This window comes from Dermochelys coriacea, chromosome 2 (assembly GCF_009764565.3).
Source record: "Dermochelys coriacea isolate rDerCor1 chromosome 2, rDerCor1.pri.v4, whole genome shotgun sequence".
NCBI lineage: Eukaryota > Metazoa > Chordata > Testudines > Dermochelyidae > Dermochelys > Dermochelys coriacea.
In genome coordinates, this window is record NC_050069.1 from 187,361,944 (window position 1) to 187,434,032 (window position 72,089).

At 44.2% G+C, this 72,089-nt stretch overlaps 3 protein-coding genes across 3 annotated transcripts; 2 read left to right on the top strand and 1 right to left on the bottom strand.

The window, feature by feature from the left end:
* Nucleotides 1–6,232: 6,232 nt before the first annotated feature.
* LOC119851289 (C-C chemokine receptor type 8-like) lies at nucleotides 6,233–14,614 on the top strand. The gene is made up of 2 exons (XM_038390898.2): nucleotides 6,233–6,753; nucleotides 12,719–14,614. The coding sequence occupies exon 2, from the start codon at nucleotides 12,727–12,729 to the stop codon at nucleotides 13,789–13,791; it is 1,065 nt and encodes a 354-aa protein (XP_038246826.1). The 5' UTR covers nucleotides 6,233–6,753; nucleotides 12,719–12,726; the 3' UTR covers nucleotides 13,792–14,614.
* Nucleotides 14,615–29,837: 15,223 nt separating this feature from the next.
* LOC119850669 (C-C chemokine receptor type 8-like) lies at nucleotides 29,838–31,654 on the top strand. The gene is given in 5 exon segments (XM_038389093.1): nucleotides 29,838–29,842; nucleotides 30,782–30,900; nucleotides 30,903–31,271; nucleotides 31,274–31,400; nucleotides 31,402–31,654. Coding segments are annotated over 5 exon segments (873 nt in total).
* Nucleotides 31,655–32,455: 801 nt separating this feature from the next.
* On the bottom strand, nucleotides 32,456–59,891 carry LOC119851632 (caspase-14-like). Its single transcript, XM_038391785.2, has 7 exons — nucleotides 59,459–59,891; nucleotides 54,397–54,494; nucleotides 49,677–49,832; nucleotides 44,000–44,228; nucleotides 42,072–42,200; nucleotides 37,960–38,069; nucleotides 32,456–35,156 (listed from the first exon to the last, which is right to left on the bottom strand). Exons 1-7 carry the CDS (start codon nucleotides 59,718–59,720, stop codon nucleotides 35,049–35,051), a joined length of 1,092 nt encoding a protein of 363 aa, XP_038247713.1. The 5' UTR covers nucleotides 59,721–59,891; the 3' UTR covers nucleotides 32,456–35,048.
* Nucleotides 59,892–72,089: the final 12,198 nt, after the last annotated feature.

The following is a 72,089-nucleotide window of genomic DNA, read 5'->3' on the forward strand; positions in this document are numbered from 1 at the left end:
TCTGTTGCTTGGGCAGTCCTCTGGGGTGGAGCGGTTAGGTTCCCAGAGGGCCCCCCCCACCGCGTTCTTGGATGTCTGGGTGAGGAGGCTATGGAACTTGGGGAGGAGGGTAGTTGGTTACACAGGGGCTGCAGTGGCGGTCTGTGCTCCTGCTGCCTTTTCTGCACCTCAACCATACGCCGGAGCATATCAGTTTGATCCTCCAATAGCCTCAGCATTGCATCCTGCCTCCTCTCATCATGCTGATGCCACCTCTCCTCTCGCTCTTCCCTCCTGTCCTCTCACTCATCCCTCCTGTCCTCGCGTTCATTTTGTGCTTTCCTAGAGTCTGACATTGTCTCCCTCAATGCATTGTGCTGGGCTCTTTCAGCATAGAACATTTCATCGCGAGTGTGGCTTTTTTGGCTTCTAATCTTCGATAGCCTCTGGGATGGAGATGATGGGGGAGCGTTGAAACATTTGCAGCTGCGGGAGGGAAGAAAGGGAGATTAGTCTTTAAAAAGAGACATTTTAGAGAACAATGGGTAAACTCTTTCATGGTGAACCAAGCTGTTAACATTACATAACACATGTACTTTCTTTACAAGGTCGCATTTTGCCTCTTATGTCGAGGGCCTGCCAGTATGGTGTGAGAGATTATAGACGCAAGGCTGGCGGGCAACAGAATTCAGCCTGCAGGCAGACATTGTAAGCCACAGTCTTTTGGCTTCTTTAACCTTCCTAACATGTGGGAATGGTTTCAAACAGTAGCACCCCCATTTCACATACCAAGCACCCGTTGGGTTGGCCCTTTAAAAGGAGGGGCTGCGGTTTTCGGGTTAATGTGCAGCACAAACCTAGCTAAACCCCCTCTCCCCTCACAATTCTCTGGCATGATCGCTTCATCCCTCCCCCCACTGCGTGGCTAACAGCGGGGATGATTTCTGTTCAGTCACAGGCAAACAGCCCAGCAAGAATGGCTACCTGTGAATGTCCCCTTAATAAAATTCCCCTATTTCAACCAGTGATCATGAATGATATCACTCTCCTGAGGATAACACAGAGAGATAAAGAACGGATGGTGCTTGAATGCCAGCAAACACCGGGACCATATGCTGCCATGCTTTGTTATGCAATGATTCCAGACTATGTGCTGCTGGCCTGCCATGGTAAAGTATCCTACCATGGAGGACGGAATAAGACTGCCCTCCCCAGAAATCTTTTGCAAAGGCTTCGGGAGTACATCCAGGAGAGCTTCATTGAGATGTCCCTGTAGGATTTCCGCTCCATCCCCATACTCGTTAACAGAGTTTTCCAGTAGCTGTACTGGCTGAAATGTATCCCAAGTCTTCCAGGCTGGGGTCGTTGTAGGGGCACCCCCTAGAATGGCATGCAGCTCATCATAGAAGCGGCATGTCTGGGACTCTCTGGTTCTTTGGTAGGCTTGCCTGAGCTACTTAAGTTTCAAGCGGCACTGCTGCGGGTCCCTGTTATAGCCTCTGTCCTTCATGCCCTTGGAGATTTTTTCAAATATTTTGGCATTTCGTCTTTTCAAATGGAGTTCTGATAGCACAGATTCGTCTCCCCATACAGCGATCAGATCCAGTACCTCCTGTCTGATCCAGCTGGAGCTCTTTTGCAATTCTGGGACTGCATGGTCAGCTCTGCTGATGAGCTCTGCATGGTCACCTGTGCTGATCAGCTTGCCACGCTCGCCAAACAGGAAATGAAATTCAAAAGTTCATGGGGCTTTTCCTATCTACTTGGCCAGTGCATCTGAGTTGAGAGTGCTGTACAGAGTGGTCACAATGGAGCCCTCTGGGATAGCTCCCGGAGGCCAATACCGTCGAATTGCATCCAGACTACCCCAAATTGGACCCAGCAAGGTCGATTTCAGTGCTAATCCACTTGTCGGGGAGGAGTACAGAAACCGGTTTTAAGAACCCTTAAAGTCTGAAAAAATGGCTTCGTAGTGTGGACAGGTGCAGGCTAAACCGATCTAACACTGCTAAATCCGACCTAAACTCATAGTGTAGACCAGGGCTAAAAGACTGATGTGCAGAGGTCACAGCAGAGAGGCAGATGGCAGCAAAGGTGACTGACAGCTGGTGAATGAGTGGCTGGTACAGCAGAAAGGCGCAATGAGCGGCCAGCAGAGTGGCTGGCAGAGAGGGGCGGTGAGAGAGTGTCCGAGCAGCAGAGCAAGTAAGGTACCTCTTTACCCCACCCAGGGAGGGAGGTGAACTCTGCAGATGCACCTTTGAACTCTGGGTCTGCACTGGCCAAGGACAGCAACTTTGAGTGAGGTGCAGAGAAGGTTTGAGCACATGAAAGGGACTTTTGGGTTGCTGGACTTAAGAATCTGTGGGGAAAAGGACTCTGCCCAACCTACTTGTGGGGTGGGTCTTTTACTCATGGTTTATGTTTATGAACCCTGTTTGCAGTGTTTTCCCAAATTAATGCCGAGTTACTTCCCTCCTTTTATTAAAAGTTTCTTTTCTACACTCAGACTCTGCTTGTGAGTGGGGAAGTATTGCCTCTCAGAGGCGCCCAGGGGTGGTATGTAAATTTCCCAGGTTACTGGGTGAGGGCTCAAGCCAGTTCTGTGTTGTATCAATGGAAAGAACCCCTTAGATATTGAATCCAGCCCTGGTTGCTTCTGGCTCCACCTGGCAGAAGGGTAATGCCATAAGTTCCTTTTCATAACAACAGGCATAATTACCCATCATGCCCACCGAGGGCCAAGGTAGATGGTAGCAATATTGATTTTTCTCTTTCACTCACCCCAGTCACAGATTCGGCCTAGTTCATAGGCATCCACCTACACAGCCTGGGACTTTTTGCTCAGGCAGACGGAATACTGAACATAACCCTGCCTCTGTTTTCTGATGAAAGACAATTACAAGGTACTTCTGTGAGCTTCATGAATAGTGCTTGGAAATTTTCCTTGCAGCTAGCACTGCCCCATTATTCTACATGTTGGCTTTGGAGTTCTGCTGACTAAATCAACGCTTGAAACCGCACTGGAATTTCCGCAAAGTGAACTGGGTTGCATATACCGTAGAAGCTGAAGACAGGATACATCGTATTAAGCCGATCTCAGAAAACTATGACTGCCTTGTTCACCTTCTTATTAAAACTGCCATAAAATAGGTTCTGTGGCTATCACAAGGTCTCTTCTCCTTGCTGGCCACTGAATACAGAACTCCCCTGCAATGAGCCTGAGAAGATCCAGACACAGCAAAAGCACTAACAGTCATTGAATTCTGCCCGCCTGAAGAGATGGAACAAGTAGAGCCCTGGAAATCCATGGTTATCTGCATCCGAAGCCATTGTATTGTTCACCAGGTTTGCGGATCGTGGATTGGATGCGGATATAATGAGATTCCTGTGTCACTCCTGGGGGAATTCTGCAGGATTCAGAAAACAGCAGTGAAGCAAAGGGAAGCCATGTGGGGAGGAGAGATGACCATGGGTGCAGTTTTTTTGGGGGGATTGCCCCCCAGTAGAGATGAGGCATGGAAGGCCACACTAAGTTACATGCCACTGCCCACTTCCTCATGTCTGCAAGCACAGAACTGCCCAGCTGAAGGAGGCTGTGTCTTGGCTTCACTGACTCTGCCGCTGAATGCCACCTTCTGAGTCCTAGTACCAGTCATGCTCCCCTTCTGTGTACTGGGAGCCTTCCTGTTTTATATGCAACAGTGAGTGCCAGCAGTGGGGCTGGGTAAGGGAGGGTGGGGGAAATGAGGGAAGGGGGAGTTGAAGGGGGTGGGGGAAAAAGGCATTGTGGAAGGAAGGGAGGTGGATTAGGACAGGGGAGGGGAATGTGTGAGTGAGGAGAGGGTGTTGGGCAGTTGGGGGGGGGGATGAGATGGAAAAGAAAAAGGGACAGGGGAATCACGAGCGGAAGTGGGAGCCCAGCATGCAGTATCCTTTTGGCAGCAGCTGGGGCTCTCCCTTTAAGCAGGCCCATCAAATCTTCACCCTGAAAGCCCTACCCCCCTACACCTGGACCCCCCAGACAAGCCCTCCACACCCATATCCCCACCCCACTAAGCCCCAACCAGCTTCAGTTGGACCTCCACCCCATCAAGCCCCATTCCCCCAGCACCCAGACCCCCCTGCTGAGCCCCATCTTCCCACACACAGACAGCCCCAACCACTTTCATCTGGATCACCTGCAGAATCCCATTGCCCCTGCACCCGGAACCCCAACGCGAGCCCCTGTGCATCCAGATCTCCCACTGAGCCACCCACATCCAGATTGCCCCCCACAGAAACCTCTCACTCCACACAACCTCCCTCCACAATTGGGGATCCTGCTGGGCTGAGCCTGCCCAATCACACCTAGTGTGCCTGGTGCAGAGGGGCAGGGCCCCAGGGTGTTTTCTGGGGCAGGCCTGGCCCTTGCACTGTGTCAGAGTCAGGTGCAGCCTCACTGCTGAGTCCCTGTACCATGGGAGGTGGGGGCTTCAGGGTGATCTCCCACCTCAATGCAACCAGTGGCCTGTGCTCCCCACTACCATGCTGGAGCCACATTTATTTATTGGCAAATAAAATTTGCAGAATTTTAAAATATTGTGCGCATAATTTGTTAATTTTTGGGCGCAGAATTCCTCCAGGAGTATTATACACACCGGGAGCTGCTGCTGACTACTGCTAGGAAGCCAGAAGCTGCTGCTGACAGCCTGCAGGGGTTTTCATAGAATCATAGAATAACAGGGTTGGAAGGGACCTCAGGAGGTCATCTAGTCCAACCCCCTGCTCAAAGCAGGACTAATCCCCAACTAAATCATCCCAGCCAGGGCTTTGTCAAGTCTGACCGTAAAAACCTCAAAGGAAGGAGATTCCACCACCTCCCTAGGTAACGCATTCCAGTGCTTCACCACCCTCCTAGTGAAAAAGTTTTTCCTAATATCCAACCTAATCCTCCCCCACTGCAACTTGAGACTATTACTCCTTGTTCTGTCATCTGCTACCACTGAGAACAGTCTAGATCCATCTTCTTTGGAACCCCCTTTCAAGTAGTTGAAAGCAGCTATCAAATCCCCCCCTCATTCTTCTCTTCTGCAGACTAAACAATCCCAGTTCCCTCAGCCTCTCCCCATAAGTCATGTGTTCCAGTCCCCCTTTCATCGAGCAGAGAACTTCAGAGGTGGTTGGTGGTTTCACTGGAGCCGGGGAGAGACTATTGCTGTGCCTGGAGCTGTCTGAGGTGGGCCTGCAGTGAAGGAACTGTGAATACCCTCCCCCAACTCTTGTTTGGGAAAGTACTTGCAAGAGAAGGGGCACAGCAGAGAGACTGAGTTTGAGGACAGGCAGAGTGATCGTCCCATTGAACCAGGACCCAGAGCTGCTGACATTTGGTGGGGCCAACTCCAGTCATCAGAGGGGTTGTGCAGGTTGTTGCCTTGGCTGGGCTGATACACAGAACCACCAGAGTGCTGTCTCCAGCTGCAGATCTTGAAGCACGCCCACGCAAGCGTCTAGGACTCTGAAATCCAGAGGAGTGTACGCTCCAGGGTGGGGTAAATGGTGGCAGTGTAAATCCCAGTTAGATAAGTTTCATTTATCACTGTATGCTACATTTGTTATTTGATTTTATTCAACTGCTCCTTGTGGATTTAAATTAGTGGTGACATTTAATTTTAGTCTGTTATACCCTGTTTCTTTAAGTTGTTAATTAAAGGTATGAAAACTCTAATTTAAGTACCTTGGATGTATATTATTTATAATTGGTATTTTTTGAGTTAGACCCATGCCACATATTATTATTAGAATAGGCTTATTCTTGGAGGTTCCCAAGGTGTGCCATTGAGTGTGTACAGGAGCCAGCCAGGTGGAGGCACTGCCAATTTTAACTTCCTTTAGGAGTAAAAGGACTGCAGCAGAGGTGTGGATAGAGGATACCTGCCTATCCAACATCACCACTGGGATACCCAGGATCTCCTTTAATGTCAACAACATCAGGCACCCAGGCACACAGGTGAGTGTTGTCTGCTCCCGAGTAACCCAGGGAGGAAAGGGAGAATTACACATGCTTCCATCGGGAGAACAGACTTCCTGTCCCTTGCACTATCTGGACTATTTAGAGTATCATCAGCTTCAGTTACCTCTTTATTAGCACCTCCCACTTGGCAATGCAGATAATCCCTTAATCTAGTCGGGGGCGGGGGGTGGGATGGTGGGGAGAAGGTGGAGGGGAGGTTCTGTGATCATTAAAAAACCCAAGCAGCTTGCCAGAGGAACTAGTACTCATGGTATTTTCTTTCTCAACATCACTGGTACCAGCTCAGTCTTGGAGCCCATCACCAAATATTGGGCTCTGCCTCCCTTTAACGGAATGGACAGGGACAGCAGAGCTCCTGAGGAGACTGTTGGGTGGGGGAAAAGGGTGGAATAAAGGGAACCACAGAGGTTTCGGGCCAGCACCTTGTAGGCATCATTTACACCTGCGGAAAATTAGTTAAAACACTACTGTCCATGACGTTTCTGAGGTTGCCTAGTGATCAAAATTATCTGACAGATCTTAAACAGATTGAGGTGTGATTCTGAGGTGAACACTCACATTCTTTAGTCAAATCAGTATAGTATTTATATTCTCACTGCTGAAGAGTAAAAGATAACTTATTTGGATAGCTATTATCCCAATTCTATAGCTGTGGTACTCAAATAATAGATAAAGGAAGAAGACGACTTTATCATTTTTAATTGTGAAGATAAGGAGCTCACTTATGAAGTGGCACTGAAAGAAAAACCTCAATAGCAAAAGTAAGTATGCATGGTGGGGCGGGAGGGGACATAAAAAATTGCAGTCAGCTGTCTAATAATTTATGTATTCTCCTCAGTGTGGATAATGCAAGTGGCACAATGTACCCAAAGTATCAGAAAAGGAGTAGGAGTCAGAATATTTTGTGAAGTTAAAATTGCAAACATAAAATGATAGCTCATTATGGCTAAGAGAAAGCTTACAGATACCTTTTGATCGCACGGGTAGCTGGATGCCTTATGTGGTGTTTTCTATCAGGTTTCAGTAATGTGGGAGGCAGGTTACTGGAACAATGGACAAATGGCTTGATCTGCTGTGGCAAATGCTATGACAGTACTTTGATCAATGTTGTACTTAATTTATTCAGTTCTATAGCTACTTCATGTGATTTAGTGCATTGCTAGTGCAGAGAGAAAGTAAGGGTGTGTAAAATACGTGTGTCCTTAACTTGGGTTAGCTAATTCACGTTAGCTAACTCGGGATCAAACAGCAGTGAATACCCCTTGAACTTGAGCTGCTAACACAAGTTGCTGTGTCTTCTCTGCTCTTTTAATACGGGTGAGCTAACCCAAGCAAAGAATACAACACACCTTTTATTTGTAGTGTCGCCATACTCTAAAATTGAATGTATGAGTGGCTTGGCTAATCTTTAATAAGAATTGTCTTTAATTGAAGATAGTGCTGCTGGTATGCAATAAAGGACATCCAATCTCTCACAATATTCTTTAGGTTTCAGAGTGGTAGCTGTGCTAGTCTGTATCAGCAAAAATAATGAGGAGTCCTTGTGACAGATACAGACAGACAATGCCCAGATAAATTTGTTAGATTCTAAGGTACCACCAGTAACATATTTTAGAAGTTTCTCACTGGCACTGATGGGTGTTTATTAGCATTTTAGCACTTTCTCCATTGGATGCCTGAGAACTCCTTGTGTAAACATCTCTGCACTGAGATGTGCCTACCTTCCTTCTGTGCAGCCAATCTACAGTAAAGTGTTGGTGTAATATGGGACTTTTTGATCAAAATTTTCAAAAGCATTTGCTAATTTTAGGCGCCTCCCTTTTGAGATGTCCTGTGATAGGGATGCAGCCCTCTGCTTCGGTCCTCTCCTACTGGCTCTAAAACCTCTGGTTTGTAAATACCACCCTTTACAGTCCCATGCAGCGACTGTCTTTACAGTGACATACCAGCATCAGGACCCTTTGCCATAGAGGGGAGATATCTATCCACTAAGGGATCTCCTTTTACCTTGGTTTTGCTAGCATTTCCCTCCTTCCCCTTGCACTTTCTTCCTGTGTGCCTTTCTACTGTTCTAGTTAATGGGTTAACTAGCAGCTTAACTCTCTCCAGCGCAGACTGATCTCATGATTAGCCCGAGCTTCCTTCAATCAGGCCCTTCTCCAAGGAAATTAGTTGGACTTACAATGACCAGAGTGCTGGTTCAGCTGCTGGTTCTCACACTGTCCCACACCTCCCCCCTTGTATGGCAGAAAAGTTCCTCCTTCCCTGGGTTCTTACTCCTTTACTGGATGTGATACTCTCCTGGTGTTGTTCTTTGCCCCCAGGGTGGTCCTCCATGGTTCCCTGATGGGGTTTACTCATTCTTCACCTGCAAAAACCACAATTGGTTTTCTGTCTCAGCCCATAGGTCTTCATGCCAGGGGCAACCTAGTGGGATACTCTCCCTACTCTTGCCCCCTTTGTTTTGTGGCAGGGTTGTTGCACCCCTCACCCTCCTGGTTACCCACGGTCTCCAGTTCTCCCAGGCTTCCAAACTGCTCCTGCTGTCCCTCCTCCCATCGTTCGGGTGGCGCGGTTCCAGTGATTGCCCAGCCCCTGCTAGTGAACTCTGGTTGTCCTTATCCTGCAAGGCTAATTCTATCCTTTCTTCCTTCTCCCCCACTTTTTCTACAGGTCCTCCCATCCCTTTCTACCTGGCTTTTGTTTCTCTGTCTAATGTTTTTCCACCCCCCCCCCCCCCCCCGTATGTCTAGCTTTGCCTTCCCCTTCCACAATGGTTTTATTTTTTTCCAACGGGGGCCCCGGATCCCCGTCTGATTGCCTAATGGAAAGGGGCTCCAGTCAGTGCCTAGTGAAACAGGATGGAATATGGTCACCACTACCCCAACCCCTTTCCATCTAAACTTCCCCCTAACTTCCAGAGATATCACAGCCACAGGGCCATCCCTATCTATTCTGGGGCCCAACACAGCATTCACCGGCATTCGCTGGTGAGTGCAGGCCCACCCTGCTGCAGAGCTCAGGGGAGTGGGGGCAGGGCTGGGGTGAAGCAAGGGCAAGAAGAGGCAGGGCTGGGATGGGGAAGAGGTGGGGTGGGGCAGAGAAGGGGCATGGGCCATGGGGAAGAGGCAGAGCAAGGGCTGAAGCAGCATGCAGCTGCGCAGGGCACCAGAAAATTTGGTGCCCCAAATTTCCTGGCACCCTACGCAGCTGCGTACTTTGCGTCTAGGTAAGGATGGCCCTGCTTGGCCACGGGACAGAGTTTCTTATCTCCATGGATGCATTCGAGCCACAACCTTTCCCCCTGGAGCATCCAGTGAGGCTTCACCAGTTCCCTCTTAACTGATGAACAAGCTAAGCCAACGTCCACTAGACCCCCTTGAAAGCTCTTCCCCAGCGTTACAGGAAGTGTTTAATTCGTAATGAAAGAGGAGATAGGGCTCAAGCCATTTTTTTACTTTCATAAATGACCCGACAAGCCCAGAGGTGTAGGGGTGATGAACTGCCAGACCCAGAGGTGCTGGGGCTCAGCCCTGGCACAAATTAAGCACTGGGGAGCAACCTTTCTCATGTGATTTTGGCAATAATACCTGAAAGCGCAGCTCTCACAAAAAAAGAAATCTAATGAAACCCAAAAGTTAGCCAAATATTTTCAAATCTCAGAAAGCTTTGATTTGGTTTAGGCATTGTATGAGGGCGTGTAACCGGAGTCCCAGGTGGAGCCAGCTGAGGTCACTCAATTAGGGTGAACTGCAAAGAATGGGGCAGACAATCCCCAAAGCAGGTGGATATTCTAATACTTAGATTTACCAAGCCAGCACTAAACAGCTTCTATAATACCTCACTGGCTACCCAGATGCCAACAACACAGTGCCCTTAAAGCAATCCAGCCTCAGGCCTTCACCTAGTTACCCAAGTCAGATATGATGAAGATTAATGAAAATCTTATTTCTAGGCTGTCAAGTGATTTAAAAAAATTAATCACGATTAATCACGTTGTTAAACCATAATGGAATACAATTTATTTAAATATTTTGGATGTTTTCTACATTTTCAAATACATTGATATCAATTACAACACTGAATGCAAAGTGTACAGTGCTCACTTTATAATTACTTTTATTACAAATATTTGCACTGTAAAAACAAAAGAAATAATATTTTTCAATACACTTCATACAAGTACTGTAGTGCAATCCCTTTATCATGAAATTTGAACTTACAAATGTAGAATTATGGACAAAAAATAACTGCATTGAAAAATAAAACAATGTAAAACTTTAGAGCCTACAAGTCCACTCAGTCCTACTTCAGCCAATCATTCAGACAAAAAAACTTGATTACAATTTGCAGGAGATAATCCTGCCAGCTTCTTGTTTACCGTGTCACCTGAAAAATGTGAGAACAAATGTTTGCATGGCATTGTTATAGCTGACGTTGCAAGATATTTATGTACCAGATGCGCTAAAGGTTCATTTGTCCCTTCAACCACCATTCCATAGGACATGTGTTCATGCTGATGATGGGTTCTGCTCGATAATGATACTGCTCAATAACAATCCAAAGCAGAGCGGATGGACGTATGTTCATTTTCATCATCTGCGTCAGATGCCACCATCAGAAGGTTGATTTTCTTTTTTGGTGGTCAGGTTATGTAGTTTCCGCATCAGAGTGTTGCTCTTTTCAGACTTCTGAAAGCATGCTCCATGCCTCATCCCTCTCAGATTTTAGAAGGCACTTCTGATTCTTAAACCTTGGGTCCAGTCCTCTAGCTATTTTTAGAAATCTCACATTGGTATCTTCTTTGTGTTTTGTCAAATCTGCTGTGAAAGCGTTCTTAAAATGAACAACATGTGCTGGGTCATCATACGAGACTGCTATAACATATATAATAAATATACGGCAGAATGCAGGTAAACCAGAGCTGAAGACACACAATTCTCCTCCCAAGGAGTTCAGTCACAAATTTAATTAAGGCATTATTTTTTAATGAGCATCATCAGCATGGAAACATATCCTCTGGAATGGTGGCTGAAGCATGAAGGGGCATATGAATGTTTAGCATATCTGGCACACAAATACCTTGCAACGCCAGCAACAAAAATGCCATGCGAATGCCTGTTCTCACTTTCAGGTGACATTGTAAATAAGAAGCAGACAGCAGCATCTCCTGTAAATGTAAACAAACTTGTTTGTCTTAGTGATTGGCTGAACAAGAAGTAGGACTGAATGGAATTGTAGGATATAATGTTTTATTTGTTTTGTCTTTCAATGCAGTTATATTTTGTACATAATTTTACAGTTGTAAGTTGCACTTTCATGATAAAGAAGATTGCACTACAGTACTTGTATGAGGTGAATTGAAAAATACTGTTTCTTTTGTTTATCATTTTTACAGTTCAAATATTTATAATAAAAATAATAATATAAAGTAAGCACTGTACACTTTGTATTCTGTGTTGTAATAGAAATCTATATATTTGAAAATGTAGAAAAATATCCAAAAAATATTTAATACATTTCAATTGGTATTCTATTGTTTAACAGTGCGATTAATCACGATTAATTTCTTTTAGTTAATCGGATGAGTTAACTGCGATTAATTGACAGCCCTACTTATTTCATCGTATAAAAAAGTTTTACCAACCACAAAGGATCGGACACATTACCTCCAGGTTAATGAATATTCCAGATCTTACCCAAATACACACTTACAGCCAATTCTTATTAACTAAAATAAATGTATTTAAAATGAAAAGAGAGAGAGTATGGTTAAAAGATCAATATACATGAAGTTCAGATTCATAGCAGAGATGGTAAGCTTTATAGTTGCAAAGAGTTCTTTTAGATTTTAGTCCATAGGTTATAGTCCAATGTCCAATATTATATTCAGGGTGGACCAGTCAGCACTGGGATCTCAATCTTGTGGTTTAAGCTTCCCCTGCGTTGAAGCATCAAGCAGATCTGAGATGACATGATCAGGACTCAAGGGTCTTTTATACAGTGTTCTAGCATCCACTTGACCATGCAGTCCTGGGCAAACAATAGGCTTTTGATGCAACCTTCTGCTTCCTAAACACCACCAGTAATTAATTACACAAATTAACATAGGACAATTGATTCATTAGGCAGTCTATCACAAACTTCAAAGAGATATATAGACAATGACATTAGTTCACCCAAGATTCATCTAAATGTTCATATTCCCTTTTGATCTCTGAATCCATAGCTACAGTGACAGACCGGAACTGTCTGTTCACATGGCTAACAATTATGAGTACACATATACAATTAGTATCACCCCTAACTTTAACTAGATAGGTTTGCATTGCAAAGTTCTAGCCTATCTAGCATCAAATGGCCTTAATTATAACTTCTAACATGTCTCTACAGGGTTAGAAGTTAGGTGCTAGGTTAATTAGCCTGCAGGATGCTTAAGCCTTTCCGGCCATGGTTTACACTCTTTATAAGATTTGTTGCAAGTATATAACCATGGTAGAAATAATGATTTGCATGATTATATTTTAATTAGATAATGTCACAGAGGAAAGTGTTCTTTTACCTGAACAGGCTAACCTGTCCTCGGAATCAAATTCTACCCTTTACATCCTGTGCAACCCTGTTGACTTCAGTGGGGTTGTGTGGGGTATCAGGGCAGAATTGTGCCTAGATAATAACTAAAAATGAGGACTGTTGGATCATATTAAATTCTGTGTTCTTAAATAGGTCACCTCATGATGAATTATTCAACTGAGTCGAATCTTCTCTCTACTTTTTATGATGATTATCCTGACTTGGGCTCTGTCTGCAGCACACAGAATATCAAGACCTTTGGATCAGTATTTTTTCCAATTCTTTATTGTGTGGTGTTTGTATTCGGCCTGGTGGGAAACAGCTTGGTCATTTGCGTTCTGATGGTTTGCAAGAAACTGACCAGCATGACTGATGTGTATTTGCTGAACCTCGCCATCTCTGACCTGCTTTTCGTTTTCTCCCTCCCCTTCCTGGCTCATTATGCTTCAGGCCAATGGACTTTTGGAAATGTAATGTGTAAAACAGTATGTGGAGTTTACTACATTGGCTTCTACAGCAGCATATTCTTCATAACCCTCATGAGCATAGACAGGTACTTAGCCATCGTCCATGCTGTGCATGCTCAGAAAGTTCGAACAACCATGCTCAGCATTGTTATAAGCCTTGCTGTTTGGTCAGTGGCCATTTTCGCTTCTATACCAAGTATTTTCTTTATCCAAGAACTGAATGAAAATGACATTGTAAAGTGTGCTCCTTATTACCAGGATAATAGGACTGCTTGGAAACTTTTAACCAATTCTAAAGTCAATGTTTTGGGTCTCTTGATCCCGCTTGGCATTCTCATTTTCTGCTACTCCCACATCTTGAAAAATCTGCAGAGATGCATGAACCGAAACAAGTATAAAGCAATGAAGCTGGTTTTTGTTGTTGTGGTTGTGTTTTTCCTCTTCTGGGTACCCTTCAACATTGCACTTTTTCTGGACTCTTTGCGAAGCCTGCACATCATAGATGACTGCGAGACAAGCAAAAGCCTAGACCTGGCCCTGCAGGTGACTGAAACCATCTCCTTCATCCACTGCTGCCTGAATCCAGTGATCTATGCTTTTGTGGGTGAAAAGTTCAAGAAATACCTTCATGAAATGTTCAGAAAACATGCAAGATTCTTATTGATTTGCAAAGACCACAATGTCTTTCAGAGTCACTATAGTACCTCTTTCATGCGCACCCAGTCCTCACATTCTTCTGTGATTGACCCTGTCATGTAAAATAGAATGGGCCAAATACAATCATTCAAGCATGCATTTGGTGTATTATAAGTATCAGTGACTTTGAAAGTAAATACTTCAGGCAGCTCAGTAAATACATTACTTCACATTGTAGTTGGGAGAACTTAGTTTTCAATTAAAGCTCTCTATTACCCTAGTAATGACTGTGGTATAAAAGCTCAGACAATGTTATAATTTTAGTGTCCTTAAATGTATTAAATTGAGCTTCATATATATAATATGCTACCTTACAAGGAGAACCAGGCTGTTATCAATATTATTATTAATCCCTTACTCAAGTGCTCAGGGACCTATGGACATGTATAAGACATGTAACTATCAACCTCATTTCTGAGCTTGGTTTTGTAGTGTAATTTCAATTATCCAAATTCCCTTTATCCAAAAATCCTAATTACCCAAATCTACAGTGTGTCCATCTGGTAGCCTTGTGTTAGTTCATCACACACACATCTTCTCAATTAGCCTCTTTGCACCTGTAAGCTCTAATCAACAGATTTTTATTTTGTATAGCAGGTCTCAATAAAGTTTTTTTTTACTCTTTTTAATAAAGTACAAAGTATGATGCTAACATCACCATTACTCCCTCTGTTCCCTGTATTTCTGTATCAGTGACAGGGCACCTCAAAATAGCACTTCCATTTATCCTAACACCTGCTTAGTCAAAAGATTGAGATATTCCGCAAACCACTGGAATTTAACAGTAATGCATGTTGTCACTGGTGGTTAAAAAAAAACAAAAACAAACAGTTTCCTGATGTATACTGCTTTTTTCTGGTTGAGTTTAATAGCCGCTCTTCTTAAACATGGACAATAGAAACTGAGAGTTACAAACCCCAAATGTATGAACTGACTCGTCAACCATACACCTCATTTGGGAGCAGAAGTATGCAATAAGGCAGAAGCAGAGACAAAAAAATATATAAAATAAAAACCAAATACAGCACAGTACTGTATTAAAGGTAAACTACTAAAAAAATAAGTAAAGTTTAAAAAAAAAAGACTTAACAAGGCAAGGCAAAGCAAATATTTCTGTGCTTGTTTCATTTAAATTAAGATGGTTAATAGCAGAATTTTTCTTCTGCATAGTAAAGTTTCAAAGCTGTATTAAGTCAATGTTCAGTTGTAATCTTTTGAAAGAACAACCATAATGTTTTGTGTTCATAGAGTTCCGAGCACTTCAGAGTTACGAACAACCTCCATTCCCGAGGTGTTTGTAACTCTGAGGTTCTACCGTATTTGACAGTATGTACTTGCTTTAAACACATGGGTAATGGAGGTATGCTTACTCCTGAGATTAATTATTACTTGTGAATAGTTTAATTTACATTCTTGAGACAGCTTGTATGAGTAAAGGTTTCCAGGAATTTGCTCTAAATGAGAAGACAAGGAGGAGTATATCTAAGGATATGTCTACACAACAAAGAAAACCCCATGGCTGAGACTGGGGCTCGCAGAGCTCAGGCTGTGGGGCTGTGATTTCTGGGCTTGCACTAGAGCCTGAGCTCTAGGACACTCCCAACCCGCAGGGTCCTAGAGCATGGGCTCCAGTCTGAGCCTGAAAGCCTATACAGCAATGAAATAGCCCTTCAACCCAAGCTCTGCAAGCCTGAGTCGGCTAGCACAGGCCAGCCGCAAGTGTCTATTGCTGGGTGGACATATCCTAAAGCTGTAAAGCCTTATATATGGTACTTATGGCTAGTAGAATCAACATTTCAATGGCTTACTGAACATGCAGTACACACTCTTTATCAGTGGTACTAAACCTTTAAAATAGGTAGGGCCACTTTAATTATGTTTCTATTTTAGTTCATCTGTGTCATCTCCTATTCTGTCTTTCTATTCTCTTTCTTTTCCCAGTTTATTAAAAAAATAGACTGTGTACTTTTAATGCCTTTCTATTTTTTCCTCATTTTTTGCTCCCCCATCCCCATAGATCAGAAGGCACCTCAGGTTGGTGGAACATACATTGGTGGCTCTTTGGTTTGCTAAAATCAGCGATACATTGTACAGAAAACAAAACACTGATCAAATTTGTCTCTGAAATAACCCTCAGCCACTCAGTGTTACACAAAGATTATTTTGGTTTAATAATTCAAAAATAGGAGCCATATTTTTCATTTTAAAATATTATTGCATTTCTTTCCCCGTGACAGAAGAAAACAGACTAGGGACGCAAACAGGAAACCATAGATAGATAGATAGATAGATTAGATAGATCACTGGAACGGCCAGTCTTGGGGACAGACTCAAACATTTTAACATTTGGCTGTTTTCTTCAGCAACAAGTTATCTGTTTTCTTCAAAAAATTTTACATGAATTGCACAAAATGCAAACAGTGAATACCAATAAAATAAATAGACAATAATGTTTAAAAAGTAAAGTTGAATATAATATACTACTGCCATTTGCCCCCTTTTTAAAAAAGATTAAGTGACCAAAATTGAGCATATTACCTTATGATGAGAATATGACATAATATATAATATATATAATATAATTTATATATGATTTCCATATTACCTAATCGCAACTTCTTAATACTAATATATTACGATATAAAACTTACTTAGGACAGAGCAAAATTCAGGAGAACTAGAGCCCTTCAAATCCATGGATATCCATTTTATATCCGAGGATGCAGTTGTATCGTGCACCATGTTTGCCGATCAGATGCGGATATAATGAGATTCCTGCGTGTACTTCAAAGAGCGAAGCCCCCCATCCCCAAAGAGAGAGAAGTGTCACATAGACCAACTCACACCAAAGTCCACCCCTCTCCCCATAGAGACTAAATATTCCCTCCCCACTTCCCGCCCCGTATACAGAGAAAGGAGAGGTGATATAGATCAAGACAGGCAGCAAAATCCCCCATGCTCCCATCAGTGATCCCTGCAGTTTAAGCAGCCACGCCTCTGGAAGGCAGCTGCTTCTGCAAAGTACAGTAAGTCAGTGTGGCTTCCTGATTTACTTTGCAGAAGCAGCTACCTCCCACTCCAACTGCCCATCGGGAGAGGTTGCCTAAATTGTTTGGCTGCTTTAACTGCACGGCTAGGCGCATGGGGGATTTTGCTGCCTGTCTTGATCCATATCGCCACCCCTTTCTCTGTATACAGAGGGGAGAGGGACTATAGGATCTTGAAAGCGAGGAAGCAGCTGCCTGCAGCTCATAGCCGATGTATGAAAGAAGCAAGTCCCTGCAAAAAATAAGCCCTGGCTGGGTAGCCAGAGAGCACTGACCCCCACCTGCGCCCCTCAGCCTGCACTCCCATCCTGTACCCTTTTCTTGCATCCTGTGGGGAAACTGACCTGGAGTCATGGGAGCGCCAGTGGTTGCTCCTTACTCCCCCCACCTCCTGCTTGTGTGTGGGGGGGGAGGGGGGGCAGCCACGAAAGATGACTTGCCAAGCCCTGCGATGCAAAAATTAAGAACCGTAGCTCTGTGCTAATATTTCCGTTGCATGCTTCCCCTTGCACGTGCAGGCACAGCTCTGCTCCAGCCCCAGGCACTTGCTCAGGGCATGGAGGGGAGGGGCTGTGAAAGGGACACAAGCACCAGTGCCGTGTAAAACTCAAAGAGCTGCGGCAGGCACAGCAGAAGGCAAGGGAGGAAATGGTCGCCTCTGGTGCACAGCTGCAGCCATGCTGTTTCTACAAGGAGGGGTCTGGGGTCAGCGTGGTGATGAATAGCCCCCCTTGAACTCCTCTTATAGCCTGGTGTTCCTAATTCACAGCACAATACAGAAGGACAGTGCAGGATCCATGCTTTCTGGCAGAGATGGCTGGCTCGCAGGTTACCAGAGCAGTTGAAAATCAGCTGGAAACCTAGTCGGATGCCCATGGAATGAGGGGATTGAGAAACCTGCCCCATGTGACACTGGGCCTGCCCCCCACGAGGCGTTGCAAACCCTCCCCAAAACAACCTGCGGCCAGCTGTCCCCTGGGATAGTTACGCACAGTGCACTGCTCTCTGTGTCCCCCCCCCCATGCTACTGTGGACGCGCTGGCTCCGCCCACACAAGGAGCTAGTGTGGACGTACAACAGCGGTTTAATTACAGCAGTGGCTGTATGTCAAGGTTACTTCAGTCGACTTAACTGTGTGGTGTAACATTGCCTGTGTCAATGGGAGAAGCTCTCCCGCTGACATACCGCTGTTTACATGGGGGCGTAGGTCAGGATAACGGTGTCACGCAGGTGGGGTGGATTTTTCACCCCCTTGAGTGATATAGTTATACCAATATAGGTCTGTAGTGTAGACCAGACCTCAGAAGTCAGGGTGTAACACATTAGTTACTCTTTTATCCAAGGTGCAAAGAATTCCTTGAAAATGTTTTTTAAAACCATTCTTATTTTTAATGTTATAAATGACCATCTTCAGGTTCAGGCCAACAAGTGGTACATTCTGGCTTGGGCTAAAATTTTCTCAGCCGTAATTTCTTCCTTCCACTGCAACATGCTTAGTGCATGCCTAGTACTACAATGCATGGCAGTAAATCGGAGCAAATAAACATCAGTGCATTCACTAAGGCCATGTCTACACCAGGGAGCTTCCCACAGCTGTACCACTGATGTAAGAATATTACTTGTGTAGCCACTCCATGTCCATGGGAGAGAGCTCTCACATTGACATAATAAAACCACCTCCACGTGCAGTGGTACCTGGCTCAGTGGGAGAAGCTCTCCCGCTGACATAGTGCTGTCCACACCAGGGGTTTTGCCCCCCAGAACTCATCTGCGGTGCAGCTGGGAGCTGGCAGAGTGGAGTGGGCTGGGGCCGGCTTGCTCCACTTCCTGCCGCCCGGTGAGTGCAGGGCGCACCTGCCCCAGCTGCAGTCCCCTGGGATGTAGCTCAGGGGAAGTGGTGGAGTGGGGGCAGGGCTGGGGCGGAGCGGGGTAGGGGTTTTGGGGAAGAGTTGGAGTGGCAGCAGGGTTGGGGCAGAGCATGGGTGGGAAGAGGCGGGGCAGAGCAGCACTGGGGGCTTTGGGGAAGAAGCGGAGCTTTCCTGGCTGGCTCAGCCAGCCGGGGGATTGGGCTGGCCACTGGAGCAGCACACAGCTGCGTAGGGCACCAGGAAATCTGGGGCAATTTGGTGCCCCAAATTTCCTGGTTCCCTATGCAGCTGCGTAATTTGCGTATGGGTAAGGATAGCCCTGCCCCTTCCCCAGCCCTGAGCCCTCTCCTTCACCCCAAGCCCCTCATCCCTAGCCCCACCCCAGAGCCCACACCCCCAGCTGGATCCCAAACTCCCTCCCATACTCTGAAGCCCCCAGCCCCAGCCTGGAGCCCCCTCAAGCACCCCAAGCCCCTCATCCCTGGCACCACCCCAGAGCCTGCACCCCCAGCCAGAGTCTACCCCCCTCCGCACTCCAACCCCCTGCCCCAGCCTGGAACCCTCTCCCGCACTCTGAACTCTTCATTTCTGGCCCCACCCAGAGCTCTCACCCTTAGCCCAGAGCCCCCCGCACCCTTCATCCCCAGCCCCACCCCAGAGCCTGCACTCCCAGCCCTCTCCCCCCTCCTCCACCCCAACCCCGTGAAAGTGAGAGGAGGCACAGAATGACATCCCCAAAAAGTCCTTAATTCAGCCATGGTCTTTCCTTCCTGAATAAGAAAGTCCTCCAATGGACTGAAATTTTGTAGTTTCAGATAGTGGGGAAGATGGGAAGGCAAAATGTGCTTGTATGGTCACCTTCCATCTTCCCTTCTGTCCACCTCGCAGAATCACATGTGGCGTCATTACAGTAGATAATATAACCTTTAAACCTTGCTCTCTACAAGGAGAGAAAAAGTAGTTTCCTCTTTCGCTTGCACCTGACTCCGAACCACACAGGTTTCCCATTTTCTGACACGGGCAATCTCATCTTCTATTTGTCTAACTTCCTATTCAGTAGGTACATTAATGAACATGAAGTGGCATTCGGTTCAGCTCCCTCCATCTTATACCAAGTTACAAGCCTCTTCTGGTAATCCATATTGGGAATTTACTCAATTTCCCTGGGAAGTCAGCAGAGGTGTATTTAAGATCTGAGTTTAAAAGATGGAATCCCAGTGGTGTCTTCAGTGTAGCATCCTCTATCCTCCCGGTTACCTCCTTTAGTGCCAATCTCCTTACCGATTTTGGTGGACAGACCTGGATTCTTCTGGATTCTGCCACCACTTAGCAGGGTGTAACTTCTTTACGAATTTATGAATTTATTTAGCAGTGCCTCCACCCCCTTTGCTCCTTCCTGGCAGGATCGCCTGGGCAGCATGGGAGTAAAATACAAATCACAAAGTAACCCCCACTTATTTGCCAGATAGTTGGAGGCTTCCAAGAAATGACACAAACATATACTGTAACTTCTTGCTTAATGTTGTAGTTATGTTCTTGAAAAATGCTACTTTATGCAAAATGATGTTAAGCAAATCCAGTTTCCCCATAAGAATTAATGTAAATAGAGGGGGTTAGGTTCCAGGGAAATATTTTTTGCCAGATACTGTACACAGCAATGATGATTGTGAAGCTTGGTGGAGTCAGAGGGTGAGATATCCCAGGGAATGCCTTGCTGCTAAATATGAACTAATACTCAGTTGAGCCCTCAAGGGTTAACACATTGTTGTTAATGTAGCCTCACACTCTACAAGGGAGCACAAATGGAGGGAGGAGACACAATAGACTCACGGCAGTGGCTGCAAACATTCCCTGCGGAAACTGAATGTTATGATGAACCCATGCTATCCCAAAGTGTCGGGTAGGGTGTGTGTGTGTGTGAGAGAGAGAGAGAGAGAGAAACACACACAATGTCTGTGTGTCTCTGAGAGAGACATGCACATTGCCCCTTTAAGTACACTGACCCCACTCTAAGTACATTGCCTTTTTAGGTAGATCAGCAAGTTGAGACAGCAGCTGCTGCCAGCAAGCTCCCTCCATCCTGAGCCCTGTCATGTCCCCTGCTCTGTGGACATGGGGTACAGGAGTGTGGGGCAGGAGCAGGGTGAGGGGGACACCCTGACATCAGCACCTCTCTTCTCCCCCACCCTCTGCGCAGCAAGCAGGAGGCTCCCAGAAGCAGCTCCAAGGCAGAGGGCAGGAGCAGCACACGGCAATGCGGGGAGGGACAGCTGAACTGCCTGGCAATTGATAGCCTGCTGGGCAGCTGCCCCACAGGAAACTTAGGGGAGCTGCCAGTCCACCCTGGTTCCAAGCTTCCACCAGCTTGCTCCAACGGGCTGCTCTTCCTGCAAGCAGCAGCCAAAGCAGGTGGCTGCCAAACAACGTTATAACGGAGATTGTGCAACTTTAAATGAGCATGTTCTCTAATAGATCAGTGACGTAACAATGAAACAACGTTAACCGGGGAACGTTAAGTGAAGAGTTACTGTACAATATATTTAACATAGCAATTATATTAAAGAGACGATAAATATAACGTAACAGGGTAAATCACTATTCTCAGGATCACCAGTGACCCTACCTATAATACTTGTGAATTTCTCCAGTCACATGACCTAATATAGCAAATGTAAAATTAGTGTCCCATTGGTATTATACTTTGTAGGAGCCCTGGATGACCTGTGACCACAATATCATCTGTGCAGCAGTTAGCAATGTGGCTGACTGGGTTCTGTACAGCCCAAAAGACTGACAAGTGGGATAAAGTGGTAAGTCCTTCCGCAGATTTAATAGGGCACCAGGTAATAAAATCCCCAAACCCTTAGCCCCTGGCTTGAGAACACAGTTCAGGGAGTGAGGGGGTCTCCCAAACAATTTCCCTGACTAGCTAACTAAAAGATGGTAACTCACAACTCTATAATGGATCTTCAGGTTCAGAGATGGCTCTGGACTCCTTAGTCACTGCAGAGGGCTGACGATGGCTGCTGCCAGGCATCTTTTTCATGTAGGAGTCAGGATGCTTCTGGTGCCAGGATTTCCCCTCACCACCAACGGGTGCAGGGCTCAAGGTGCAGCTTTCAAAACTACATTAACTCCTAATCTCCTGCCCCAGTGCACAGACCCACTGACAGCAGGTGGGAAGCCCTGGACTAGCAGCCAGAGCAGTCGTGCCATGTGGTGACTGATCTCACCTAGAGCGCTGGAGGGCTAACTCAGTCTGGCTGGGGGGAAGTTTTCCCAACAAAGCTCTACACATTGAGAGTCACCTTGGAGCAGGAAAGGCTCAAGCTGAGGATCTTGTTGTCAGGTCCCCAAAGGCAAGGTCTCCGGGGAGCCCTGCATGCAGGCCTGGGACTCACCAGCTCCCCACACAGCAAGTCCTGCCCTTTCCATGGCTGGCTTCAGACTGCTCCAAACTGGCTTCTCCCTCCCCTGAGCTCCCAGGGAAGGGCATCTTACTCCCTATTCGTCAGGCTGGCTCTTCTTTCTGGGCTTTCGTTTGTCAGTCATTTGACTCGGCCCCTTCCTCCAAGCAGGCGCACCAGCCATCTTTCCCCAAACCAACAGGGACCCCCGTTGTTCTAAATAGTGTCTCTCCTCTCTCCCTCTTGGCTGCTGAGCAGACTCTTAGTCTGGCCTGGGCTCCCACTTCATCCAGGGACAGCGTGCCTCTCCCTGAGCTACCAGCACACAGAGCCCCAGGAATCTAGGTAAACTCCTTGGGATTTCTACAGCATGGCAGCAGTCCCAGCCATGGTGAGTACAGCCCTGGACATTGCAGGGATTGGGGATATGAGGGGGGATAGCTCACAGGCATGAGTATATGTGTATAGGGCATACTGAATACTGGCACTGTTTTCCACAATCGGTGGTGTTTTTAGCTGATATCTCACTCCTGAGGGTAGTGGAGGCTGAAAGGGAACAGCTCCTGCAGGTGTCCAGGTGCCCCTGGGACTGTATGGTACTAGCCTGTGTGTGCTGCAGTGGTGCTTGCTGAACTAATTGCTGAGTGGTGTGAGAAAGTGTCCTATGACAGTGGAAGAAATAAGACAGCCCTCTCCATAAACCCCCAGCAGAGAATTGCAGGCTACCTGCAGGAAAGTTTCATCAAGATATCTACTGCGGATTCATGGGACACCCGAATGCACATAAACAAACAGTTCTGCAGGGACACCTCTGCTTAACTCTCCAGGGGAATGAAAAGCAAATAGAACCTCTACCTCTTTTGGTTATTTAACTACCTCTTCTAGCACAAGTTAAAAAGGGTAAATGAACAGATGTGTCCTGCTACTTTGGGGGTTCCATCCCTGTAATTTCAAAACAAATGGCATACTTACAAGAAAGTTCCTTCCCCTGCATCAGGCTCATCCATGCTCAACTGTAGGGACTGGTTGGTCTGTGCAGGACTCAAAAACATGTCCTGGCTTGCTGTACTGCCTGTCCCCCATAATCCTGCTCCTCTTCCTTGTCCACATCCTTGCTGTTCACAGTGATGGCCTGTATCCACAGGCCTTTTGGGGGTGGTGTGGGGCCCCTGTTGAGGATGACATATAGCTCTTCGTAAAACCAGCACATCTGCGGCTCCACACCAGAGTGATTGTTGGCCTCTCTTGCCTTCTGGTATGTTTGCCGCAGCCCCTTGGCTTTCATGTGGCATTGCTGCAGGTCCGACTTGTAGTTTTTCTCCTCCCATGCCCAGAGCGATCTGCTTGTAGATGTTGATGTTTCTGTATCTGGATTGGAGCTGTGCCTACACAGCCTCTTCTCCCTACAGACCCAGGAGATCCAATACCTCCTCTGTACACCAGGCAGGAGCGTATCTGCAGTGTGGAGCAGGCATGGGCAGCTGGGCAGTTGCTAGAGCATGCTTGAGAGTTGCTAGGTGAGCCGGACAACCAGGAAATGGAATTTCAAAAATTCAGGGGGCTTTAAAGGGGAAGAGTGGCTTCTTGTGTTCCTTGCTGTTGGCAGCGGAGTTCAACACAGTGACCAGAGCGGTCAAGATGGGGCACTGTGGAACACCTCCTAGTGACCACTAACAGTTGATGTAATTATCACAATGTCTACACTAACACTGCGTTGTCCTAACTACATCAACCTAAACTCTATGCCACTTGTGGAGGTGGAGTTATTAAGTTGGCATAGCGTGTGAGTTACGTTGGCAGGAGCGAAATTTTAGTGTAGACTCTTTCATAGTTAGGGCAACGAAAGCAGCCTTGTGTAACCTAACTCTGTAGGGTAGACCAGGCCTTAGAATCTGTTAGTAAATATTAACCCTTTTAGTCCTTTTCTTTCTGTATATTTGATTCAGTTATATGTTAACTATTCTTTAGGACCATTATAATATTAACAAAGAGTATGTTGAATTCTAAGGCACAGAACCACCTTAGTCATAGATTCATAGATACTAAGGTCAGAAGGGACCATTATGATCATCTAGTCTGACCTCCTGCACAACGCAGGCCACAGAATCTCACCCACCCTCTCCTGTGAAAAACCTCTCACCTATGTCTGAGCTATTGAAGTCCTCAAATCATGGTTTAAAGACTTCAAGGAACAGAGAATCCTCCAGCAAGTGACCTGTGCCCCATGCTACAGAGGAAGGTGAAAAACCTCCAGGGCCTCTTCCAATCTGCCTTGGAGGAAAATTCCTTCCCGACCCCAAATATGGCTAAAGGATCAGCTAAACCCTGAGCACATGGGCAACATTCACCAGCCAGATACCCAGGAAAGAATTTTCTGTAGTAACTCAGATCCCACCCCATCTAACATCCCATCACAGGCCATTAGGCCTATTTACCATGAATATTTAAAGATCACTTAATTACCAAAATCAGGTTATCCCATCATACCATTTCCTCCATAAACCTATCGAGTTTAATCTTAAAACCAGATAGGTCTTTTGCCCCCACTGCTTCCCTTGGAAGGCTATTCCAAAACTTCACTCCTCTGATGGTTAGAAACCTTCGTCTAATTTCAAGTCTAAACTTCCCAATGACCAGTTTATATCCATTTGTTCTTGTGTCCACATTGGTACTGATCTTAAATAATTCCTCTCCCTCTCCGGTATTTATCCCTCTGATATATTTGTAGAGAGCAATCATATCTCCTCTCAACCTTCTTTTAGTTAGGCTAAACAAGCCAAGCTCCTTGAGTCTCCTTTCATAAGACAAGTTTTCCATTCCTCGGATCATCCTAGTAGCCCTTCTCTGTACCTGTTGCAGTTTGAATTCATCCTTCTTAAACATGAGAGACGAGAACTGCACGCAGTATTCCAGGTGAGGTCTCACCAATGCCTTGTATAACGGTACTAAAACCTCCTTATCTCTACTGGAAATATCTCGCCTGATGAATCCCAAGACTGCATTAGCTTTTTTCACGGCCATATCACATTGGCGGCTCATAGTCATCCTATGATCAACCAATACTCCAAGGTCCTTCTCCTCCTCCGTTACTTCTAATTGATGCGTCCCCAGCTTATAACTAAAATTCTTGTTATTAATCCCTAAATGCATAACCTTACACTTCTCACTATTAAATTTCATCCTATTACTATTACCCAGTTTACAAGGTCATCCAGATCCTCCTGTATGATATCCCGGTCCTTCTCTAAATTGGCAATACCTCCCAGCTTCGTATCATCCGCAAACTTTATTAGCACACTCCCACTTTTTGTGCCGTGGTCAGTAATAAAAAGATTAAATAAGATTGGTCCCAAAACTGATCCCTGAGGTACTCACTGGTAACCTCCCTCCAGCCTGACAGTTCACCTTTCAGTAGGACCTGCTGTAGTCTCCCTGTTAACCAATTCCTTATCCACCTTTCAATTTTCATATTGATCCCCATCTTTTCCAATTTAACTAATAATTCCCCATGTGGCACGGTATCAAACGCCTTACTGAAATCTAGGTAAATTAGATCCACTGCGTTTCCTTTGTCTAAAAAATCTGTTACTTTCTCAAAGAAGGAGATCAGGTTGGTTTGGCACGATCTACCTTTTGTAAAACCATGTTGTATTTTGTCCCATTTACCATTGACTTCAATGTCCTTAACTACTTTCTCCTTCAAAAATTTTTCCAAGACCTTGCATACTACAGATGTCAACAACTAACAGGACTGTAGTTACCCAGATCACTTTTTTTCCTTTCTTAAAAATAGGAACTATGTTAGCAATTCTCCAATCATACGGTACAACCCCTGAGTTTACAGATTCATTAAAAATTCTTGCTAGTGGGCTTGCAATTTCGTGTGCCAATTCTTTTAATATTCTTGGATGAAGATTATCTGGGCCCCCCCATTTAGTCCCATTAAGCTGTTTCAGTTTCGGTTCTACCTCAGATATGGTAATATCTACCTCCATATCCTCATTCCCATTTGTTATGCTACCATTATTCCTAAGAGCCTCTTTAGCCTTATTAAAGACTGAGGCAAAGTATTTGTTTAGATACGGGCCATGCCTAGATTATTCTTGACCTCCACTCCATCCTCAGTGTTTAGAGGTCCCACTTCTTCTCTCTTTGTTTTCTTCTTATTTATATGGCTATAGAACCTTTTACTATTGGTTTTAATTCCCTTTGCACAGTCCAAATCTACTTGACTTTTAGCCTGTCTCACTTTATCCCTACATGTTCTGACCTCAATAAGGTAGCTTTCCTTGCTGATCCCTCCCATCTTCCACTCCCTGTATGCTTTCTGCTTTTTCTTAATCACCTCTCTGAGATGCTTGCCCATCCAGCTTGGTCTACAACTCCTGCCTATGCATTTTTTCCCCTTTCTTGGGATGCAGGCTTCCAATAGCTTCTGCAGCTTTGATTTAAAGTAATCCCAGGCCTCCTCTGCCTTTAGATCCATAAGTTCTTCAGTCCAATCCACTTCCCTAACTAATTTCCTTAATTTTTGAAAGTCAGCCCTTTTGAAATCAAAAACCCTAGTTGCAGATTTATTTTTGTTAATCCTTCCGTTCATTTTGAACTGAATTAGCTCATGATCACTTGAACCAAGATTATCCCCTACAACCATTTCTTCTATGAGGTCCTCACTGCTCACCAAAACCAAATCTAAAATGGCATCCCCTCTAGTCGGTTCAGCAACTACTTGATGAAAGAATCCATCAGCTATCGCATCTAGAAAAATCTGAACCCTATTATTACTAGCACTGGTCCTCCAGTCTCTATCTGGGAAGTTAAAATCTCCCATGATCAAGCAGTTTCCATTAGTATTTACTTCATTAAAAACATTGGATATCCATATCCAAATTAGATCCCGGTGGTCTATAGCACACCCCAAGCACTATCCCAGGGGAGGCTCTAATAGTTTTCTTCCCCAATGTAATTTTTTCCCAGATGGACTCTGTCTTATCCATTCCACCACTTCTTATTTCTTTACATTCTACCTCATCATTGATATACAGTGCTACTCCACCACCTTTACCTTTATTTCGGTCTTTCCTAAACAGCACATACCCTTCAATACCTGTAGTCTAGTCATGACTTCTATTCCACCATGTTTCTGTTATCCCTATAATATCTGGTTTCACTTCCTACACCAGTAGCTCTAGTTCCTCCATTTTGTTACCTAGGCTCCTCCCATTAGTGTACAGACATCTTAATTTTTGCTGTTTGGCCTCGCTCACATTCTGTACCCTATTAGACACGGTCATTCTACAGCCAGTATAACCTATTAGACTGGTATCCACACTGCCCTTCCTCCTTATATACATTCTCCTACCCACGGCTGTATCCTTTCTTACTTTGTCTTCTTTCCTTCTCAATGCTAAAATCTGGCGTGGAGATTACCTGGACATCTCCCAACCATCTCCCCCTAATTCCTAGTTTAAAGCTCTCTTATTCAGTTGTGCCAGCCTCCATCCTAGAAGTCTATTTCCTTCCGTACTCAGATGAAGTCCATCCTGAGAGAACTGTCCTCTGTCCATGAATGCCTCCCAGTGCCCATACATCCCAAAGCCCTCCTAATAGCACCACTACCTAAGCCATCTGTTGATAGTCATAATCTTGTCACACCTTTGTTGCCCTTCTCTAGGAACAGGCAGAATCCCACTAAAGATCACCTGAGCCTCTATTTCCTTAAGCATCTTCCCCAGCCTAGCATAGTCTCCCTTAATACTTTCCAGCGAGAATCTAGCCGTATCATTTGTTCCCACATGAAGAATAATTAGGGGATTGTTTCCTGCTCCCTTTAGGATCCTTTTCAACCTCAGGTCTACATCCCGTGTCTTAGCACCTGGAAGACAGCATACCCTTCTAGTCTCTGGATCAGCTCTGGATCACAGTTACAGGCCTGTCTATTCTTCTCAGTAAAGAGTCCCTGATCACATAGACCTGCCTTTTCCTGGTGATGGTGCTATTCTCCAATCTATCCCGTTTCCTCTGGATGCAAGTTCTTTCCATTCCTATTCTCCCTTATAATCCTCTTCAACCCATCCTCTATCCTCCTGGGGCTCATATTTGGTGTAGTCTCCATTGACTCTTCCCCTTTTCCTATAGGATTAGCCGCTCTTCTCTTCTTCCTTGCCCTTCCACCTTCAGTGACTACCTGCTGAGCCCCTTCTTCATTTTCCAACTCTGCAAACCTGTTCTTGAGCTCTATTTCTCCTTCACTAGCCCGTCTTTTCCTCTGCCTGGTTCTTTTAGTCACATGTTTCCACTGACCACTTTCCTCACCCAGTCTCCCCTCAGAATTCCTCAGTCCTGCTTCCATCTGGAAGTCTGAGCTTTTCCCTTCAGATACGTCATGTCTTTGCTCCATAATTTGCTCGAACCCCTTTCTAAACTCAACCAGACTTTCCACCTGCATCTCCAAACCTCGGATCTTTTCCTCCATCAGCTCTATCAGACGGCACTTCATGCAGATGAAACTCTTACCAGGTCCCCCCTCCAGGATCATGTACATACCGCAGCTTCCACATCCAGTCATCCTCATTGTGTCTTCCATGACATGGGTCACTCCCACTGCTGCCTCTGTATCCTGTCATAGCCTTCCCACCTAAATCCTGTAAATCGGGGAAACACAAACCACACCACAACACCACCACCCACAGCAAAACAAACCCCAAACAAGCACCACAATACAAACTCCCCTTACAAACTCCCACTGAAACTCTCCTGTTTGCTGGCTCCTGTGCAGCTGCAGCTGTCCTTGACCAATAAATAACTCTTCAGGAATTCTATGCATTAGACTGTATCTAATAATCTCTTTGACCTATAGAACTCCAGATGTTCTTGGAAACCATTCCCTTACACACACACATATATATAATGAGTACATAAGCATATATAAAACTGGGAAATTTGATGAGGGATGATTGTTACAGCTGCTGTTTCCTATTGGGGAATCAATAGTGAAGAATGATTATGGGGGAAGAAAGAGCCACTGAATGCTATTATTATCTTATAGAATTGTTAGTCCTTTCAGCTGTAAATAATTAAGCCTTCACACATAACATAAATCAGGTGTATACAATGTATAGAAATGTATAGAATGTATATTTCTTCTGACAAAGAGATTTCTTTGTTTAAAAACTTATATAATAACAGTGGAGTTGGAACTTAGTTAGGGAATGAAACTGCAAGTCCCTCCAGTTACGGTGAAGGAGAGACACCATAGCCAGCTCTTCATCATCATCACATCAAAGGGTGGTAATATTTCCATTCTTTCTGAATTCTGTGAAGTGCTGTACTAATCTCTGATTGATAATCTTCGAGCCTGTTATTCAACAATCTCGAATTGTCATTAACTTCAGATACACAACAAGATATTGTAAGTAGGATTAATATACGCAGCATCCTACAAGCATTCCATAAAGTCTAACACTAAGCACATTCATATAACTCTAATATCTCTTTCAACTATACTAACACACAGGTAAACCAGACTCAGGAGCAACAGAAGCTCCCTAAAAGTGTGGGGGGTCACAGGTGCCCAAACTGTGGCCATGCCCTCACACCACCTCTTCCCCGGAGGCCACGTCCCTCGCTTGTTCCTCTCCACCTCCTGCCCCCTGTTGCTCGCCTTACAACAGGTAAAAAGTGGGAGGGCATAGTTTAGAATATAGTTTAGAAACAAGGAAATGATAACCAATCGGGTGCTCAGCATGTTCCCTACCTCAGTTTTATTGATGCTTTAATTATGCACCATGAAGTGAGTCTGGTTCCTTAATCCGCTGAACAAGATGCACAGTGATTGGGAATCCCCATGAGCACCATTCTTTCAGGCTGAGCGCTGGCGACAGGATTTAGGCCTCATTGCAATTTTCTAGGTAACCAGGCTCTCAAAATTCTTCTGCTCACTAACATACTATTCGGTGTTCCCCTTTTCATGGAAACACATCACATCCCTGACACACCAGCCACGAAAGTCACAAATCCAGTTTCTCCCCAATGCTAGCCTGTCGCCATCTCTGGATCTCTAGTAAAACTGAGTAGGAAACCCTGTGAGAAGTTATCTTGTGGGCTTCCCAGTATTTCCTCTTTTCATTTTCATGGAAATAGTTTGGGAACAGCAGTGCTTAATATGCAATGAAAGAGGTGCTGAGGCTCAAGCAATTAGGGTGCAAGCAATTTTTTTACTTTCATAACTGAAAGAGGAAGCCCAGAAGTGCTGAGGCTATAAACTGCCAAGCCCTGAAGTGACGAAGCTCAGCCCTGACAAGCCTTGGCACAAATTAAGCATTGGGGAACAACCTTTCTCGTGGGATTTTGACAATAATAACTGAAAGCGGAGATACTCACAAAAAATAAATCTAATGAAACCCAAAAGTTAGCCAAATATTTTCAAACTTCAAAAAAAGCTTTGATTTGGTTCAGGTGTTGTGTGAGGCTTGAGGGCGAAATGTTCTTTTAACTGAACAGGCTAGCCTGTCCTTGGGGCCAAATTCTATCCCTTTACAGCCTGTACAATCCTGTTGAGTTGTGTGAGGTGTCAGGGCAGAATTGTGCTTAGATTACTAACTAACCAATAGGATTGTTGGGTTGTATTAAATTCTGTGCTCTTGAACAGGTCACCTCATGATGAATTATTCAACTGAGACAAGTCATCTACTTTTTATGATTACTATTCCAAGTGGGGTTCCACCTGCAGCACGGAGAACATTGAGATCTTTGGATCAGTATTTTTTCCAGTCTTTTATTGTGTGGTATTCATGTTCCGCTTGGTGGGAAACAGCTTGGTCATCTGTGTTCTGGTAGTTTGCAAGAAACTGACCAGCTAAGTTATGTCTTTTTGGAGAACTTCGCCGTCTCTGGCCTGCTTTATGTTTTCTCCCCACCCTTCCTGGCTCATTATGCTTCAGGCCAATGGACTTTTGGAAATGCAATGTGTAAAATAATATGTGGAATTTACTACATTGGCTTCTACAGCAGCATATTCTTCATAACCCTAATGAGTATAGATAGGTATTTAGCTATCGTCCATGCTGTGTACGCTCGGAAAGTTCGAACAACTATGCTGAGCATTGTTATAAGCCTCGCTGTTTGGTCAGTGGCCATTTTAGCTTCAGTACCAAATATTTTATTCATCCAAGAATTTAATGAAGATGGCATTATGAAATGTGCATCTTATTACCAGTATAATAGGACTATTGGAAACTTTTAATCAATTTTGAAGTGAATATAATGGACTTCCTGATCCCATTTGGCGCACTCATTTTCTGTTACTCCCACATCTTGTAAAACCTGCAGAGATGCATGAACCGAAACAAGCTTAAAGCTGGTTTTCTTGGCTGTAGTTGTGTCTTTCCTCTTCTGGACGCCCTTCAACATAGTGATTTTTCTGGTTTCTTTGCAAAGCCTGCACATCATAGATGACTGCGAGATGAGCAAAAGCCTAGACCTGTCCCTGCAGGTAACTGAAACCATCTCCTTCATCCACTGCTGCCTGAACCCAGTGATCTATGCTTTTGTGGGTGAAAAGTTCAAGAAATACCTTCATGAAATATTCCAAATACATGTATGATTCTTATTGACTTGCAAAGACCCGTCTCTTAGAGTCACTATAGTACCTCTTCCATGCGCACCCAGTCCTTACATGCTTCTGTTGCTGACCCTGTCCTGTAAAATACAATGGGCTAAATACAACCAATTCAGGGATGCATTTGATGTGATATAGTATCAGTGACTTTGAAAGAAAATACTTCATAGAATATCAGGGTTGGAAGGGACCTCAGGAGATCATCTAGTCCAACCCCCTGCTCAAAGCAGGACCAATCCCCAATTTTTGCCCCAAATGGCCCCCTCAGGGATTGAACTCACAACCCTGGGTTTAGCAAGCTAATGCTCAAACCACTGAGCTATCCCTCTTCAGGCAGCTTAGTAAATAGATTATTTCACATTGTAGTTGGGAGGACTTAACTTTCAATTAAAATTCTCAGTCATCATAGTAGTGATTGGTATAAAAGTTTAGACAATATTATAATTTCAGTGTCCTTAAATTTATTAATTTGAACTTCATATGTATAATATGCTTCCTTAAAAGGAAGGCTTTTGTTAACATTATTATTTTTAATCCTACAGCTCATTGAAGTCCTCAGGGACGTATGGACATTTATAAGACGCGTAACTATCAATTGAATTTATTATCTAGGTTTTATAATACAGTAGAATTCCAGTTATCCAAATTCCTTTTTTCCAAAAATCCTAACTACCCTAATCTACAGCGTGTCCATCCTGTGCTCTTACGTTAGTTCATCACACACTTAACTTCCCAATTTGCCTCTTTGCACCTGTAAGCACTAATCAACAGCTTTGTATTTGTATAGCAGGTCTCAATAAAGTTTTTTTTTTTACTCTTTTTAATAGAGTACAAAGCATTAAGCTAACATCAGCATTACTCCCTCTGTTCCCTGTATTTCTGTATCAGTGACACTGCACCACAGAATAGCACTTCCATTAATCCGTACACCTGGTTAGTCAGAAGTTTCAGATATTCCCCAAGCCACGGTATTTAACACTAATGTATGTAGTCATTGATGGTTTAAAAAAAAAAGAAGTGTCCTGAAGTATCCTACTTTTTTCCAGTTGAGTTAAATAGCCCCTCTTAAACGTGTATTTGATATTATATACTTGCTACATATGCTAAGGTAATGCAAGTATGCCTGCTCCTAGGAATAATTTTTACTTGTTAATAGTTTAATTCACATCATTGAGGCAACTCATATAAGTAAAGGTTTCCAAGAAATTGCTCTAAATAAGATGACAAGAAGGAGCATATCTACACAGCAATGAAAAAAATCCATGGCTGGCTCATCCTAGCTGACAAGGGCTTGCAAGGCTCAGGCTATGGGGCTGTATAGATTTCTGGGCTTGGGCTAGAGCCCAAGTTGTGGGGCCCTTCCCCCCTGCTCCCCTCAGCAGGATCCTAGAGCCCAGGCTCCAGCCCAAGCCTGGAAGTCTACACAGCAATAAAACAGTCACCCTACAGCCCTAGCTCTGTGAGCCCGAGTTGGATAGCGTGGGCCAATCGCAAGTGTCTGTTGCTGGGTGGACATATCCTAAGGCTCTAAAGCTTTAAAGATGGTACTTATGGCTGGTAGAATCAGCATTTCAATGGCATACTGAACATTCAATGCATCCGATGAAGTGAGCTGTAGCTCACGAAAGCTTATGCTCTAATAAATTTGTTAGTCTCTAAGGTGCCACAAGTACTCCTTTTCTTTTTTTGAACATTCAATACACACTGTATATCAGTGGTACTAAATCTTTAAAAAAGGTAGGGCCACTTTATTTATGTTTCTGTTCTGGTTCATCTTTGTCATCTCCTCTACTGTTTTTCTATTCTCTTTCCTTTCCCAGTTGATTAAAAAAAATAGACTGGGTACTTTTAATGCCTTTCTATTTTTTCCTCATTTTTTGCTCTTCAAGCCCCATGGATCACAAGATACCAGGCTCCTCAGGTTGGGTCGAACATATATTGGTGGCTCTTTGGTTTACTAAAATCAGCGATACCTTGCAGAGAAAACAAAACATGGATCAAATTTGTCTCCAAAATAACCCTTCTCTCTCCAGTGCTACACAAGGATTAATTTGATTTAATAATTCAAAATTAGAAGCCATATTTTTAATTTTAAAATATGCTTGCATTTCTTCCCTTGTGACAGAGGAAAACAGAGAAGGGATGCAAACAGGAAACTATATACATATAAGATCATTGGAATGGTCAGCCTCAGGGAGAGACTCAAACATTTTATAATTTGGGTGTTTTCTTCAGCATTAAGTTATCTATATCCTTCACAATTTTTATGTGAATTGCACAAAATGCAAATGGAGAATAAAAATAAAATAAATACAGATAATAAAGTTTAAAAAGTCAAGTTAAATATGATAACATACTGCTTCTATGTCTCCCCTTTTTTAAAAAGATTGAGTACAAATTTAGTCACATTTCCTTATGATGAGAATATGTCATTATATAATATAACGGCTTTATCATTATCTTAACTTCTTAATACTAATATATTACAGTACAAAACTTACTGATAGTGCAAAATTCAGGATAACCAAACATGTTGTGGGCCTGGGTGCAGTGGGAACAGATTAAATTTAAACTGGGTAAAGATAAAGCAATGCATATTAACAGATAATCTGTAGAATAAGTGGGTACCTAATCTGAGCCAATACAGTAAATCCTATGCAACATAGGAAGAATCTTCCCCCTCCCTTCTAATGTTATGAACAGCACCCCCCGTTTAGCACTTCATCCAAAATCCACCGAAATCAATGGAAAGACTCCCATGGACTTGAAGAGTAGGCTTATTTTGCCTTGGAAATAGAGTGGTTGGGCCCATTATTCTCTTCAGATACATGACGTGCATCACCACACACTTGAAATTACTGGACACATTATTGGTAACATTCAAACAACTCTGTCGCACTGCTGCTAGAACAGACTCCCCAGGCTAATACTTAGGACTAAGCTGTTGTAAGAGATTTGTTGGATGTTAGGGTAGAACTTATGGTAGAGTTTTAAGTAGTAGTACAGGGAACGAGAAAATGCCCTCTGCAGAACTGGAAAAGGAGCCAGTGATCTCTCAACATAAAACTGTTTTTACTGGTTGACTTTATTTATAAATGAAGACAAATATAAGATCGTAAACTGGGTTTTTTCAAAGATCCTGTAAAAAAGTGCTCTCTAAAAATGGGACTATTTGTTGAAAAAAAAATGCCATTATTGAAAATAGCTGTTAAAATGCAGTAATAAATCTAGTTAGTTAAAAGGAACATCCTAAAGAATTTTGCTATAATTTGGAAAAAGGTGACTATTTAAACTTTATTATCTGTATTTATTTTATTTTTATTCACTGTCTGTATTTTGAGCAATTCAAAAGGCAGTGAGTCTTCCACTGAACAACCAGTTAAGGTGCAAGGTACACGGCTTTGGTCAGAGTTGATTCGACGACTATTGTCTCTTTCACAGGGCATCCATGGATACTAAAAGTTTCGTGCATCAGGTTGTTATTGATCTGAAAAATAAAACCTTAATCAAAAAATAAATAAAAACATAATCCAAACCTTCACTGGTGAATGATGCTACTACACACAGAATCTGTTATAGGGCTGAGTGGGGGTGGGGGAAGGAATGTAGGCTGAGCCCTAAGGAAGACCATGCATCTTTGGGTCCTGGAGCATTTGTGTCTTGTCTAAATCTGCATCTACAAATGAACAAGAAGCAAAAGCTCTACTTGAGGCAAAGCACCTGTTCTGCACTCCCATCTGGGGGAGGGGGAACTGCATGGAAGAAGCAGCCAATGACAGTGTGGCTCCTTCCTGTCTAGCAAGTTGGCAAAACTCAAAATCATCACAGAGAGGCCCCTCCACAGGTTTAAAGGTTCCTTTCCCTTTGGATTGGTGAGGGGTTAGAACAGAGGTGGGCAAACTACGGCCCGGGGGCCACATCCAGCCCTTCAGACATTTTAATCCGGCGCTTGAGCTCCGGGGAGCAGGGTCTGGGGCTTGACCTGCTCTGTGCGTGCAGGGGCGGTGCCTGTGGACAGGGCAGTGTGCAGAGCCACCTGGCCGGACCTCCACGTAGGAGCCAGAGGGGGACATGCCACTGTTTCCGTGAGCTGCTTGAGGTAAGTGTCGCCTGGAGCCTGCACCCCTTCCCCCCCTCCTGTGCCCCGACCCCCTGCCCCAGCCCTGATCCCCCTCCTGCCCTCCAAACCCCTCTGTCTCGGCCCAGAGCACCCTCCCCAGCCCCACCCCAGAGCCTGCACCCCCAGCCAGAGCCCTCACCCCCACACACACCCCAACCTCCAATTTTGTGAGCATTTATGGTCCGCCATACAATTTCCATCCCCAGATGTGGCCCTTGGGCCAAAAAGTTCGCCCATCCCTGGGTTAGAAGCTGTTTCTTCTGCCTGAGACTCATTTAATCCCTTCCTCCTTAAGGGAATATTAAACGGAAACTCTGAGGTTAGGGTGACCAGATGTCCCAATAAAATCGGGACTGTCCCAATATTTAGTTGTTTGTCCCGCTGGTCAGGACGCCATTTGTCCCGATATTTTGCTTTGGTGGCAGTCTGACTTTTTCCCCCCCCCCACTTGGGGCAGCAAAAAACCTAGAGCCAACCCTGGTGTGGGGCATAAGCCTGTGGCTGCCCCCCCATGTGTCCCAATATTTTGTTCTTGTCATCTGGACACCCTATCCAAGGTGAACGCTGCAGAGTTCACTGAGCCCTTCTAGCTGTAGGTTTTTAACCACAGGAAGGTGACAAGTGGGCTTCTGAACACAAGCCTCCACAGTGAAAAGTACTGGGCTCTGACCTAATGTCAACTACTTCTCTAATGAGTGTGTGTGAAAATCAACTCCCTCCAGCCCTTGGCTAGGCATCCCCCAGCCCCATGTATTCCACTCCTATCCTGCATCCTATGATTTTAATCAGCTTGTTTTCAGTCATGTACATTATTTTGTTGATTTTTATTTTACTGACTTTTTCTTAGTATCTTATGGCTAGCCTTGCCAAAATTCAATTTTTTTTTTTTTATCATTTCAATGGCTAATATCAAACGTTTATTTTTAAAAGATTTTATCAATTTAAATTTTCACAGTGGTGTGAAATTATGGAGAGTGATCAGACAAATATTTAATGAAAACAGAGGTTGAAATTCAAAAAGTTAAACTTTATATACGGTTAAAAACTCAAATTGTCAACATCATATAGTAAATATCCTTAGATCAACAAATCAGACCTGTTTTTACTATTCGCTAGTCCATTTGTAACAAGCCAAATTCAAAAGTCTAAATCACTGGATTTATGACTTCTCAAGGAGCATTTTTCTTACTTTGCCTACCTCTAAATTTTGATCATCATCAATGGAAATATTTTTTCATTGATTTGTGTGTGTAGAGTGAAATTGATGTTATTTATTGTTAATGAAAATTGAAAGCCACTTGCGTCAACTCAGCAATAGTATCACATGAATAGTATTCACGATGTAAAATATACGGTCTCTATTAACTTTATTACTTTAGATGTATTTAATGGACCAAATCTTCAGCTCTTGTAAACTGGTGTAGCTCTGAGGATCTGGCCCAACATACATAGTAATTAAGGGTGACTACTAAAGGAAATTTAAAATACTACGGTTGTTCCATTTTGTTGTTGTTACAGTTGCTTATTTATATAAAGAAAACCTGAACGTGTATTATTTTTTAACATTTGGGTTTTTTTTTGCCTTGCTAATATCAGGAATGCTAAGTTTAGTCTTCCCTAATTTTGCTGGAGGTATCAGGCACATATTGGGAGCTTTCTCAAACTGGGCAGTTGTGGTGACTCTAACCATACCATCCTTTCTTCCAAGTATGTCTGAGGGGTTGATGGTAAATAAGCTGTTACTCAAAGAGCTTTAAAAATTCCCTCTCCTCTCCAACTGCTTGGTTGTCAATCTCTTGTTTCTTGAGATATTACAATTCCACTATTTTACCAGCTGCATATGGGTGAAATTCACTCCTGTGCAGAATGAAAGCACAAGATCTATGTATCACTTAAATACCACTGGACTGCTATTTTAAAGATGTGAGTACTGCACAGACCTTATGCTGGTCCTCAGAACAAGAGTGAATTTTGCCCTTCAGAATCTTCTAGTGTAAACAAAGTCCAAATTTCTGAAGTGAAAAAGGAGAAAAACTTTAAAACACCCCAAATAGCTACCCTAGCCTATTTTCATACTTGGCAAAAAAGCAATAAAGAGCAGACATCCAATTAGTTTTCCTTTGCAGGTCACCTTGAACATATTCTTTATCCAGTTTTGTTGCATACTTACTTTAGTAAATAAATCGCCGATATGCCACTTCATGCCTTGCTCTGAAAAGACCTCATCCATTGCTTCAATCATTCTAGAGCCTTTTTCCCTGTTACGCAAAGAAACATAACCTACAGATGGAAAAAAGCAGGAACAGCTCGTCAGTTTAGATTTTTCCTAATAAAAGTTGATTGTCAAAATTCAACTTAAGAACTTTTAAAGACATATTAACACTAGGTGATCATTAGCACTAACACGGGCACCTAGAGGAAAAGGGAGACATAATGGTTCTCCCCTTCCTTCCTATGTAGCTATGTTAGGATCAGCTAGAATCGATTGTGGTTCTGAGTCTCCTGTGGAGTGCAGTCCCTGCATTGCCACTGCTCACCATGAGCAAGTGAGCAGAAAAGGGGCAGGGAGCTGGCAGAACTGTGGTGCTACCTCGCCTCCTAATGCATTGATCAAAAGAGGTGGGTGGAGGTGAAGGAGGAAGTAGGCTGCACACCCTTGTGGCAAGCCAGACAACACCACCAGTTTAATGGGGCTCTTCCTGACCTAACAAACTAACGCTTACCTTACAAACCACCCAACACCGAATGCTGCTCCCAAATAGCAAGGTATTATAGCTCGTAAAGCCAATACCATATCTCCCAACATTTCCAGTAGCTAAAGCAGGACAGGTCCTGCCCTTGGGGATGGGAGACCCAGGAAAGGGCATCGCGGTGGGGGGGGAGAAGAGAGGGAGAAGAAAGTGGAAGAGCTAGCTCACCCCACACTCACCCCACAGCAGCAGCAGCTCCTGCGCCTCCTGTCCTGCAGGGCTGGCTGGGCTTGACTCTGCTCCAGGCGTCCTGACTTGGCTCCCAGTGCACAGGGTCGCAGTGCTTCTCAGGTTTGGCCTGGCCCCCCCAACACAACCAGAAATTGCAATGTCACTCAGTCAAATGTGGCCCAGCCACCCCCTCAGGGTGGCTAGGCGAAACCTGTGTGGCACTGCAAACCCTCTTGCCAGGGCCAGGTTGAAAAGCCCTGAGTGGGGAGACAAGCCCAGCCAGTTGTGCAGGACAGGAGCTGCTTCAACAGGGACAGGGGACTTTGTGAGTGAAAGCAGGACAGTCCCACAAAACCCAGGACTGTTGGGAGGCCTGCAATACAAATAAAAACTAATAAATTCTCATCCCCGGAAATTCTGTCATGCCACGGGGACAGTGAAAGCTGTCGAGCATCCTTGATGCAGAGGCGGATTTATCATGAAACAAACAGTGTGGTGGAATGGGGCCCCCAATGACAGGGGGCCCCCCCCCAAATGCAGGACAAATCTCATCTCACAACCTGCCCCCAAGTCCCGGCTGGCAGCGCAGCAGGGCTCAGGCTTCCTGCAATCCGTGGCCGGTGGCCCCATGCTGCTCCTGAAAATGGCCAGCTGCTGGCACGTCTCTGCGTGCCTCTGGTGGGGGGGGGGGGGGGGGGGAAGAGGCATCTCTGTGTGCTGGCAGGGGCAGCGCACGGAAACTCGCTGCCTCCCTACCCCTCGAGGGGCACACAGAGACGTGCCAGCAGCAGGACTAAGATGGCTCCCTGCCTGCACTGCCTCCCTCCCTCCGTGCCGCTCCCGGAAGCGGCCAGCATGTCCCTGCGGCCCCTGGGGGGGTGTCTCCACATGTCGCCCCCGGCCCTGTGTGCCAACTCCACAGCTTCCATTGGCCGGAAACTGCAGCCAATGGGAGCTGCGGGATTGGTGCGCAGAGACCCGCTGGCCCCTCCTGCCTAGGAGCTGATGCCAGAGGGGTGTGCCAGTCGTGTTGGGAGCCATGCTATACAAGGTAAGCGATGCCCCCCTGACTCCTCCTGCACTCCAACCCCCTGCCCCAGCCCGGAGCCTGCTCCCAAACTCCCTCCTTGCGCCTGACCTCCACACACCCTCCTGCACCCCAACCCCCTGTCCCAATCAATGTACCTCACTTTATTTTCATTTACTTCCTATTACTTATAATATAGGAGAAGGATGAAGAAAAAAAATGAAAAACGGGGGTGAGGGAAATAAGAGAGAATGTTCCTTTTCTTGGCTAGGTCCTGAGAGGGGCCCCCCAAAAATTAAACTGCACCCAGAACCCCACTAACTCTAAATCTAAAACTGCCTTGAAGACTGTGGTTGATTTGCTCGGTTGTTAGGGATTATATGTATTTGAGAGTGGATGTAGATGAGTGTGAAAGGACGTAGGTAGTTGTGCGGCTTTTTTTCTGAATGCTTTGGTTTTTGTGGTTTCGACTTAGTACAAAATTGCTAAGGTCAAATAATACCCAAGACTTAATGTCAGTTTGACTGCATTAGTGGAAATGCTTCTTTGCAATGTAAGGGACTTTTGTACCTGCAACTACAAGGAATGTTTTCTACCAAACTCCGCAAATAGGCCTCCTCTAACCCTTCCCACAAAAGAAAGCCCTGTTCAAATCTCTATTGTTTTTATACATGTTGAACAATATAGTCTTTCTGCGGGGAAGGGCAGGGAGAGCTAATTTGGAAAAAAGAGAGGAGAAGGACCAGAAAGGCTCCAGAGAAAGGAAGCCCCAGTTCAAGGCCTGTTTTCCCTCACACACCTCCAGTTCCCACTATCATATTTCTTTAAAAAAAATATGCAATTCATTAAAATCAATGCAATTATCATTACTGTAATCAGGACAAAGAAATGCAAACACACACTATTGATCCCTTCTCCCCCGCCCCCCACCATCCACTCACTAGATTAGAATATACTAGTCACAGATGAAACTGAACAATACCAGCTCAAAATCCAATGAAGAATTTGATGCATTGTTTTTCATTCCATCATGATATAGCACAAGTGCCTTAGTCTACCCATGTGACACGAAATTTTAGTGGATTTTCCCCCATCTTGTTACTCATGTAAAGTAAAATTCTCCATCAGAAGCTGTGTTTGACAATTCTTTTGCCTGGATTTTCAGTAAATTGGAGGTGTGATAGGTTTCCTGTGGTGAACACTGCTATTAATAGCCATGTCAGTTTTGACTTCAACAGCAGCTCATTTCTTTCAGAGAGGCTGAGCAGCTGCATTCGCCAAAAAATAACCACTTATTATACTTACTGGTTTCCTAACTATGGGCCAGATTTTAAAAGATATTTAGATTCCTAAGAAACAGATAGGAACCTAGTGGGATTTTTCTAAAGCGCCTAGGCACCTAACTCCCAGTATAGCTCTACCAGCACTACATACACACCCTCCCCCCTGAGTGGATACACATAGTCTAGTAAAGACAATCTTTTTTTCCTTTAGTTTTTCCAGGTGACAAACTAAACTGAAAAAGGCACTCATAGTAGAATAAGAGTGTCCACATGGGGTGTTACACCAGCAGTACTATATTGGTTTAAATTCAAGCCTTAGATTAGTATAGCTTTCCTATATAAAAGAGCCTTTAAATGTAGAGAAAATAAAATAAAAATCTTACATCTTTTGAAATCAATGTCCATTTACTGACCCCCTTTCTGTCAGGACAACCTGAGACTGCCTCTCCCTACTGTGTCTCAAAGGTCTCTCTATCCGACTAGGGCCTGCTCGTCAGGCCACTGTTCCAGGCCACCTCCCAGCTGTCAAGAGTTCATTATCATATCAGGGTGAGGTTACATCAGCATTTCCACTAGGCCCGGTTTCACCATTTGGGGAATTAAAAGTCTGTTCCCCATACAACGACTACTGATGTGAATTCACATTCTCCTTCTGTATCCTGTTTGGATATTGGTCCCAATAGAGGAAAATTGTATTTTTCTCAGTATAAATCTCTTACACTTTTTCCCATACTATGAAATACAAGTTATTGAGAGACCCCAAAGCCTATGTCAGAAATGCTTTTGTATTTAAAGAACAGGGCTTAGAGTTAAGAGATTCTAGCTTTGCCACAAGCTTTCCTGTGTAACCTTGAGCAAGTCATTTAACCTCTCTGTAGAACGGGGATAACAACCACTATACTAACTTGGAACTGGACCCCCCTCCCCCCAAAAAAAACAGTCAGAAATTGCATTTATAAAGGGTCAAATTCTACTCTCACGCATACAAACCCCGACTGGAACGAACCACAATTCATGTAATTGGGGCCTAACTTGGCCTCATCTCTCTTACCCTTTTGAGTGGAATACACGACATAGTAATCACTAGCTGTTGGCAACCTCCTGATAGCTATCAAGTTATAAGTACAATCAGCTTCCTTGAATTCATGCTCTATTTCTTCAACTCCATGGTCTTCTTTTCCTGTTTTTATGACAAGGAAATATGTTTAAACTGTAAAATGACTGCCTGGTGTCAAATGATTTCCAAGTGACTTGCATGTATGGGCTGCTGTTTATACACTTGTTCCTCTTATACAAAAGCTACAAGGTATCAGAATATTTTCCCATCCTGGCACTCCCACCTATAGCTACTGAAGGAATGCAGGGAGTGAGATATGGTGTAATCTAGCTAGATGGATTATTAGATAGCAGAGTTGAGGAAACTTTTTGAGTAAAGTACATTTTGTTTAAATATATTGTTTTATCAAAATCAGAAATTCTTACTTTTTAAACTCAAAATTAGAAAATGAATAACAGCCTTTTTCTTCTTTTTATTTCAATTTTCTGGTTTGTCATTTTTCCTTCCCCCCCTTTCTTTTTTTCCATTGCCCCTCCCTCTACCCCTGAAAACAGGAAAAAAATGGAAAAGAAAAAGAAGGGGTAAAAGAAAAAAAAAATCAAAATTCAAAAATATTGAAACAAACATTTTGAAACCAAAAATTGATGAAAATTTCACTAAAGATTTTGAAAACAAAAATTATGTATCTCAGTAACCTGAAGAATTAAAACAACAATTTAATTTCAAATATTGTAATGATAAATAAATAAATAAAATAATGTTATCAACCAACTCTACTAGACAGTCTCAATGTCTGGGAGGAAGGTGCGGCCTGGCTGTGGTTTATGGGGGACAACAATGTCTAAAGTTGTGCAAATAGCAAAAGCTCAAGTCTGCAAACAACCATGGATCTTGGTTGATGTTTGACTTGCGTTAAAACCTAAAGTGTGCTCTAAACTGGGGTGAATTCAGGTTTTGGTTACATCTTTCCCAGAGCCCCACAAAATATCATGAAAGAGCCTGTTCTTGGGAGCTTTCTATCTCCATTTTGGAGATCTATGAGGTTCAGATGATTAGAATAAGATTCATGTAAGTAACCAAACTTTTAGGTGCCTCTCTGAACCTATTAGGACTTCATGAGCCTGTCTGCTTGTTGGAACCCTGATTCCTCTTTGGCTCCCAGCCCTTTCTTTTAATAATTAGGGAACACAGTCTCCTGGTAAAAAAAGGCAGTGTATTAATTCTGATTCTGTGTCAATTTTGATAAAATTGTACTTGTGAAATATTGTATCATATATAGCAAATCCCCACAGTATTTCATCAGTGAAATTGGTTTTATGGGACTATTCAATGGACTGAAAAAAGTCTGTTGCTTGGCAAAACTGGCCTTTCTAAGAAGATAGATATTTATACTCCATTCCCTTGTGGATAATTTACAAATTGTTAAGCCAGGAGGTTGCCCAATAAGAGCAGGCACTAGTTGAAGTCAGGCCTTATGTACCTTTTCTTGTGAGGAAGGGGTTTGTCTTCAGTTTCCCAGTCAGAGTCCTTAGGACTACCCCATTTTCCACTACTAACTTTGAGGCCCCTGTCACCTCCACCATTCTGCTATGTTAGGAGGATAGGTTAGATACATTTTGGCATTTTGTCCTTAACAGACCAGGATGTCACTGTGCAGTAACGCAAGACACTGCCACCCCTCTGGGAGGAACACATGTTCTCTGTGTTATTTTCAATGCTGGCTGCTTCGAGACTGAGAGACCAGAACTGGGACCGAATCCAGCTGTCCAACACCAACACCAGAGTACAGAGAACTGCTGAGGTCACTGGGCTAGATTTAATCATACATATTCTAGGCCCTTTATAGAGACTTGAAATGAAACCTTCATAGAAAGAGGCTGAAATTCTGAAATCCTGCAAACACTATTTAATGTCCTACTCACCTCCTCTGCATGCCTGAATGATAAAGATTTTAGGTTTTTCTTGGAGCTTTGGGCATTGTACATTGTTGAATAATGCAAATATATCATCAAGATCAACAGTGTCACCATCTTTCCCCTGAATGAGGCCGTGACTCCTCCCATGACTCATAAGAGCAATGAGGCAGCAGCTAATTTCATCCTCAGATTGATTGATTTGATCCCGGAACTCTTCCAATGCTGGCAATATTTCCTGTCACAAACAGCTGAATTAGATACGCTGATCAAAATAATTAAATCTCAAAAGAGATTATTTATTAACAAATGAAAAAACAATAAGGCTAAAGGATCAATTTAATTAGCCATAAAAAGTATTTTTAAAGCCACTATTACACCTTGCAGTGTCATTAACTGTACATAGTGGGTCCATGGCTTGGGCTCCTAGATGCTACTATAATACAAATAAATAATAATAGCTAACAAAAAGCTGTATTATGGCAGCTCTTCCCCCACAGCCTTGGGATTTAGATTTCTTCCCTTCTTGATCTAGAGCTCAAGCCAGCAAGATACTTAAGCATATGCCTAAAATTAGGCATGTGAACAAGTCTTATTGAAATCAATGGTACTAATCACATGCATAAAGTCTGTCACTTTCTTCTTAAACATTGTAACAGTTACTGTATGAGTGGGTGTTTCTGAGCACATCAACAGATAGCTCCTAAGTGAGTGGTTCTTCCCCGCAGGGAAAGGCCCCTGATGCAGGAAGTAACTCTGAGAGGTAGCTCAGGAGTGAATGTGCTTCCTGCTGTAGAGAGAAAACAAAACTGTGTTTGGTCAGCAGCATCATTGGCAGGAGGGGAGCTGCCTTTGTGCCCTCATCCACTAATAAAGAGATGTTCTGTGTGCCTTTGTCATTACTCCAGGGACTCTGCCTGCTTGTGTTAACCTACCAATAAGTAGACAGTGAGGTCCCAGGCAGTACCTTGCTGAATTGGGGCCTTAGAGCCTGCTTCAGATACCACTCACTTAATTGTAAATGAGGAGTAACCCCACTAAGGTCATTAGATTTATATTAATATAAAGCTACTGTAAGTTGTAAGAAACCAGAGGTATCAAACATGCCCTGAAAAACATTGTTAACAGCTACAATTCTCACTCCGCCCTTCTGTCTGCAGCAACTAAGGCTATGTTTACACTGCACTTTTGTTGGGAAAACTTTTGTTGGTCAGGGATGAGAAAAAAACCACACCTTTGCCCAACAAAAATTTTACCAACAAAATGCGCTGGACAGCACTTTGTTGGTGGGAGATGCTCTCCTGCCAACAAAGCTACCACTCCTCGTTGGGGGTGGTTTTATTTTGTCAGCAGGATAGCTCTCTTCTGCCGACAAAGAGTGGCTACACTGCGTATCTTACAACAACACTGCTGTAGTGGCACAGCTCGGCCACTGTAAGATGCACAGTGTAGACATAGCCTAAGACTGCCACCAATTGCCCTTATGCATATTCCAAACCTTTAGCTTCCTCTTGGAGCTAAAGATAATGAGAATCAATACATTCCTATCATCAGAGACTGCACTCACTACAGGGAAACTAGGCAGCTGACTAGGATGGTAGATATCTGGGCAGCAGCCTGGGATGGCAGATTTGGTCTGGCCACCCTTCCATCATGACAGACAGGGGACAGGCCAAATTTGAGTGGTGTTGTGACCCTGTGCACCAGGTCAAAACGCTACTCACTCAAATTTTGTCCGATCACCCCTCTGTCATGAAACCGATGGCTCTGCCAAACCTGAGTAGCGCTGTGACCCCATGCTTTAAGGCAAACAGGCTAGTCTGTGGAGGATTGAAATAAAAATCCTTGAAATTAGTCCAACATAAAAAGATTCCGATAAGAAAAGGATTGAAGAAATTTGTTATATGCTTATGCCATCTACTGGATACCAATGGAAACAAAAGAGAAACAGCTGAAATCTGAGCCCTCAGTTAGACAACATCAGATAGAAAATCAGAGGACTGCCCTTCTCCAACAGACCCTGAAACAGGATACATAAACTGGGTCACCTTATTGGATCCCAGAGTTTAGCTTATCCCCTTAAAACAGCCTCTCCCTTCATCCAGGGTTACAGGAAGAAGAGCTTACTGATTAGCTGCAGAACCTAAATATGCTATTGGACACTGACCAGCTTGGTGAACAGCTCTCACTTCCTCTTGGGTTACAGGACAAAGAAATGGTGAGATTTCACCTCAGCCTGTATTTCTCTTTCTGATCTTGAATATAAATAACTGAAAGTTACCTTGAGTCTACACTCTTTAGTGAGATCTCAAGTAACTATATGTTGCATATTAACTAACTATTGCTATAAGCATGCTCGTCTTTGTAAGCCCATGCAAACTGGCCTAAAAGATTTAAAACCATAATTTATATAATTGTTTTTAAAATTGAAATTTGTCCCTTTCATGTCACCCCATTCAAACAACAAGGATTCTTAAAAGTATCTTTAAGACAAGTGCATCCTTACTACTTGGAGAAATATGGAAAGAGCGGTAAATGTGTTGGAGGTACTAAAGAATTGACCACAGATGAACATAAGTAAGTGTAATTAGGAATGTTGGTGATTTGTACTGGTATATGAGATAACTGCAAAATCTCAACCTTAGTCTATGACAGTTGCTTGCAAGACTTTATTTTTGTGTTCACTACACACCTAGAACATTGGCTATGTCTACACTTGATTGATGAACGGTTGATTGTACACATATGTGGTTCTGGGTGAATTATCAAAATCTTGATTGATTAAGAGCATCATGTGTCTTGATTTTAGAAATACTGGTTCCAAAGTAAAAGCTGGCATGAATAGAATCTTGCATTAAAATTAGTAAGTTATGCTCCCTGGACTCAATAAAAAGGAGTTATCCTAACTAGATTCCATTCCTATATTAGCTATAAAACTTATCAAATTGACAAATTTAGTTTGTTAGATTTCATCTTTAAAGTCTAATAGGCACCTCAGCAAATTCATAAAAATTGATCCTCATTTACGCTTGCAAAGTGAGATCATAATCAGACCTGTAAGGATTTGTGACTCTAAACTGCTGTAGTTGAGCAATACACTTGGTATTATTCATCTAAAATTGTAGCAGTGCAGTCACCCCACTCCGGTTAAGAAGCGGTTAAAAGCAGCCAAGGGAGGCTGGTTGGGTAAACAGCTGAAGGTGTGGCCACACCCAATTAGGGTCCAGCTGACCCTGATAAAAGGGCAAGATGAAGGAATAAGAGAACACTCTTGTTCCAACTGAGGAGCAGAGAGGAACAGGCTGTCTGGGAGAGCAAGCAGGGTACCTGAGGCAGAGGTGAGGTGCGGTGCTCTGGCCTGGTGAGTCCCCAGGTTTAGGCCTTGCTAAAGGCCAGGGAAGGTACTAGGGCTGCAGGGAGGCAGCTGGGGCTGGAAAGGCAACAGGTCCAAACCCTCTTGCCAATGATGAGTGGCCACTTCAGACTGCAGTTTGCCCCTGAGGGAAGGGGCTAGATGAGGATTGACAGTGGGTCACTGAGGTGAGGTGGGATTAGGGAATTGGGGTTCTTGGGGTTCCCTGGGGAGGGAAGACCCAGAGTGTGGGGGCACTGCTGTGGGGCAGCACTCCAAGGTAAGGGGCACCAGGGTCTGGGAGGAACATGGGGCCCTAAGTGCTATAAGTGGTGGAAATCAGGAGGAAGCTGGCATCAGTAGGAAGACACTGGCCAGCGGGAGGCGCTCTGAGACTGGAACAGAGCTAATTCCTGGATGACTAGCAGGAGGCACCATGGCAGTGAGTGCCTGCCATGCTACAAAAATATATCAAGTAATTACAGGCTTTGATACAAGGCAGACAAAGATCTTGACGTGTATTTTTTTTTTCCTGGTAAATATGCTCAAGTCCCAGTTAATTTATTGCAAATGAAGAAACGATGGGAGCAATGGCAAAGGAAGAGTTTTGAAGGGTAACTGAGTCCATCTAAAACGTGTACTTTGTTTAATTTAAAAATCCTCCAGAATGAGGATATGGTGAGGGAAAGTCCATGAGCCCTTTTGCCCTCAAAGATTCTAAAAAGCTTGCTTTATAATTACAAGTTTACAGACCTTCATAACCATTTGACATTTGCCTGCCACTAATCTAATTTTACTCAACTCCTTAAAAGAAGAGTCATGAGAGTATTTAAAAGTCAGTTCTGCAGCTGTGCCCCCAGAATTCCCACTGAAATCCCTAAGGTCTTATCCTATTCCCCCTGAAATCAATGGCAAAATTCCAATTGACTTAAATGGGAGCAAGATTGGGTGGGCTCATTTCTATATAGGGGTACAGATTAGCTTTTGCAGCCTTGCATTTTAATACCAGGAACAAGCCTGAATTCTAAAATGCAAGCATTTTCTTTTGCATATGCAGATTTTTGTGGTGCTGTGCCACTGGATCTGAGCAGAAAGGAAACAGAGCTGAGAAATTATAACTTTAGAATGTAAATGCAAATATGAAAGCTGTCAAGCACTTTATATACTACATTTTTAGGTGTTCAAGGCAGTCTATACTGACACCTTTAAAATTCAAATACATTTATGTTTTCTTAAATTCATAGATTTTTCAGCATGATATGGTATAAAAACTTTGCAGGAAGTTGGTGCAACAATATTATAGAAATTATTCACGTTACCTCAGGCACAGAGAAATAACATTGTTGGGCCAAATTCTGCTCTCCATTACACAGATACAACTGCCATTAAAATCAATAGTGTTGCACAAGTGTAAGCAAAGGTAGAATCTGACCCAAATATTGTACTTGATTTTATAATCTTGGGAAATACACAAAGGAATTTATGGAAGAAAAAGGGCCAGTTTCAGCAATGCTGTAATGACAGCATTATCAAGATCTCCTTGGCTAACAGCTCACTGGACTCTATCCCTGGCCTGACTCGAACTCTTCCTTATTGATCTTCACTCTGGCAATCACTCTGATCCCTGCTCACTGATTATCACCTCTTGGCCATCCTTGTCTGGTGGATACCAGCCTAGCTGTGACTGCTAGGCCACACTGCCTATGCCTCAGTCCCTTACCAAGATCATGAGGCCTAAAGATTAGCCCTTCCACAAAAGAGCAATCAAAGGAAGGGGGAAAGCCCCATAGTGTAATAATATACAGCAGATTGGCAATAAAAGAGTGAAAGGGAAAGGAAGAAAACACACCCCCCTCTATCCTTCTAAATTAACTTTTTTTTGTGGGCTCAGCTAGTCTCAAATCAAGCCTGGAGTCAATCATTCAGAGAGCTTACTCCAGCCAGCCTATAGCCACACAGCTGCAGATAAGGAAACTGAATGTCCCAAGCATTTGGATTTGTTAGGTATTGGAGGAGGGGAGCTCATTTGCAGAATTTCTATTGCCACCCAGGGAGCTGAAGTTTTAAACATTTCTGTATTAGGCTGTCCCTTTCCCTGGGAAGATCAGCCTGCAAGGGATCCATATGCAAAGCTTCAGGGACTTCAGTTAACCCAAACCCTGTCTATAAAAGATAATCAATACCTCTGGTGGGGAAATATTTTCTAAACATTTTACAGTACTGACTTCTGCTTCAGTACAGCTTCAAATAGCACCAAGTGAACCCTTATTGGGGGTGTGGAAGGCATTCCATTTGCAGCTATCTGCTTGGTATGGTATAATTTTTAAGACTTACCTGCCCATTAGGATCTATGCACTGTCCAGAAGGTGTTTCAAACTGATACTTGTCAAACCACTTATTCATTATTTCAATATCCTTTTCTGCACCGCACCTGTGTGTTGTCACACACATCATAAAAGCCACACGGGTTTTGCTCATGTCATACATATCCTGTTAATTCAAAATGTTAAATTAAAATGTTTGACAAATGATCTGTAGCTTAATTGAACAACAGCATTCTAACAAAGTATGTTTTTTCCACATGAAACAAATGACTGAGGGCCCAATCCTGCAACTACTCTGCTAAGAGAAATCCCACTAACTGTGGGAGCACCTCTAGGATTGGGTTTCTATAGCCTTGTCTAGAACAGCGGTCTCCAAACTTTTTTGATCACGCACCCCCAAGGGAAAAAAAAAAAATTGCCACAGGCATGCCGCCAAAGAAAAGAAGGGGAAGAGCTGCCGCAGGTGGGTCGCCGATGGGGGGGGGGGGGGGGGAGGAAGAGCTGCTACATAGAAGAGCTGCCGCAGGTGTGCCACCGGCGCTCCTCCTGTCGCGCACTCACAGGGATTGTCTTGCGCATGCCCCACTTTGGAGACCATTGGTCTAGAACATCAAACTGATGTGTTGCTAATAGGGCTGTCAAGTGATTAAAAAAATTAATCGCACTGTTAAACAATAATAGAATACCATTTATTTAAATATTTTTGGGTGTTTTCTACATTTCAAATATACTGATTTCAGTTACAACACAGAATTCAAAGTGTTCAGTGCTCCCTTAATAATTTTTTGTTTACAAATATTTGCACTGTAAAAAAAGACAAAATAGTATTTTTCAAAAAGAAAAGGAGTACTTGTGGCACCTTAGAGACTAACAAATTTAAATTTGTTAGTCTCTAAGGTGCCACAAGTACTCCTTTTCTTTTTGTGAATACAGACTAACACGGCTGCTACTCTGAAACCTAGTATTTTTCAGTTCACCTCACACAAGTACTGTAGTGCAATCTTTGTCATGAATGTTGAACTTACAAATGTAGAATTGTTTAAAAAAAAAAAAAAAACTTGCATTCAAAAATAAACAATGTAAAATTTGAGAGCCTACAAGTCCACTCAGTCCTAGTTCTTGTTCAGCCAATCACTCAAACAAGTTTGTTTACATTTGCAGGAGATAATGCTGCCTGCTTCTTGTTTACAATGTCACCTGAAAGTGAGAACAGGCGTTCTTATGGCACTGTTGTAGCTGGCGTTGCAAAGTATTTAGGTGCCAGATGCGCTAAAGATTCAGATGTCCCTTCATGCTTCAACCACCATTCCAGGGGACATGTGTCCATGCTGATGACGGGTGTCAGGGTTCCTTCCCCACTCTGACACTCTAGGGTACAGATGTGGGGACCTGCATGAAAGACCCCCTAAGCTTATTTCTACCAGCTTAGGTTAAACTTCCCCAAGGCACAAAGTCTTTGCCCTTGGATTTGCTGCCACCACCCAGTGATTTAACAAACAAACAATCAGGGAAAGGACCACTTGGAGTTCCTATTTCCCCAAAATATCCCCCCAAACCCTTACACCCCCTTTCCTGGGGAGGCTTGAGAATAAACAAGATGAGCGCAAATCAGCCTTGTATTTTTAAGACCCAAAAAATCCAATCAGATTCTTAAACAGAACTTTGTTAGAAGAACAAAAAAAGATAAGAGAACAACTCTGTAAGATCAGAATGGAAGATAATCTTACAGTCAGATTCAAAACAGAGAATCCCTCTAGACAAAACCTTAAGTTACAAAAAGACACAAAAGAAGGAATATGCATTTCCTCCAGCACAGCGAATTTCACAAGCCAAAACAAAGAAAACCTAACACATTTTCTAGCTAGATTACTTACTAACTTTACAGGAGTTGGAGGGCTTGCATCCTTGATCTGTTCCTAGCAAAGGTATCGCATAGACAGACAAAAGCCTTTTCCCGCCTCCAAATTTGAAAGCATCTTGTCCCCTCATTGGTCATTTTGGGTCATGTGCCAGCCAGGTTACCTGAGCTTCTTAACCCTTTACAGATAAAAGGACTTTGCCTCTGGCCAGGAAGGATTTTATAACACTGTATACAGAAAGGTAGTTACCCTTCCCTTTATATTTATGACAACGGGGTTCTGCTCGATTACAATCCAAAGCAGTGCGGACCAATGCATGTTCATTTTCATCATCTGAGTCAGACGCCAACAGCAGAAGGTTAATTTTCTTTTTTGGTGGTTTTGGTTCTGTAGTTTCCACATTGGAGTGTTGCTCTTTTAAGACTTCTGAAAGCAAGCTCCACACTTTGTTCCTCTCAGATTTTGGAAGGCATTTCAGATTCTTAAACCCTGGGTTGAGTGCTATAGCTATCTTTAGAAATCACACATTGGTACCTTCTTTGCGTTTTATGAAATCTGCAGTGAAAGTGTTCTTAAAATTAACAACATGTGCTGGGCCAACATCCGAAACTGCTATAACAGGAAATATATGGCAGAATGCAGGTAAAACAGAGCAGGGGACGTACAAGGCGTTCAGTCAAAAATTTAATTAACGCAGTATTTTTATTGAGCGTCATCAGCATGAAGCATGTCCTCTGGAATGGTGGCCAAAGCACGAAGGGGCATACGAATGTTTAGCATATCTGGCACGTAAATACCTTGCAATGCTGACTACAAAAGTGCCATGCAAATGCCTGTTCTCACTTTCTGGTGACATTGTAAATAAGAAGAGGGTATCATTTTCTCCCTTTAAATGTTAACAAACTTGTTTGTTTTAGCAATTGGCTGAACAAGAAGTACAACTGAGTGGACTTGCAGGCTCTAAAGTTTTACATTGTTTTGTTTGAGTACAGTCATGTAACAAAAAAAAAAATTGTATTTGTAAGTTGCACATTCACAACAAAGAGATTGCACTACAGTACTTGTATGAGGTGAATTGAAAAACCATTTATTTTATTTTTACAGTGCAAATATTTGTAAAAAAAATATTCACTTTGATTTCAATTACAACACAGAATACACGATATATGTAAATGTAAAAAATCATCCAAAGTATTTAATTTCAATTGGTATTCTATTATTTAACAGTGCAATTAAAACTGCAATTAATCATGATTTTTTAAAATCACAACTGAGGAGAATTTGGCCCAAATTTTTCAGTTAGAGAATATCTAAAATGATCAATAGCAGGTTAAAAAATCTGTATTTAAGGATTTGGGTTCAAGTTATTTCTGTATTTCAAGCAATAAACAAAATAAGCTAGTTAACATTATCCTTGAACATTAAACACTTTGGGGATAGTTGCAATATAAAAATTAGTCACAGGAGAATGCTGACATTAGAAGCCTGATTCAGAAGAGGGAAAAAAAGATGGATTTTTTTCATTCCTCAGTTTCACAAGTTTCAGAGTGATAGCCGTATTAGTCTGTATCAGCAAAAAGAACGAGGAGTACTTGTGGCACCTTAGAGACTAACAAATTTATTTGAGCATAAGGCCACAAGCACTCCTCGTTCTTTCAGTTTAACAAATAATTCTTAGACTTTAGGTTGACACATGAAAAGGAGATAAATATCAGATGGTTCTAGTCAGGGAAAAATTCTGCTCTCAGCTACACCTGTGCAACCCCATTGAAGCCAGGCACAATTTGACATAATGTCTCAAGTAAAGTGGAGTGAAATGCATACCCCACAGAAGTCAATGGCAAAATTTGCCATTGATTTCAACAGGGCCAGGATTTCAACCTATCTACAAATGCTAGTTTTCTACAACTATATTGAAATGTGGTTATCAGTAAAATTACTAGTAATTTTCTGAAGTTACTCTGTGCTGTTGCTCTACCTGAGCTCTACGGCCCAATTCCACAAAGATCTAGTTAGGTTCCTAACTTCCATTGAAGTCAATGAAGGTTAAAAGCCTAAATACCTTTATGGAGCAGAGCCTGTGAGCTCCAGGATTGTATCATCTCTCATTATGTTTATTTTGGAATTTAATAAAATTGATAGGCATATTTCCAGCATTCATATCTTAGGCCGTAAGTATAGCTTCCTTTAATTTTGCATGTGACGCTGATTTGCTTCCAAGCTTTTCCTGTTTTTCAAAATTCTCTCAAGATATTATCCTGCTCCAGGAGCAGTGCTCCATGCCAACTCTCTCCATGACAATGCCTGATCCTGGGTTGAGGGAGAGGAGAGTGGCCAGTGGATCCATAATCATGCAGATTCACTAGCCATAATCCCTCTTGTAGACAGAGCATAGGGGAAGCAATCACTACTATCATCCAGGGGCTATAGTTATAGCCATGAAACAGCTAACGGCCTAATTCTGCAAACATATCTTCACATACGGATTACTGCCATGAATAATCCTATTAATTTTGATGGGGTTACATGGTAGTAAACCCTACAACTGGTCGTGTTTATAGGATGGGCCATGACCTGCATACCAAGGGAGATCCCCTTTTGGAAATTCCGCTTAACCTGGCTATACTCAGGCTCCAGCCCACAGTATAGCAGGATTAAGCAAACTATTTAATGTCATCTTTATCAACCTGAGAACTGCATAATGATTCAGGAAAATTCAATTATTTGCAAATATGAGGCCAATTCTGCTCTCTGTCACACAAGGGCAGGTCCCACTGAAGTCCAGGAAAGTTGCACCCATAAAACTGGGAGGAGAACTTGGCCCAGGGGCTTCACGGGTATTGAACTATTCTGAAAAATAAATACAATTACCAATGCCTCATAGTCACTTTGCTCAGTTCGTCTTCCTTTAAAACTTGTATCACTTGTCTGATTCGTGGTTTGTTGTTCACCAGTTCTCAGTACAGCAGCTGTGTGGATATTTAAAAACAAGTAATTTACAAATGCAGCTCAAATGGCAGGTGAAGCTGTTTTTCTATGACTTTTTTAATATCTTCCTTTTCTCATTTTTTGTAAGTCTCAGTTGACACATTTGACAGTGCAAACTGCTATTGCAACAAACCCGATTCAGAAAATCCACTCCTCCCCCGATGCTAAATGCACACATCACTGCAGACCTAGGAATATGCTTCTCCTGCTCTGCAGTTTGACCAGGTGAGTTAAGCCTATGTCTGAACTAGGCTTTTTTTTGTCAAATTTTTCACTTGACTGAACTCCACCACCCGTGACAACAGTAACTAGGACTTAAGCCAGTTGTCAGTATATTAAGCACAATGTTATCTGAGCCTACTCAGATAAAGTTTACTTGACACCATGGTTAAAATACTGTCAGTTGCCTTATCTACACTAGTTCTCCTACTGTTGCTACTACCATGTAAACTGAAACAGTGGCAGCACCAATACAAAATCACTGGCTAAAAAGGCCTAGGGGAGAGAAGCCCAAAATAGAGCCTCACCCTGGCCCATACATTGGGAACTTGCTGTGCTGAACTTTACCTCAACTGGAAACAAACTTCTAAATCTTTATCTGGTGGTTTATTATTCTGCATTTAAGTGTCTTATGTTCAGGGAGTGATCTGGAAAGGAAGACTGTTCCCTTCCCTTAAAATAAGTTCTTAAAAATAGGAAGAGGACTGCAGAGGAGTGTTCCTCTTTTTAAATGTTTAACATTCACACTCTGTCTGTATTGTACTGCGCTGTATGTAAATTGAGTTTCAATCTTTTAATTCCATCTCACCTTTCTTAGCATCACCTACATTCTACTATTTTATACAATGAACTACAGGAGTGAACAGTCTGTGATCTCAAAACTTGGAAAAACTCATTTTAAACAAAATAGTAGTACTACTTAATTGGTATAAAACTGTTGTTTTGACCACAATCTCTTCAGAACCCTTAATATATTAACAGATTTCTTGTTCTACCCTTAAAACTTTGTCTGCCCGGATTATGAGCTTTACTTATGTAACATTCTCATTGAAGGAAACAGCGATTGTGTTTAGGTCAGGCCCATATAAAAAATGAGGTTAGCAGGTTTATGTCCTGTTTACATTAATTTGTATTGGCTATCAGCTCTTAACCTGCCAAGTTATAGTATATTAACCTTGATTATATAAACAAAACTGGAAAAACCTTTTGATTCCATTGCTGTCTTATGCAGTGGTATTGTAGCTGTATTGCTCCCAGGATATTAGAGAGACAAGATAGGTGAGGTAATATCCTGAAAAGAGCTCTGTGTAAGCTTGAATCTCTCTGTGGTGACCCAGAATCCTATTTTCGACGTCTCCGACTCAAGGAATATTTCCAACACACCTCGGACCAATATATTAACCCACAGAGACCTTCCTACCAATACTACAAAAAGAAGGATTCTGGGTGGACTCCTCCTGAAGGTCGAAACAAAAGACTGGACTTCTACATAGAGTGCTTCTGCCGACATGCATGGGCTGAAATTGTGGAAAAGCAGCATCACTTGCCCCATAACCTCAGCCGTGCAGAACACAATGCCATCCACAGCCTCAGAAACAACTCTGACATCATAATCAAACAGGCTGACAAAGGAGGTGCTGTTGTCATCATGAATAGGTCGGAATTTGAACAAGAGGCTACTAGGCAGCTCTCCAACACCACTTTCTACAAGCCATTACCCTCTGATCGCACTGAGAGTTACCAAAAGAAACTACAGCATTTGCTCAAGAAACTCCCTGAAAAAGCACAAGAACAAATCCACACAGACACACCCCTAGAACCGCGACCTGGTTCCCAAGGTTCTGGTTCTACTACCCAAGATCCATAAACCTGGAAATCCTGGACACCCAATCATCTCAGGCATTGGCACCCTGACAGCAGGATTGTCTGGCTATGTAGACTCCCTCCTCAGGCCCTACGTTACCAGCACTCCCAGCTATCTTCGAGACACCACTGACTTCCTGAGGAAACTACAATCCATTGGTGATCTTAAAAACACCATCCTAGCTACTATGGATGTAGAAGCCCTCTACACCAACATTCCACACAAAGATGGGCTACAAGCCGTCAGGAACAGTATCCCTGATGATGTCATGGCTAACCTGGTGGCTGAACTTTGTCCTCACCCATAACTATTTCACATTTGGGGACAATGTATACCTTCAAATCAGCGGCACTGCGATGGGTACCCGCATGGCCCCACAGTATGCCAACATTTTTATGGCTGACTTAGAACAACGCTTCCTCAGCTCTCGTCCCCTAATGCCCCTACTCTACTTGCGCTACATTGATGACATCTTCATCATCTGGACCCATGGAAAAGAAGCTCTTGAGGAATTCCACCAGGATTTCAACAATTTCCATCCCACCATCAACCTCAGCCTGGACCAGTCCACACAAGAGATCCACTTCCTGGACACTACGGTGCTAATAAGCGATGGTCACATAAACACCACCCTATATCGGAAACCTACTGACCGCTATTCCTACCTACATGCCTCTAGCTTTCATCCAGATCATACCACACGATCCATTGTCTACAGCCAAGCTCTACAATATAACTGCATTTGCTCCAACCCCTCAGTCAGAGATAAACACCTACAAGATCTCTATCAGGCATTCTTACAACTACAATACCCACCTGCTGAAGTGAAGAAACAGATTGACAGAGCCAGAAGAGTACCCAGAAGTCACCTACTACAGGACAGGCCCAACAAAGAAAAGAACAGAACGCCACTAGCCATCACCTTCAGCCCCCAACTAAAACGCATCAAGGATCTACAACCTATCCTGAAGGACGACCTATCACTCTCACAGATCTTGGGAGACAGGCCAGTCCTTGCTTACTGACAGCCCCCCAACCTGAAGCAAATATTCACCAGCAACCACACAACAGAACCACTAACGCAGGAACCTATCCTTGCAACAAAGCCCGTTGCCAACTCTGTCCACATAGCTATTCAGGGGATACCATCATAGGGCCTAATCACATCAGCCACACTATCAGAGGCTCGTTCACCTGCGCATCTACCAATATGATATATGCCATCATGTGCCAGCAATGCCCCCTGCCATGTACATTGGTCAAACTGGACAGTCTCTACATAAAAGAATAAATGGACACAAATCAGACGTCAAGAATTATAACATTCAAAAACCAGTTGGAGAACACTTCAATCTCTCTGGTCACTCGATTACAGACCTGAGGGTGGCTATACTTCAACAAAAAAGCTTCAAAAACAGACTCCAACGAGAGACTGCTGAATTGGAATTAATTTGCAAACTGGATACAATTAACTTAGGCTTGAATAGAGACTGGGAATGGATGAGTCATTTCATAAAGTAAAACTATTTCCCCATGTTATTTCTCCTCCCCACCCCACCTGCCACTGTTCTGCAGATGTTCTTGTTAACTGCTGGAAATGGCCCACCTTTCCTGTCACCATGAAAGGTTTCCCCCCCCCCCCCCCCGGTGCTGGTGATGCTCATCACTCTCCTACAGTGTGTATGATAAAACCCATTGTTTCATGTTCTCTCTGTGTGTATATAAATCTCCCCACTGTATTTTCCACCAAATGCATCCGCTGAAGTGAGCTGTAGCTCACGAAAGCTTATGCTCAAATTTTAGTCTCTAATGTGCCACAAGTACTCCTTTTCTTTTTGCGAATACAGACTAACACGGCTGCTACTCTGAAACCTCTCCAACAGAAATTGGTCCAATAAAAAATATTACCTCACCCCCCCTCTCTCTCTAAATTACTGTCTTAGTCACATGAAGTACGTCTTTACAGTCTATTTCTGTGACCCTCTTTTTGTTTAAGTTTTCAGTTTAGTTTCTCAAACACAAAAGGAAAGCTATAATACTAAGATTGGCAATGTAAATACCCAGCCTGGGCCCGGTCTCTTATATTTCTTATTAACAAATGTCTGTTCATGATCCTGGCTTAGTTTTGCAGGTGTGATGTGAAATCCTGCTTCCATTGAAGACAGTGGGAGTTTTGCCCTCATTTTCACTGGCAGCAGGAGTTCCACCCGTGGATTGCACAATTCACTTGGTTAGATGTCCTCGTTTTCAGTGAGCATAGTTGATAGTGCCTGGGGGTAGGACACTGGCTTTGAAACTGTGATCCAGAAATAATGCACAGGGACTGTGCCTGCGGGAAACAAATGAGAGTTCAGGAGGGCTAGTTTGACAGAGCAATATAATTCTGTAGCGGCTCTGAGAATAGGACCAGGTACTATTGGAGCTTTATCTCCAGCACTGTCAGTACCCCCGCCCACTCCCCTGGATTTCCTATTTTAACAAATCTCGTGGGTTTTTACTTACCTCTCCCATGCTTTGAAACGCAGGGCCCTGCTTTCCTCGGCCTAGTCTAATTCTTCAGCAAAACCAGAGCGCTGCCAACTCCACCAGACCGGGCAGGGCAGGGGGAGCTGGATGGCTCCCCTGGCTGTTTAAACACAGACCCCTGGTTTGTGGCTGGGCAGTGGGGGCTGAAAGCTGTTATTCGGTATTTAATATTAACCCCATAGACACCCCCCACCCACCCCCACGTGGACTGAAGGGGGGGGTCACTGCTCACGGAGCTGATCGGCAAGGGGCTGGAATGCTGTAGGCGGGCAGGGGAGGAAATCGGCAGGCTCCAGGGGCGGGGGTGAGGCACCCATCAGCTCCCGGCCGTAGCCCGGGGGTGGGGGCGGTCTGGGCAGGGGGTCGGAGTCCGCACTCCGTTCCCGCTACGAGAGGCCCTTCGCCGCGGCGCCGAACGGAGCTCGCGGCAGGTGAGCGGGGGCGGGGGGCTGGAGCCGGTGCCAGCTCGCCCGGTACAGCGCCTCGCACCCGGCGGCGCTGCTCAGGTTACAGCCCGACCCCCTTCCCGCCAGCGCCAGCGCCAGCGGCCTTTACCTGGCGCGGCCGCTGCTCCCGCCTTTTCCTGCCCGGCCAGCGCCTCGCTCAGGTCGCGGCGGCCCATGTGGCGGAGCGCCTCTCGCAGCACCTCGGCGGCCCGGCCCGCGTAGCGCTGCGCCAGCCGCGCCGGGCTCCCGCCTGCGCCTTGGAGCTCGGCCCGGGCGCCGCCCGCCGGCTCCGGGCTCCGCAGGTAGAAGGCGCAGCGCGCCAGCTCCTCCTCGCTCAGCTGCGCCAAGGCGGCGTGGACCAGGCGCTCCATCCCCGGCTGGGTCCGGGATCCGCTCCCCGGCGAGCGGCGTCCGCACGGCGGAGCCTGGGAAGAGGCGGGATTTGTGGGCACGGGAAAGCCAGCGGCAGCCGCGCCCCCCGCGAAACCCGGGACTCCAGCTCTTTCCAGGCACGCGTCTCCCGTCCGGCCTGGCGGCTTCCTCCCTGGTTTCCAGTGGCCCCTTTTCGGGGCCAGTCTGAGCCTGCCGCCTCTGTGGGCTTAGACGTTCCCGGGAAATCAACGGGAACTGTGGGTACCGCGTGAGATGCTCATGCGGCCAAGCCTCTGGTGTAAGTTTTGGGAAGGCCAGAAGCGTAACTAGGCTCAAAAAAGAAGGAGAGCCCTCCCTGGAGGATAGGTCCCTCCGTGGCTATTAGCCAAGATGCTCAGGGACACAACCGCCTGCCCTGAGTGTCCTTAAATCTCTGACCGGGGCCACCGATTCTTCCTAAAAGTACCCCCTGCGAGAGCTGGACTGGGGAACCTGGACCTCTCCACCCCCCCGGGGTGGGGAGTGGGCTGAGAGTAGCCCTGGGTCCCCAGCCCAGGGCAGGTGGAGGGTCTGTGGCTCCCCACGGTTGCCCGCGTGCCTCTTAGCCCATCCTGACTCCAGCTTCTGGCTGGGGATGGGGCCTTGGGGACAAAAGAGCCACAGCCGGGCCATGGAAAGAGCTGCACAGACAGCTGTGGGGACCCAGGGACCCTCCATCTGCCCTGGGCAAGGGATTGGGGACACAGGCCAGGGGCTGCTCTCAGGCCCCCACCCACCCTGGGCAGACAGAGGGTCCGTGGCTCCCCGGGCCACTCTTATCCAGGCTGGGCTGCAGCTTCTGGCTTGGCCGGGGTATAGGACCTCAGGAGTGAAGAGGAGGGGCAGGGGGCTGGGCCCTTGGCAAAAAGGGACGGGACAGGCCTGTCCACTTTCGAAAATGGGAGGCCCATGACCTCTTGGCCTCCCATGTTTTAGCATCCCTTCCTCTGGCTGCCAGAAGCTGGGATAGGATGACAGGGGATGGATCTCTGGATAATGACCTGTTCTGGTCATTCCTTCTGACGCATCTGGCATAAGACAGGGTACTAAGCTAGATAGACTGTTGATCTGACTTATTACGTCCATTTTCATGTTTTTAGGTAACTTTCACTATACCAATCTAGTAGCAAAGCCTGCTACGGTGCACATGTTGGAGGGTGAAGCGGAGGCCTTGGCCAGTACCTGATAGATGGGTTGGAGGGAGCTGTGATGGGTTTGGTCACAGAGACCTCCTTGAGACTGTCTCCTAACATGCTAGAATTACCTCTGAGCCAGTTTTCCCTGCCAGCTTGGGACTTCCAGAACCCTGCCTTGTTGACCCAGACACGCCAGCCTGCTGTAACACAGGGTCAGGTCTGGTCCATGCCCCCCAAAGCTGCAGATTTTAACCAAAAACTGCTCAGCAGGTCACCTATCTTCAGCACCCAGACACCCAGTTCCCAATGGGATCCAAACCCCAAATAAATCTGTTTTACTCTGTATAAAGCTTATACAGGGTAAACTCATAAATTGTTCACCCTCTTAACACTGATAGAGAGAGATGCACAGCTGTTTGCTCCCCCAGGTATTAATCACTTACTCCTCCGGTTAATTAATAAACAAAAGTGATTTTACTAAGTATACAAAGTAGGATTTAAGTAGTTCCAAGTAATAACAGACAGAACAAAGTAAGTCACCAAGCAAAATAAAGCAAAAACATGCAAGTCGAAGCCTAATACATTAAGAAACTGATAAAGGTAATAGCTCAACCTCAGAGAAGTTCCAATAAGCTTCTTTCACAGACTAGATTCCTTCCTAGTCTGGGCCCAATCCTTTCCCCTGGTACAGTCCTTGTTAGTTCCAGCTCAGGTGGTAACTAGGGGTTTTCTCATGACTGGCAGCCCCTTTGTTCTGTTTCATCCCCTTTTATAGCTTTGGGCCAAGGTGGGAATCTTTTGTTTCTCTGTGTCCCCACCCCTCCTAAATGGAAAAGTACCAGATTTAAAATGGATTTCATTACCAGGTGACATGGTCACATGTCCTGTGAGACCCCACCCTCCATTATTCCAAGGCTGACCCGCACACACCCAGGAAGGTTTGCAAGTAAACAGAGCCATTTACAGGCAATTGTCCTAGTTAATGGGAGCCATCCAGATTCCAAACCACCATTAATGGCCCATGCTTTGCATAATTACAGTTGGACCCCAGAGTTATACTTCATATACCTAGTTTCAGATATAAGAATGATACATTAATACAAATAGGATGAACACACTCTATAGATTATAAACTTTGTAATACCACACAAGAGACCTTTTGCATAAAGTATGTTACAGTTACATTATATTCACACTCATCAGCATATTTCCATAAAACGTATGGAGTGCAACATTATAGTAGCATCCAGGGCACAGTTGCTGAGCAATAGTGGAAGGGGAAAGGCACCCTGGGTCTTCTGGAGGAGGGAAGCTCATTGGGGGCTCTGTTGGCAGGTCCCAACAACCTGTCAGTGGGTGGGAATGGATGGGGATCAGTTGGTCCCTAGGGCAGGGGCTCTATCAATCCCTGGGGCTGGCTGGAGGGAAGAGGCAGGGCTTGGTCAGTTTGTCCCTCGGGGCTAATTAGGGACAGAGAAGGGGGAAGGGTCAGTACCATCATGAGACAGGAGGAGGAGCTGGGGTGCTCAGTTGGTCCTGGAGCTGGCTGTAGGGGATAGATGAGGGCTGTCAGTTCAAAACAGGTCCAGATCAAAAGAATCTTGCATCACATTATTTGCAAAGATCAGAGAAGACAGAGAAATTGGCTAACTTTTCTGCTGTTTGTAGCTGAATTTGTCTTAAGGACATTTACATTATAGCTTCCAGTAAGGCCCCACCCGCTTGCCTGAATTAGCCTGCTGTCAGCACCTCCCACATTAGTGGCCAGATTCCTGTGCCAGCTGCAAACCTAGCTATAGATTTAATACTCTGCAGAACTTTATGTATTACCAGCAACTCATCAGCCTCCAGTGTGGGCTTCCCAATCCTGAATGCGCATCCCAGTGACTGACATTGTATCTGGGGTTGTCAGCTTCTGCTGAGTAACCGTCACTTGTTGGCTACAGTGAACAGAGCTCCAACATTGGGGCAAGCCCTCTGGAGACAGAGAAGGGTCTTCATACTTGAAAGTTTTGGAGGAACTGCTCCTCATCCCAGGTGTCTAGCACAGCCCAGTTCCAGGAGTCACTGAACATGATACTGGCCCAAAAGTGGCACCCAACCTGGTAAAAATCCATAGCCAGCAAGTTCCTGAACTGGTTTTTAATAAGGCAGTGGCGGAGACCCAAGCTGCCTTTACAGCATTAACAAGTGCAGCAATATCTCCAGTCTCCAGTTCTGGACATTCTTGATAACGTGGTTGGGCTGTTGCTGGTCCTACTGTCCTTCCTACCAGTCTGTCCTACAGTGAAGTTTGCTGCACCTTCCTCTGGAGTATCTAGTGTTGGTTATTGCAGAGACAGGAAACTGGACTAGACGGACCACTGCTCTGATTTAACATGACATTTCCAATGTTCCTAAAACTCACATAGGACCTGACCATGCGAGATACTGAATGTCCTCACTTCTCATTGACATCAGTGGGCACTTAGCACCTCTCAGGACAGGGCCCACAAACTGTAATGGCTAAATCCTGTTCCCATTGTAGCCAGTTGGAGATTTGTCATTAACTTCAGTGGGACCTAGGGTTGGCCTTTATTATTTAAGCATTTTTAGACAAATTAGATATATTATCTATGTAACTTGGTGTCTGTCATGGGATAAGAAATGATATTTCAGTGGTTTACATGACAGAACATATAAAGAAATTAACTAAATCACAGTTGTGGCAATTGATGCTGTGACTGAAAGCACCCCTGTATTCACATCCTACACACTATTGTAGTAATTGTACAAAATATGTCTTGTGAGGTATTGTTTGAAAACTAATAACTGGTCAGTAATATCATAGAGAATTGTATGTAGCAACAGTATATGTAAAGTTATGATGTTGTTAGCACATATTCAAAACCACACAGCCCTGCCTAGGCAAAAGTTGTTAAACAGGTCTCTCTCTCTCTTTCACCTAAGAAGACAAAGGCACCACCGCCTTTGGGAGAGATCGTGATCATCTTGCTGGAAGACTATGGGTAAGACAGACCATCTTAAACAAAGCTTTCAACCAAAACTTGCTAGTTTAAGTTTTAGACTTTTCGATGTATTTTCACTTTTATTTGCTTGTAACCATTCTTGAATTAACTTAAAATCCTAACTTCTTTTGTTTATAAACTTGTATTATTTTTTAATCTAAACTCATCCAGTGTTGTGTTTAAACTGTTTGGTGACTCCAGTTAAAGTATGAAACAGTTGAATATTGACTGTTCAGGAGCAAGAAACCTTGATATCTGAACTGGCCCAGAGAGGAGTGGACAGTGCAGAACACGTTTTTGGAAAAATTCAGGATTGGAATTGTGTTGGAGTCACCCTGTAAGTAGTAACCAAGGCTGATGGAATCCAGAGTGTGATTGGTGTGTGGCTGACAGGCTCCTGGGGTCCCAGCTGCTGGACCAGGGCTACAGCTCTACACAGACACTCAAGCTGTGACCTGTATGCTTGAAGTCTGTTTGTGAGTGGCCTGGATTGGGAGCTACCACAGGTGCCGACTTTTCAAAGAAGTGCTGGGGGTGCTCAACCCTGGGCTCAGCCCCAGGTCCTGTATCCACTCCATCCCTCCCAGCCTCTCTGCACACCATGAAACAGCTGCTTGCGGGAGGGAGGGGGAGGCACTGATCCATGGGGCTTGTTGGCGGGTGGGAGGCGCTGGAGGGTAGGGTGGAACTTATAAATGGGCTGCTGTTTTCTCCATGGATGCTCCAGACCTTGAGCACCCATGGAGTCAGTGCCTATGAGAGCTACAACATCAAAGCATTATGAGGCACTCAAGATTGCAGGACAGGTAGTGACACAACCCCTCACTGATCTGGATTACACCCTTGAATATGACAGATGTACACTAGGTTACTTGGAATTTGTCAGTGCCACATAACCAACATTTAAAACTTCTGGCTTTTATGTTCTTTTTGGAAACTGATTAAGAGAGCAGAGTTGGCTGTAAATAATACATTTCGAAAAATCTGTCCTGAGATACTCCATGGTAAATGAGAGCTATTCACCACACTTCAGAGATTTTGAAGAAAAGAGATTCATAGGAGATATAAATGGCCTAGGGAGGTTCAGACTGTTCTAAAGATATAGATTTGATCTGTTTCACTTCACTATTGTTGAGTGTTGTTGTAGCCATGTTAGTCCCAGGATATGAGAGAGACAAGGTGGATGAGGTAATATCTATTATTAGACTAGCTTCTGCTGGTGGAAGGGACAAGCTTTTGAGCTTCTCAGAGCTCTTCCTCAGGTCTGGAGAAGGAAACCAGAGACATGTAATACATTAAACAGATTCTTCTCTAATTTCCTCTGACCCTACTTCATTAAGGTTATTTTTATTTCAGTGTTGCCAACTTTCAGATATGTTTTTGTTAAAACTCCAGCTGCTGGAATTAAGACTGAAGGAGAATCTCAGCTTTCATTTCAAAAGAAAAAATTTGTAGCCCTCAGAGTTGTTTTCAAAGCCTGAAAATGTGCCCTGAATAAACCCAGAAGGCTCAAAAACCAGGAGAAAAAACAAAAGCCCCAAAATGTGTATATATTTTAAAAATCTCATTATTTTTAAACAAATCTCATGATTTTTGAGGGCGTGATTCATGGTTATTGAATGCTTGTGGTTGGCAATACTGATATTTTTATTAAACAGCTTTTTATAAAGCCTAAAGTCAAAGTTAGAAGGCTGAGCTCCAGCTAGAAAGATCTGGGAGGACAGGCTGAGAACAGACTAGGACAGAAGAGCTCTGACTACATGGGAAGACACCAGAGCGAAGTATGGTCTGTAACGTGGAGATGGACTTTAATAACAGAACTAGTTCTGAATAGTCCTCAGGGTCTCAAAATAAACTGGTCTCAGGCAGGGTGGTGGTAATAGAGTAAAGAATTGTTTCTGCTTCTAAACTAGCCCCAGCAGGGAGAGCTGCTATCCACATTAGAGCTGGTGTGCTGCTCTTAAGGGGCCCTTACGAAGGGAAAACAGAAATAGGTGCCACACAATGACCTCTGGTCACAAGGAGGCACTCAGGAGGCAGCTGACCCTTTGTTTTAAATAACTTTTACATGATACCATTTCACTGTCTTCCCTGGTGTGTGTGGTGGGGGTGGGGATTAGTCTCATTCAGTTGAGCTAACAAACAGATATTCAGATTTATTTCAGAGTAGCAGCCGTGTTAGTCTGTATTCGCAAAAAGAAAAGGAGTACTTGTGGCACCTTAGAGACTAACAAATTTATTAGAGCATAAGCTTTCGTGAGCTACAGCTCACTTCATCGGATGCATTTGGTGGAAAAAACAGAGGAGAGATTTATATACACACACACAGAACATGAAACAATGGGTTTATCATACACACTGTAAGGAGAGTGATCACTTAAGATAAGCCATCACCAGCAGCGGGGGGGGGGGGGGGGGGGGGGGGGGGAGGGGGAAAACCTTTCATGGTGACAAGCAAGGTAGGCTAATTCCAGCAGTTAACAAGAATATCAGAGGAACAGTGGGGGGTGGGGGTGAGAAATACCATGGGGAAATAGTTTTACTTTGTGTAATGACTCATCCATTCCCAGTCTCTATTCAAGCCTAAGTTAATTGTATCCAGTTTGCAAATTAATTCCAATTCAGCAGTCTCTCGTTGGAGTCTGTTTTTGAAGCTTTTTTGTTGAAGGATAGCCACTCTTAGGTCTGTAATCGAGTGACCAGAGAGATTGAAGTGTTCTCCAACTGGTTTTTGAATGTTATAATTCTTGACATCTGATTTGTGTCCATTCATTCTTTTACGTAGAGACTGTCCAGTTTGACCAATGTACATGGCAGAGGGGCATTGCTGGAACATGATGGCATATATCACATTGGTAGATGCGCAGGTGAACGAGCCTCTGATAGTGTGGCTGATGTGATTAGGCCCTATGATGGTATCCCCTGAATAGATATGTGGACAGAGTTGGCAACGGGCTTTGTTGCAAGGATAGGTTCCTGGGTTAGTGGTTCTGTTGTGTGGTGTGTGGTTGCTGGTGAGTATTTGCTTCAGATTGGGGGGCTGTCTGTAAGCAAGGACTGGCCTGTCTCCCAAGATCTGTGAGAGTGATGGGTCGTCCTTCAGGATAGGTTGTAGATCCTTGATGATGCGTTGGAGAGGTTTTAGTTGGGGGCTGAAGGTGATGCCTAGTGGCGTTCTGTTCTTTTCTTTGTTGGGCCTGTCCTGTAGTAGGTGACTTCTGGGTACTCTTCTGGCTCTGTCAATCTGTTTCTTCACTTCAGCAGGTGGGTACTGTGTTGTAGGAATGCATGATAGAGATCTTGTAGGTGTTTGTCTCTGTCTGAGGGGTTGGAGCAAATGCGGTTATATCGTAGAGCTTGGCTATAGACAATGGATCGAGTGGTATGATCTGGATGAAAGCTAGAGGCATGTAGGTAGGAATAGCGGTCAGTAGGTTTCCGATATAGGGTGGTGTTTATGTGACCATCGCTTATTAGCACCGTAGTGTCCAGGAAGTGGATCTCTTGTGTGGACTGGTCCAGGCTGAGGTTGATGGTGGGATGGAAATTGTTGAAATCATGGTGGAATTCCTCAAGAGCTTCTTTTCCATGGGTCCAGATGATGAAGATGTCATCAATGTAGTGCAAGTAGAGTAGGGGCATTAGGGGACGAGAGCTGAGGAAGCGTTGTTCTAAGTCAGCCATATAAATGTTGGCATACTGTGGGGCCATGCGGGTACCCATCGCAGTGCCGCTGATTTGAAGGTATACATTGTCACCAAATGTGAAATAGTTATGGGTCAGGACAAAGTCACAAAGTTCAGCCACCAGGTTAGCCGTGACAGTATCGGGGATACTGTTCCTGACGCCTTGTAGTCCATCTTTGTGTGGAATGTTGGTATAGAGGGCTTCTACATCCATAGTGGCTAGGATGGTGTTTTTAGGGAGATCACCAATGGACTGTAGTTTCCTCAGGAAGTCAGTGGTGTCTCGAAGATAGCTGGGAGTGCTGGTAACGAAGGGCCTGAGGAGGGAGTCTACATAGCCAGACAATCCTGCTCTCAGGATGCCAATGCCTGAGATGATGGGGTGTCCAGGATTTCAACCTCATCAACCTCAGCCTGGACCAGTTCACATAAGAGATCCACTTCCTGGACACTACGGTGCTAATAAGCGATGGTCACATAAACACTACCCTATATCGGAAACCTACTGACCGCTATTCCTACCTACATTCCTCTAGCTTTCATCCAGATCATACCACTCGATCCATTGTCTACAGCCAAGCTCTACGATATAACCGCATTTGCTCCAACCCCTCAGACAGAGACAAACACCTACAAGATCTCTATCATGCATTCCTACAACTACAGTACCCACCTGCTGAAGTGAAGAAACAGATTGACAGAGCCAGAAGAGTACCCAGAAGTCACCTACTACAGGACAGGCCCAACAAAGAAAAGAACAGAACGCCACTAGCCATCACCTTCAGCCCCCAACTAAGACCTCTTCAACGCATCATCAAGGATCTACAACCTATCCTGAAGGACGACCCATCACTCTCACAGATCTTGGGAGACAGGCCAGTCCTTGCTTACAGACAGCCCCCCAATCTGAAGCAAATACTCACCAGCAACCACACACCACACAACAGAACCACTAACCCAGGAACCTATCCTTGCAACAAAGCCCGTTGCCAACTCTGTCCACATATCTATTCAGGGGATACCATCATAGGGCCTAATCACATCAGCCACACTATCAGAGGCTCGTTCACCTGCGCATCTACCAATGTGATATATGCCATCATGTGCCAGCAATGCCCCTCTGCCATGTACATTGGCCAAACTGGACAGTCTCTACAAAAAAGAATGAATGGACACAAATCAGATGTCAAGAATTATAACATTCAAAAACCAGTTGGAGAACACTTCAATCTCTCTGGTCACTCGATTACAGACCTAAGAGTGGCTATCCTTCAACAAAAAAGCTTCAAAAACAGACTCCAACGAGAGACTGCTGAATTGGAATTAATTTGCAAACTGGATACAATTAACTTAGGCTTGAATAGAGACTGGGAATGGATGAGTCATTACACAAAGTAAAACTATTTCCCCATGCATAATGACAGGTTTCAGAGTAGCAGCCGTGTTAGTCTGTATTCGCAAAAAGAAAAGGAGTATTTGTGGCACCTTAGAGACTAACAAATTTATTAGAGCATAAACTTTCGTGAGCTTATGCTCTAATAAATTTGTTAGTCTCTAAGGTGCCACAAGTACTCCTTTTCTTATTTCCCCATGGTATTTCTCACCCCCACCCCACCCCCCACTGTTCCTCTGATATTCTTGTTAACTGCTGGAATTAGCCTACCTTGCTTGTCACCATGAAAGGTTTTCCTCCTTCCCCCCCACCCCCCGCTGCTGGTGATGGCTTATCTTAAGTGATCACTCTCCTTACAGTGTGTATGATAAACCCATTGTTTCATGTTCTCTGTGTGTGTATATAAATCTCTCCTCTGTTTTTTCCACCAAATGCATCCGATGAAGTGAGCTGTAGCTCACGAAAGCTTATGCTCTAATAAATTTGTTAGTCTCTAAGGTGCCACAAGTACTCCTTTTCTTTTTTCAGATTTATTTGTTTGTGTTTTTTTCCAACTTGCCCCATAATACATTCAGTGCTACATTCTATCCCCAAACCTGATAGATCAGGTCCTCTGTTCTCAGTTGCACTCAGGGAGCCCAGCTGAAATGGAAGGAAGGTAAATGGCAGCAAAATTTGGTCCTCAGTCACCATGGTTAGGAAGGATTGTCTGGTGGCTAAGGTACCAAATTGGAGATTGACCACAGGCTCCCAAGATCACCTTGAGCAAGAACTTAATCCATGCTTCAGTTCCCCATATGTAATATGGGTGTGATAATACTTCATTTATTCTACACTTGGTCTGTCTTTCCTGTTCAGATTATAAGATATTCAGGGCAGGGACTATCTCAGTGTGTATTTGTACACAGCATAACACAATGAGCTGGGACTTCAAGGCACTACTGTCATATAAATACATTATTTTCTCATCTAAAACATTGTTTGACAGTGGCTGTTAAAGAAATTAACAAATATTTCGCAAATTCTCAAATTTAATTTTACCAATTAACACTTAGTAGGAGTCAGAAAGAAATCTCTGATGAGCTGTTATCCAGGAGATGGACAAGATTTTGTTTTGTGTGACCCAGCAGAAGACTCTCTAATGATTAAAACAATGAAAGAAGTCTTTGCAGATATGGCATGGAGTGGCACATTAGGGATTGATTCATTGATGTCAATGTGCAGCCTATCTGGGTAAATAGTATTTCAGAGGTAGCCTGCAAAGGAAACTGTTTGGGCTTCTGCACTTAACTTGTTCATGATGTATAAGTGCAGCCTGAAAATTTTTTGTAGGTTATTATTCAGCTTGTTTTTTACATTAGGAATTTAGACTGTCCCCACTGGAAGACTCTGAAGGGTAAAATTCACCGTCTGCAGAAGGCCTCATAAGACCTATGCAGCACATCAGGCCTGGGCTAAACAGGTTTTGTACCAATTTAACTATTTTTGATTAGGCGTGTGACTTTAAAACAAACAAACCAGAAGTAGTTAAATTGTTACAAAAATTGTGTGTAGCCCAAGCCTCAAGGGGAGAAGATCCGGGTTGGGTGACTAGTCACTCTGGAAAGCCATAACTGGCAGAAACTGCCATCATTTCTCCTCTCTCTTGTGTTCTCATACCCAGCAATTGGGTGACCAGATTGTTAACTCTGATGTCTGTGGCGGACTCTTTCAACCTAGAAAAGCTATATACCATGCTCCTGAATTGCCTGATCAAAAAACAAACAAACAAAACCTCATTTCCTACTCAATAGCAGTTAAGTCACCTTCTACAAATGATATATGTAGTCTCTTTAGGATGTTCCTTTTAACTAGTTAGCTTTATTATTATACTTTTAGGGTATGTCTACACTACGAAATTAGGTCGAATTTATAGAAGTTGGTTTTGTAGAAAGCGTTTTTATACAGTCGAGTGTGTGTGTCCCCACACAAATGCTCTAAGTGCATGTAGTTGGCGGACTGTGTCCACAGTACCAAGGCAACAGTCGACTTCCGGAACTTTGCACTGTGGGCAGCTATCCCACAGTTCCCGCAGTCTCCACCGCCCATTTGAATTCTGGATAGAAATCCCAGGGCCTGATGGGGCTAAAACATTGTCGCGTGTGTTTCTGGGTACATATCGTCAGGCCCCCGTTCCCTCCCTCGTTCCGTAAAAGCAAGGGCAAACAATCGTTTTGCACCTTTTTTCTTGAGTTACCTGTGCAGACGCCATACCACGGCAAGCATGGAGCCCGCTCAGCTAACCATCCCCGTATGTCTCCTGGGTGCTGGCGGACATGGTACTGCATTGCTACACAGCAGCAGTTTATTGCCTTTTGGCAGCAGACAGTGCAGTATGACTGGTAGCCATCGTCGACGTAGTCCTGGGTGCTCTTTTAACTGGGCGCCTGGGCAAACATGGGAGTGAGTGACTCAGCCAGGTCATTTCCCTTGTTTTGTCTCATGGCGATTGAGTCCTACCGGCAGTGCACTGTCTTTTAATCTGCAGCCAGCAGAAGAAGATGGCCAGTAGTCATACTGCACCGTCTTCTGCCAAGCACCCAGGAGGTGACGATGGCTAGCAGTCGTACTGCACAGTCTGCTGCCAGCATGATGTATAAAGATAGATGAAGTGGCTCAAAACAAGAAATAGACCAGATTTGTTTTGTATTCATTTTCTCCTCCCTCTGTGAAATCAAAAGCCTGCTAAACCCAGTTTTGAGTTCTATCCTTGAGGTTTTGAGTTCCATCCTTGAGGCAGTCATTCAGTTTCTCGCAAAGCCACCCCCTTTGTTGATTTTAATTCCCTGTAAGCCAACCCTGTAAGCCATGTCATCAGTCGCCTCTCCCTCCATCAGGGCAACAGCAGACAATCGTTCCGCGCCATTTTTCTGTGCAGACGCCATACCACGCCAAGCATGGAGCCCGCTCCGATCACTTTGGCAATTAGGAGCACATTAAACACCACACACATTATCCAGCAGTATATGCAGCAGCAGAACCTGGCAAAGCAAAACCGGGGAGTAGGCGACATCAGTGCAGTGATGAAAGTGATGAGTACATGGACACAGACTTCTCTCAAAGCACG

Excerpts from the sequence above, each read along its gene's own strand:
- LOC119851632 (XM_038391785.2), bottom strand. The coding sequence starts at position 59,720 with ATGGAGCGCCTGGTCCACGCCGCCTTGGCGCAGCTGAGCGAGGAGGAG. Across the intron at positions 38,070-42,071 it reads CGTGTATTCCACTCAAAAGG|GTTATGTTTCTTTGCGTAAC; the intron begins GTAAGAGAGATG and ends TTCCATCTGTAG. Across the intron at positions 35,157-37,959 it reads TCGGCGATTTATTTACTAAA|ATCAATAACAACCTGATGCA; the intron begins GTAAGTATGCAA and ends TTTATTTTTCAG.
- LOC119851289 (XM_038390898.2), top strand. The coding sequence starts at position 12,727 with ATGATGAATTATTCAACTGAGTCGAATCTTCTCTCTACTTTTTATGAT.